This window comes from Lissotriton vulgaris, chromosome 11 (genome assembly GCF_964263255.1).
Source record: "Lissotriton vulgaris chromosome 11, aLisVul1.2, whole genome shotgun sequence".
Lineage (NCBI taxonomy): Eukaryota > Metazoa > Chordata > Amphibia > Caudata > Salamandridae > Lissotriton > Lissotriton vulgaris.
The window spans coordinates 562,696,469-562,768,557 of NC_141699.1; positions in this window are offsets into that span (position 1 = coordinate 562,696,469).

The following is a 72,089-nucleotide window of genomic DNA, read 5'->3' on the forward strand; positions in this document are numbered from 1 at the left end:
TTCCCTCTGAGGGACTGGCTAAGGAAGATATGATCCAAGCGAGAGTAGGAGTGATGCACGTGTGAGAAGAATGTGTAGTCTTTCGTGGTAGGGTGAAAAAATCGCCAGCCATCTACTAGACCCAACTCCCCCACCCCTTGCTGTGTGGAATCAGAAAAGACCCCTGTATCCGCCCTGCGTCCCCCCGAGCTGTCCAAATCCCTGTCCCACACCAAATTGAAATCCCCCATCAGGAACAAAAGCCCTTCCGCAAAGTCCCCCACCTTCACCAACAGGTCCTGCAGATACTTGTTCTGGCCCGCATTGGGCAAATACACCACTACAAACGTGCACAATCGACCCTGTATGTGCCCTTTAACCATCAGCCAACGCCCCTCCCTGTCGTGGCGAACCTCCACTGGTTGAAAGTGCAACGCAGCCCTGAAGAGGAGTGCCACCCCCCTGTGTTTTGTGACAGCTGAGGACCTGTAAATAATGGGGTACGCCTTATGGCGGAGCCTCAACTCATCCCCCCGTGCCAAGTGTGTTTCTTGCAATCCAACTACATCAAGGTGGTGATCCGTTACATACTTCAGAACCTTCTGCCGCTTCTGTGGCAAATTCATGCCCTTAACATTCCACGTTCCTATGCTAAGCGGCATAGCTAGTATAAATCCCAGAAACTGCTCTCAGCATGCCAAGCGCCCCCATCCCCGTATCCAGCCCAGCCCGCAAGCAATAGATGACCAGTAGCCTCCAGAACAGCCGCGGCATGACATCTCCAACAGTGAAGTACGCATTCAGCAGCAGACACACAACAAACATCCCCTTTGGCCCACCGTCACGGGTCCCCCCCCAACACCCCAAACACCACAACTCCCAACCCCGCCCCAAATGATATGCAATCAAAAAACGGGGCAAAAACACAAACAAAAGTGCGGAAACAATACTCATCATGTCCAGAAGGCCGAAGTCCGTAGGAAGCCTCCCGTACAAGAAGCAGGCCGGGGGGACTAACACACTATCCCCCATGGCCATAGTCGAGGGTGTCTCCTCCAAGAGTACTTCCATATCCCCCAACCAGAAGGCCCGGGCCCCTCCGGCGCCGATCCACCAATTCCTTGAGATCACACCGCTCCAGAGCTGTGCTGCGTGTCGGCCAACGTGACCGACGCCACCGATGCAACTGCTTCACCCCGTTCCTGTAGGCTGGCAGAGAGGTCCGGCCGCTGTCGGATAGGCGAATCCCCCACCCTTTGCCAGGAAGATGAACGGCGGCGCCTCCGAGACGGAGAAGCAGTCGCGGCCTGCAAAGGCGGCACATCCTCCAGGCCTAGAAGCTCTCTTGCTGCTTGAAGCATGCGGATTTGAGCAAGACGATTCTGCCACCTGAAAATGATCCTAAAAGGGTGCCCCCAAGTGTAGGCGATGCCTCTCTCCCTCAGGAATGCAGTCACCGGGCGAAACTCCCGCCTCTTTTGCAAAGTAGAGGCCGCCAAGTCCTGGTATAGCTGAGGTTGATGATCCCGGAACTGCAGCGACGTGAGAGTTCTGGCCTTGCGTAGAATCCGTTCTTTAAGCTGGAAATCATGGACGCACACTAGGATGTCGGGGGGGCCCCCCCCCGCGCCGGGGCAGTCCAACCCTGTGCACTCTGTCCATCTGGATCTCCTTCGTATCTTCTTCATCCAGTATGTGAAGGAACAGGTCTTGGACGTATCCCCGCAGGTCCCCAGCCTCTCCGTCCCATGGCACCGCCCGTATTCGGATGTTGTTTCTACGGGAGCGGTTCTCCAGATCCTCCGTGTGCAACTGCAGATCTAGGTTTTGCTCAGTGAGGCGAATGATGTCCTGCTGTAGTAGGTGGACGTCGGTGGCCACACTCAGATCTCGATCTTCCAAGGTTGCCACCCTCTCGCCTAGGCCATCCACGTCCCTCCGCACCTCCCGCAAGTCGGAAGCCAGCTGAGCTCTGAGTTCGGAGATGTCCTCCTTAATGGAGGCAAAGAGTTCGGACATGAAGGCTTTTGTCGCCGGAGCCTCATCATCCGACTGCTTCGCCGATCCACTGGCTCCAGGGGAAGCCGGTTGCTGGGAAGATTTCGGGGCATTATCCTTCCCCTGGCCCCGTTTGCGCTGCACAGTAGACATGGCGGCTCACAGTGTCCGGCCCAGCGCCACGTGGCCAAGTATAATGGCGGGCCGTGTCGTTCAGTTCAAACGCACTCCAGGTCACGCTCCGTAGTCTCCAGCTGCGCCCAGCCCCACGCGCACAGTAGTACGATCCGTAGATCCCTCCGGTGTTCAGGCAGGACAAAGTCCAGGTGCTGATGTCTGCCCCCAAGCACCCTCCGTGCCTCCGTGCGATACAAGCTGCGCCGGGATCCGTTGGCTAACACCGCACCCCTACGCCACAGTAGACATGGCGGCTCACAGTGCTCCGGCCCAGCGCCACGTGGCCAAGTATAATGGCGGGCCGCGTCATTCAGAGCAAACGCACACCAGTTCTCGCTCTGTAGTCTCCAGCTGCGCCCAGCCCCACGTGTACAGCAGTACGATCCGTGGTCCCCACCAGAGTTCAGGCAGGACAAAGTCCAGGTGCTGACGTCTGCCCCCAGGCACCCTCCGGGCTTCCGCGGGATACAAGCTGCGCCGGGATCCGTTAGGCCAACACCTTTCCCCTACTCCATGCCAGGGTAGGAGGGGAAAGCACCTCCGCTCAAGGCCAACACCTTCGAAGTGCAGATGTCTCGGCAACACCCCGAGGCCAGTGGAGTCGATACTATATCTGCCGCCAGGTCCACTGTTCGTCGGATCTCAGCGACCCTCCACCTTCCGCCAGCTCCGACCTCTTCAAACGAGCTTCAGGGCCCCGCCCACCACCTGTGCCGGGCTCCGATGTCAGGAGAGCCCGGGGTCTCGCAGGCCGCAGAGTGCGCTTGATCCCTGGGGCAATCTCGGGGCTACACCGCTCCAGCGACCACACCAGGGCCGACCGCTCTGTCAGACGGACCTCCCCACCGTTTTTGAGGCGGGTGCGCTCCCTCAGATACGTGCTATTAGAAGCTTTGTCGGATCAGCGCCGGAGCGGCACGAAAAGGCGTCCTACTCCGCCGCCATCTTGGCCACGCCCCCATCATTATTTTTTTTTTAAGAGCGATCACTATAGCAGAAACCCACTCAGAACTGTCCGTAGATTCTATGATACCTTGAGAACACAGGTCATCTAAATGTACTTTAAGTTTGTCTCTGACTCCCAGAGGTACCATGCGAACCTTATGTTGGACAGGCAAAGCATCTTTTTTGAGTTTAATCTTGTGAGAAAATCCTTTTACCTGTCCAACAACATCCTCAAAAACTTTTTCATGCTTGTGAAGAATGGAAGACAAAGAATCATCTTCTAAAATAATGTTACTGACAGGCATATCTCTCAACTGGATTGGGTGATCAGAACCTGGACATAAATTAATGCCAAGCTTGCCAAGATCAAACCAACCTACAATATTCTTCCCATCAATCGCCACATATATTTTAGTAAAAATTTGGCGAGTTTCACATTTTAGAAAATCTTCAAAGAAACCCAACATTTTAATTTTAAAATTACCAAACGCCTTAGGGTTTATGTCAGAAATGTTAAGCTTGACACCATTCCAATTTTCTTTGAAAAATACGTCAGACAAGATGGTTACTGGCGAACCAGAATCGGCCATGGCTTCAAACCCAACCTTTCCGACAAAAACAGTTCCTAAAGGAGCCTTAAAGAGAAGAATGACACTGCTAATGTAGCTATCAAAAGCATCATCATAAATAGTAATGACCATATTTTGCATATCATTTTCAACATTAGATACATAACTAACCGTAGAATTCACATTTCTTTTAAGAGATTTGCAGAAAGATGAAAAATGACCATTTTTACCAGACTTAGTACATTTCTTTTTGAGTGCAGAACAATCAGAAAAATTAGCTAAATGTGATTTAGAACCACACCTAAAACAACTTAAACCAGACTCCCTATTTGTCTTGAAAAAGTTCTTTCCTCGGGTTTGAATTGAAAAAATGGAAGATATTCTGGCACTTTTAACAGACTCAGCTCCGATGATTTTGGAAGATTCTATAGATCTCTCAATGCCTTTGGCTAGATCGATTACTTCCCCCAAGGTGGGATTGCGACATGCCAAGAGTCTTTCCTGAACTTTTTTAGAGAAGCAATTGAATACAAATTGATCTCTGATAGAGATGTCAACAGAGGCTCCAAAGTGACATTTAGCAGCTAATACTCTCAAAGCCGCTATGTAGTCCTCAACAGACTCATCACTCAATTGCTTCCTTTTGTGAAAAGCATGTCTCTCAATCATAACATTGGGTTCATCTTCAAACTGCTTCTCCAGTCTAGCAATAGCTTCTAAGAACACATTCCAAACATCTCCTTCACCTCCTGGCGCAGCAATAGGTTCAAGATTTTTAAAAATTTCAATTGCAGCTGTTCCTAAATAACTAAAGAGAATAGCTTTTTTCCTTTCAGCTGTAAATTTAGAACCGTCAATAGAAACGATATAATTTTCAAAAGACTCAAACCATTTCTTCCAACGCAACTTTGGTTTACCAGGAATTTCCAGAAAAGTAGAAGGTTGATTGCAAATTTGGGAAGAGGCCATGCTAAGCAATAGAAATAATTTTGAAATGTATAAAAATGATGAAAATATTTAAAGATAGTGTGCAAATCACTGAAGTAAAAGTAACTTGCTCTTGAAGTAGAAGTACGTAAAACACACAAAATAGAGAAAAGTAGTAGTATCAATACCAGTGTGCAAATCACTAAATAATATTGACTTACACTAAAAATAAGAGTGTGCAAATCACTGAAAATGGAGATAACTTGCACTTAAAATAGCAGTGTGCAAATCACTGAAAATGAAGAAACTTGCACTTAAAATAACAGTGTGCAAATCACTGAAAATGAATGTAACTTGCACTTAAAATAAGAGTGTGCAAATCACTGAAGATGAAGAGAACTTGCACTAAATTAACAGTGTGCAAATCACTGAAGAAAAACAATGAGCAAATGACTGTGCTGGTTATAGTAGAAATACGAAATCGAATATTTAATTTAAAGTGAGCGAATCACCGTGTTCGCATTAAATAAGCTCTTTGAATTAGCCATGAATAAGCGCTGCATCGATGAAGTTTTTAAAAAGTACACTCAAAATGGCCGTGACGTTGCGTGAGAATGATGCGTTCCACGGGGCTTGTGCATTTCAGGACGTGCACATGTGACTAAGCGCAGCGTCACAAAGTCCGGGACTTAGCTACACATCATGCAGCTTCGAGCGCAGAGAGCTCGGGACAGTCACGCGTAAGTCAGCTTCAAACCCATGAGCGGAGTACGAGCGAAGTCTAACGGCCAAGTAAGTAAGGCCCCAGTTTTTCAAATCCAAAAGTGAATAAAATTGGAAACAGTACCTTGAAATGTCAGAAAACTTCCAGAATTTCAGGAAAGGTGCCAAAGTGTTGAAAGAAAGGAAAGTGGTAGCCGGCACAACCCCGCAGAGGATTCGTATCAATGAATGCTTGAAAGACGAAATTTCCTTTCTTCTTTAAATGAAAATAGCTACACAGTGGGTTATTAAATAATTAAATAAACCTCGTCGCCATTGTGAAGAGCGGGAGGAGGCAGTAATTAGGTTAGAATAATTTATTCTTTTAGTAGTAATTAACCCACTGGTGCTAGAGTTCAGGCATCTCTCCAGTTCAGCTCCAACCGCTTCACTGAAGTAGAATCTAGATCTCTAGGTTACAACAAAAGGATTCTGAATTACATAGCTATGAATCTAAAGGAGATAACAGAACTACAAGACTAAATGAAAGAGAAAACTACAATAGAAATAGAAGACATATACCACAATATGCATATGTCTTCTTTGGTTTCTTTACTGGTTTTGTGCTTCAGTGCACTATTGCTGGCTCCCAAAGAGGTAATTAGTTGGCTTGTGGACATTGACTGACCTCCTGAAACTGAATGATTGAAGGTGGCTTTAATTAGAATTTTTGAAGCAGTGAAACTAACAGCTTATGGTTGGTGGAAATATGAAAAGCATGGCCAGAGAGGTAGAGATGACACCCCAGTGAAATGCAATTACTTTTCTTTTAAATTAGGAGTACCTCTTTCCAGCTTTGGAGAGGGCCTAGGCAATGGGAGTCCACTACCTGCAGACCTGATTTTGCCAGATGGATGCACTCAGGCCTGTAGGACTTTAATCAACTTTGACTTTCATCTCGCTAGATTGGTTATAGTACAAGAAGTAGGATTTGGGGGGAAGGTGCTGGACTGGTTGATATCTTATTTACACGGTCGCACCCAAAGAGTCGCCCTAAAACCTTTTGAATCAAAACCCAAACATCTTTGGTGTGGGGTCCCGCAGGGCTCAGCATTGAGCCCTCTACTTTTTAATCTCTACATAGCCCCACTCTTCTCTTTGATCGCTAACGGGGGTGTGAAAGCGATTTCCTATGCTGATGATACCCAGCTGGTCTTCCCTTTTCAGGAGCAGACGGTAGATGCTTTTAAGAATTTTAATGGGTGTCTGAGAGACATAGCTCTTTGGATTAATTCCAACAAATTAAAACTCAATGTGGGAAAGACGGAAGTACTGTTCTTCGGAAAGGGCCCAGTGACAGCTTCTGATCTTTGTGAGAGGGAGCTGGCCCCATTTCTTTGCATTGCAAGTGCAAGGCTAATCGACAACATAATTTTAAATACACATGTGCATAAGGCCACTAACATTTCAAGCCTTCCTTTACTCTTATTATGCCCACATCAAACAGGCATCTACTAACACTGAATATTTGTTTGAGACCTGTCAGTTTTCAGTATTCCTTCTGCCTCAAGACAGGATCTAAAGCCCATCTTTCGGCAAATGGGTTCGACCCATTTCTGCCTAGATGTAACATAAGCAGGGCAAAAGAATAATATGTGTTGGTCATTTTTTTGAGTGTCAGATGGCATAATACACAGCACTCAGTGTTGTTCTCCCCTTGTTGACAGACCCATGTTGATGTGTTCGAGTGTGTTTGCAGAACACCATATCGAAATTTCATGTATAGTGATTTTGCTAACTGTGGCTGCACTTTATCCAGAAATGGCTCAAACCTCGAGGTTGGTTTCATAAGAAGAAACTGAGTTGTTAGTGTACCAATAGCAGAGTTTTGGGACGCACTGTTTTGGATGTAAGCCCAAAAGGTACATTTTAATATTTTCTTAGAAGCCAATGTTAATTTAGCGGGTTCTTCCCAAAAATGCTTCAATCCTAACTAACAAAACCAACAGTAAACATGCTTAAGCCACTGGAGACTCGAGCCTTGGTCAAACCTTAGAATTTCTTGTAGGCCATCTTTATAATGAGCAAGTTCTGGTATAGACCACAGTCACATCCAAAACAATAGTGGTCTTAGTATGGCTTGATGAGCTATACGTTTAATGTTTAGGTACATAACAATAGGGATTAGAGGTGTGCACACTGGAAGGCATAATAACTTCCTGAAATCTGTATTTTCTCCTACTGCAAAGGTATTCTTACATGAGGGCACCCTTAATTCCGCTCCGTAGAGGGATGCAGATTGTGCCCTATACTTATATACCTTGAAGGCAGGGGTTACCGCCTTAGAAGTACTACTCTTGTGTTTCTTTACTATCGGTAGGGAATTTTGAAGTCAGACAGTCTTGCTTTTCCTCAATTGCGATTTCCAGGTCATTTTGGTGTCCAGGGTTATACCTAAATAATTAAAATACTGCACATATCCTAGCTTCTGATTTTTAACAGTTGCATTCTTTTTAATAGATCTATGTGGGTTAACTGCCATGTATTTTGTTTAGCTAGAATTTATTTCTTGGCCCTTAGTATCACAGTATGCGTCAAAAGAGTCTATTTAACGTTGTAGACCTTTTGGGTTTTTTGAGATATTAAAATAGTGTCATCTGCAAATAGGAGGGCTGGTACTGGTTCCCCCATAACTTGGGTGAATCATGTGCACAGCCCAGTAAATGCTCTTGGATATCGTTTACGTTCAATGAAAATAGGGTGGGACCAACACACAACCTTGCCTTGCACCCCTTTTTACTGGGATTGCCTCAGTGAGTTTGCCCCTTGGACCCCATCTAACCTTTGCATAGTTATCCTCATGCAATCTTAATATTTGCACGAGGAGTTCTCCTGGTACCCCTTGATCTGTTAGGGATTTCTAAAGTAGGTTTCTTAGGATGAGGTTGAATGCGGCCTTCAGGTCGACAAAGGCAATATACAGATTCCCTTTCTTTAAAGTTGTATATTTCCAGCTCATACAGAGAAATCTAAAGACCTGGTCTATTTTGCTGGTTCTGGCACTAAATCCAGCCTGATATTTTGAAAGAATACAATTCTCCTCAATCCAGTCATTTAGTTTTGTTAAAATGTGTCTAGCATTTTTTAAAATATCTATTAAACTATATCTATTTAACTAATAGGTCAGTAATTTGAAGGTTCTTGGTGGTTACCTTTTTATAAAATAGTAGTAATTACTGCCCCTTTCCATGATTCCGAGATTGGTGCACCCGCAGCTACTGAGTTACAAAGAAAATTAATGTAAGGGCCCCAAACAGTTTTGTCATGCCTCAGTAAATCTCCTGGTATCTTATCTGGGCCTGTTGCTTTCCCCACTTTTACTGCATCAATTGCTGCCAGAGTATCTTCCAAACTAAAGTGCAGGGGGTCTATGCTAGGAATGATTACATAATCTTGCAGATTGTGTGTTGTTTCAATTGTAGATATCAAATAAAGGCGGGAAAAATGATTGACCCAGGTGTTGGCATCTAAAAAGATATCTTTACTACATCTTCCCGCTTTGGTACCTTTAGCTATTAATTGCTAAAAAAACCGGCTTGATCTTTAATTTTTTTCCGCACTAATCAATTCTGTCCAGATGTTATCATACCAGTTTTTCTTAGTTTGTACGAGAATTCATTTATACTTAATCCTTTTCTCCCTTAGGGCCATGACATTATTGATTCTTGTTGCCAATATAAGTTCTTTGTTTGCCTTGCGGCACTCCTTGTTGTACCAGGGATTAACTAAATTACTTGTATCAGTTTTCCCCCCATGCGTTCTTAAGGGATCCTACTCAAAATAGGTTTCAATGCATCTAGCAATGCATGATGTGTAGTCAGTATGAGGAACTCTGCAGCAGGCAGATGTCATAAATCTGTGTCATAGTCTCGTTATTTATCCTATGGATGGCCATTTTAAAGCTCTATGATTATTACTTACTAAGGGTTCAATGGAGATAAGATTAGTATCTCCATTGCTACAAGAAGTCAGTTGAAAGGGGTGAGCTGCTAATGTTAAACATAGGGGGTAATGATCATTCTCAGTTCTGGCATCAGCTACCAAATCATGTATATTTGGCTAAAAGCCAATTGATGTCAATATGTAGTTAATGCTACTCTTAGAGTTGCCTCTGTTAAATGTAGCAGCATTCGGACTATTGGAAGGTAAATGACCATTGCAAGCTCTGAGTCCATGCCCTGACACCAGTCTTGTGAGTTGCACAACTGCAACTGAGCAGGGTACTGCCGGACTACTTTCCAAAGAGGGTATATTATTTGCCATATCCTCCTCTTCAAAAATGTTTTCAAGTCCCACAACTGGTTCAAATTTGCTATAAAGGTACCCCCCACAATTAACATTGCCCTTGGGTCAATTGAACCTAAAAACTGATCTAGCTGGTCTATCACCAAAGATTCCTTGCTTGATGGGCTAGGTCTACTATAGATATGTATTATGTATATTTCAGTTTTGTCCCATGTACAATTCTTCACCCCAACTATATCCTGTGATAGAAAATCCAACGGGGTATGTCAATACATAGGGTGATTTTTACCCATATAACAAGGCCACCCGATGGCCTACCTCTAACTGAGGGGGTAGCATTAACACTATGGGGGCTATTATGATGGCGGGTGGATTGCCACCGCCCGACCGGTGGTGGCAATCCGCCCGCCATAACTCCCCGCCCGCCATTTACCCCCCGCCATATTACCATGGCGGGGAGTACCGGGGCGGACTCCCCGCATGGATGCCGCATTTACGCCGTTCGGCAATCATCATGATTGCCGGCCAGGCGGAACTCTGGCCTTATATGGTAGCGGTGTCTGGAAGACACCGCCATCCATATTAGGATGCCTTGCGGTGAAGGCCTTTCGCCGCCATGGAAAGGCATGCAGGAATTTCCTTGGGGGCCCGTTACGGGCCCCTGGGTGGGGGGGCTGCACTTGGGGGTACCCCTGGTATCCCCCTACATTGCCATGCACAAGGTGGCAGGCTCCGCATGGTGGCTGTCACATTGTGCATGGCAATGCACAACTTGCCTATTTAACATTGCGGAGGGTGCTGTGCACTCGTCGCAATGTTAAAGTCCAGAATGCGCCCACCAGTTTGGCGGGCGCATCCTAACTGGCCTTGCGGGACCACCGCACCTCTGTGGGTCAGTCCCGTTTTGCATTACAGTTCCAGGCAGACTACGTTTGCCCGCCATCGTAATGGGGCCCTAAATGTTTTGTACCCAGCCTTGTGGGGAGTTTCTAAAGCCAAAGTTTTTTGTAAAAGTCATATATCGCAATGTACTCCTGCCATTCTGTATCCCTTAGATTCCTTCTCAGCCTCGCTATATTCCTTGATGTTATTCGAATATCTAATTGACGTTTTTCCCTTGTTCCCTCATTAAGTGTAATTTCCATCACAGTTTAAATCCCCTGAGATTCGTAGTGGTCATTGACAGAGTCGGAGGGACACATTACATTATTGTATAATGACGGATATAGCTCAGTTTCAACCACATGGTTGAGGGAGAAGGGCACAAGTGGTGCAGCTACGGTCTCTTTGTGCCTGGCTGTGTCCTGTTCATTTATTAAACATAGCCAGTCTGGGCCACCAATCCTTGGCTGAAGACCTGCTACATTCCAGCTCGAAATACTCAAATCTATGTCAGTCCTGGTCTTAATTATGGCTAGCTGATTGTCTAGCATATCAATAGGAGGGGGTGATACACGAGCCTGAAAACAATCAAAGTAGTATAATTCATGTTTTAATAAAGGTAGTTGTCAGTCCTGGCCGTCTAAGTCTGATATAGCCTGAAATCTATTGGATAACGGGGTGAGGGTAGGTTTTATTTACAGTAAACCTAGATGGTGGTTTATAAAAAGAGCCCAGAGGAAGATCACAGATGCTGGAGGTGTGGGTAAATGTTTGCTCACAGAATCTCAATAAATAACGAACCATCTGGGGCCTACGAAAATTGATCACTATACAGTCGCCATCAATGTTCTTAGGGGATTGACCAACCCACCAACCTCTACGGACCATAAGGATCTCTTTCATATTGGATGGGTGGAATCTTTTGTGTTTTATCAACCAATCCACAGTCTTATTATGTAGGTTAACCCAGGACTCACTCCGATCCCCTTTAAGGGTAGGGACACCAGCCAAAATTAATAACTAGGGACACGTGGCTGAAGGTAGGCTCAACACATCTTTATTGGGTTTCGGGCTGGTGTGCCTTGAGCCATCTATAGTGCACCTATTCGGGTTGCTTGATGTGGGACCCGAAAGTTGCAGTTAAGTGTACATACTTTGTAAACCCAATCGCTTTTTATTAAGATCCCTGGATGCTTCCTGTGAATTTCTTTCCCCGATACTAGGTTCAGCATTGGGTGTTATTTTGCTTAGCGGCTTGTACTACAGGGATTAGCAATTGAATTAGCATCTACTGATGTTGACGGACCCTCCCCTTCGATGACATCAAAGTTTGAAATTACATTACTGCCACTGAAATTGTCCATAACAATATCCACACGTTCTAACTTTTCCCAAAGAAGAGTAAAGTTCTTATTGATTAATTCTTTGCTGGAGTGGGAATAGTTATTGTATCCCCTCCGCTATCCAATATTTTCCCTACTATTGCTGTTAATATAGTGTAAAATGTAATTGTAAAAGAATAAAAATATTTAAATATTTTTATTTATTATATATATATTTTATTTTTATTTTATGTACTGGTGTATATATATATATATATCTATATATATATATATATATATATATATATATATATATATATATACGATAGCGGAAAGGAATAAGTTACTATTCCTACTCCAGGGTGCGCAACAGTATAGAAAGTCCCCATAGGTAGTGGTGTTTCGCTGTGGGTGACTTATCCCCACACACCATAACAGACACTATAACTCACAATCACCTTATTTTCGGCATGAAAAGGAAGACGCCGAATGAATTTCACGACTTAGGCATGAATGCACAAAAATTCTGAACATTAATGTTAATGTTAAGCTAAACTTATAACGTGCACTGACACCGTAAGTTTCCTGGCGCTAAAATGAAGATTGTAAGGTGGCGACCGAAAGACTAGTTGGACTTGGAAAAGAGCCAGGTTTTCAGACTCTTTCTGAAACTCAACAGGGTGTCAGAGGTCTTAATTGCAAGGGGGAGGGAATTCCACAATTTGGGTGCCAAGTAACTGAATCTGCAACCTCCCATCTTTTTGAGTTTAACCACGGGGGTGACCAGAAGGTGAAGATGGGCTGAGCGAAGGTTGCGGACCGGACAGTACGTGACGATGAGTGACTTCAGGAAATCTGGACACCTGCACTGAAGGGCCTTGTATATTAGGCAGCCAATCTTTAAAGCGTCCCTCTGTTCAATTGGCAGCCAGTGCAGTTTGTGCAATAAGGGTCTTGCTGATTGCCATTTAGGGGTTTTGTAAATGAGCCTTGCTGCCTGGTTTTGCACAATCTGTAGGCGATGGAGTAGGGACTTGGGAAGGCCTATGTAGAGGGAGTTAGAAAAATCAAGACGGGAGAGAACAAGGGAGATAACAACTTGCACTAGTGCATCATGCGAGAGCAGATGAGAGATTTTGCGAATTTTCCGTAGCTGAAACATACTGGCCGAAATAACAGCTCCTACATAGGATTTAAGAGAGAGGTCGGAGTCAATAGTAACACCCATGCTCTTGACTGAGCCAGAGGGTCTAGGAGATGTACCTAGCTCTATTGGCCAGAACTGTGGGCCCCAGTGAGCCGCACTGTTGCCAGGCAGGATGAGTTCCGTTTTCTCCGGATGTAATTTGAGCTGATTATGGAGCATCCATTGTTGAATGTGGAGCATCACTGCCTGTAAATCAGATGCAGCATCAGGGGAATTCAAAGGGAAGATGATATGCATATCATCGGCATAGTTGAGGACCGTGCATTTCCAATTTCTCAGTGAGTGGATCAGTGGCCGGAGGTACAAGTTAAATAATAAAGGTGAGAGGGAGGATCCCTGCGGGACTCCACATGTCGTAGACACCTGAGTTGCTGTGAAGGGGCCTAGATGGACCGTTTGCCCTCTGCTGAGAGGAAGGACTTGATCCACTCACATGCAGGACCCTGGATACCAGCCTGTCCGAAACGGTGGAGAAGAATGTTGTGATCCACTGTGTCGAACGTGGCTGACAAATCCAGGAGGACTAGTGCCTGAGGGGACCCCCTGTCTGCATTCCCCCGAAGAACATCCAAGACTTTCAGGATAACCGCTTCGGTGGAATGCGCTGGCCTAAAGCCAGCTTGAATAGGTTCCAGAAAGCCGGAGTTCTCTATGAATGTCGACAGGCATGTAGTTACATGAGCCTCCAGAAGTTTAGAGATGTAGGGCAGGAGAGAGATGGGCCGGTAATTAGCAGGGTTAACAGGGTCGGCTCACGGTTTTTTCAAAAGGAGAACTAATATAGCCTCCTTGAACGCACTGGGGACCGTACCAGTACTCAGAAAGATGTTCAGGAGGGGGAGAATGCCGTCAGGTAGGGAGGAAAAGACCGCTCTAAGAACTGAAGGAGGACAGCAATCCTTGGGAGACCCCAACTAAGGGGGTCATTACGATTGCGGTTTTTCCGCATCCTCGGGGCCGGCGGAAGCCACCGCCGGCCCCGAGGATGCGGAAAAACCGCAGTGGACTGACCAAAGACCCACCGCCACATTAGGATGGCTGGTGGGTCCTGGTTTCCGTCCGCAGCTTTTCCGCCGCGGTCGGATTACAACCGCGGCGGGAAAGCTCTAATATGGTGACGGTGTCTTCCAGACACCGTCCACCATATTAGGATGGCCAGTGAGTTATGCTTTTCCGCGGCGGGTTTTCCGCCGTGGAAAAGCATACGGAACTTCCCTGCGGGGGCCCGTTGCGGGCCCCCTAGGTGAAGGGGGGTGGGGGGTGCACATGGGGGGTACCTATGGTACCCCCCTGCATTTGCATGCAGGGGGGTACCAGACGCGCGGTGCCTGCCTCTTTCTGCATGCAAATGCAATGCGTGCATTTTTAACATTGCCGCGGGTGCAGCTTGAAGCTGCACCCGCGGCAATGTTAAAAATAGAGGATGTGACCGCCAGGGTGGCGGTCACATCCTAATTGCACAGGAGGGAACTCCGCATGCCATGCGGAGGTTCCCTCCTGCTCTGGGGTCGCGGACGGACGCAAGTCCGTCCGTGATCCTAATCGACCCCTTAATACCGGTTGTGAGCTCCGAAAGAATGCTGGGGGTTATAACTGGGAATTGGGTAAGGGAGCAGGGATTAAGAGGGAGGGAGTCTGACAGACTAACAGAGATGGGGGTAGAAATGGTGTTCTTAACCCTTTCGATGCTGATGACGAGCTCAGCTCGTCATGATGCACGGTTGAGCTGTGCTGATGACGAGCTGAGCTCGTCATGAAACCATAGTATCGAAGCAATATCAGCACAGGAGGGGAAAACACCTAGCAGCCAAGGTGTTAATATCCAAAATGTTCTGAATAAAAAAGATATTAAGCGCATTACAAGTTTCCTGGGTCGGGGCCTGGGTGGGGAGAACTCTATGGTCCGATGAGAAGTCATTCATAATTTTGAAGACTTCTTTGGATTTATTACGGGCTGAAAGGATTCTTTCAGAGACGTGTGAGGCCTTTGCTCTAACAATTGCATTTTTATATTCTTTACGGGCCGTCACGAACAACAGTCGGTCAGAATTGGAGTAACCACGCCTCCAGTTACGTTCTAATTGGCGTAACTTCAGCTTTAATGCTTTAAGGGCCATATGTAGGAGCCCTAATACCGGTCGGAAACGGCCGATTTCGGCCATTTTCGGCCGGTATTAGGGTTTTCAGATGTAGGGGGCTGGAAAATACAGAATCGGTATATTTACCGATTCGGTAAAATGACCAATTCGGTAAATTACTGAATCGGTAAATATACCGATTCTGTAATTACAAATGTAGGTGGCACAGTTTACAGTGCCACAGGTCCTAAGAGTCGGTATTTTACCACACAATCCTATTGTGTGGTAAAATACCGAATTCAGGTGTGCATGCACATCTGTGCATGCACACCTGTGTAATGTGACACACAGACATGCCCTTAGGGCATGTATGTGTGCCACATTGCACACAAGCCTGTACTTGGGATGCTAGAGGGTGTCAAAGTGACACCCCCTGCACCCTTGCAGGATTCGGTATTTACCGATTCTGTAAATACAGAATCGGTATTTCCCATTGATTCCTATGGGCTTCAAAGCCCATAGGAATCAATGGGAAATACCGATTCCGTATTTACAGAATCGGTAAATACCGAATTTTACAGATTCGGTAATTCAGATTTTAAAATTACCTACATCTGCCCCCTTCCCATTTACAGACTCTTAAATACCGAATCGGTAAAATTCGGTATTTAAGAGTCTGTAAATGGGAATTACCTACATCTAGTCCTAAGTTCCTCAGAGAACCATCGGTGGGAATTGCCGTGTCGGGTATGTGCAAATTTAGTGAGAGGGGCAAACCTGTCGCTAGCTGTTTGCAGCCAGCTAGCAATCTCACCCTCCATAGAATCAGCGCCTGATTCAGGGTCGAAAATAGGGCAGGTGTTGGTCACAAAGTCAAGGAACCCTTGGAAGTCATAGGAGTTACATTTGCGGGACAATCCACCAGCTAAAATAGGGGCCTTGGCCCTACCTTCAATTGTGATAGTGACCTCTATCAGGTGGTGGTCCGACCAGAGACAAGGAGAGATAATCGGGCAGGATGAAACTAGATTATGAGTCCAAATATGGTCAAGAATATGACCCTTAGTGTGGGTGGGTACAATGATGTGCTGTGTCAAATTAAGACTAGTCAAAATTTCGAATAATTCCATGGCATGTGGTCCGGCTTGGTCATTATCGAACCAGTAGTTGCAATCGCCAAATATAGCGATTCTAGAAATGGGGAATGAAGGCATCGACTGGGGATGGCGATAGAGCAATACAAGGGCGAGGACACCGGCATCGGTTTCCAAATTGATGACTATATGGTCTACCCCAGGCAACGTCAGCGAGGCAGTGGTGATGAATTTTAATTTTTTATGCATAATGGCCGCTACCCCCCTCCGAGGCGACTAGATGGTCGGTTCGCATTAAGGATGTAATAGTCCGGAGGGAGGGCCCCCAAGACATCCGGATGGGAGTCAGGCGTAAGCCATGTCTCAGTTAGTAGCAGGACATCTGGTTTATCCGTAGTAAGTAAGATAAATAAGTCTAGCTGGTATTTCACCATAGAACGTGTATTGAGATAGAGCACCCGAAGTGGTGTGTCATTGCTTAATGCCTGTAATAATGTTTCCGAAGAAGAACGGGTAGCTCCATAGTCGCTCCCGGCACATGGACTCTGCGCATTCCGAGAATTGGCCAGGTGTGTGATACGCTCATGTGTGGCTGGAGATAACAAGATGTCCGATGACTGTAACTCTCTGAGCGCCTTCGCTGGGTAAGTAATAAATTGGCCAGAGTTCCTGGCCCCTGAGCCCGGACTGGCGCGGACGGGCGCAGAAGGGCTCGCCTTTGGTGCGCCCGCTGCGCCCGTCCGCTGCGCTCCCGTGAGAGGTGCTGAATTTAGGCTGGAACAACCCGCCTCCAGGCTCCACCCCGTGAAGGCCGATTGGCTGTGGCCTCCGGGAAGTGAGCAGGGGGGTGTTATGAAGGGAGTCGCGATTCGGAGTGAGTAAGCACACAATTTTTAAAATACATACAAATTCTTAAATCAATTTGTCTAGTTAAAATAGTGCGTTTTCGCCAAGTTAAACAGCGCAAGTAGAACAAACAGCGCGCACCAACAATCAAAATTAACAACGTAAGAATATGTGCACACTGATTGTAGTAAAATAGTCGTCACCCACAGCGAAACACCACTACCTATGGGGATGCAAGCATATCAAATCAAGTGTAAACTGAATTAGCTCTTCATCCTATAGCAAAGTAACCAATTATTAGACAACCTAGAACATGCGATTTAGGAGAAACTCAGGAATGGTGGGAAGGGAGAACACTCTTTCGTTATGCTCTCAGGTGTAGTATCTTTGCCAACATAAGCAGACATATGATTAGAAATAATATGATCAGCACTGTTACAATTCCGTAAAATACAAAGGGAGAAATCATATTACAATGATGGTGAAAACAGGTCTTACAGTGCCAAGTTATAACACCCTCCCTATCTAGGAACTATGGTTCATAAACTAAAGAAGGTCTCTTAGGCTTGTACGGGGAACCCCATTACCTCTCAGCTCAGCAAGAGTGAATCACATCAGGATCAGCAAAAGCTCTCTGCATCCCTGGAAAAGGAAAATCTTCCAAGTGTGTGAAATCATGGCAACTGTGCAATAATAAAGGCGCCAGAATCTCAGTTGGCTCGCAGCTGTCATTTGTTGTGCCTAAAAAGCGTTAGCCGATCAGTTCGAACAACAGCTACCATGTTATGATAACCTTGACGGCTTCAGCACTCACTGTGCAGACTAGGGTCACGATGTAAGTCTAGGGATGTCGAACACAAGCCTTTCTCATGTGAAGACATTCGCGCAGCCTAGCTTAAAAAAACAGCTATATGCAGTGTTGTGTGCAAAAGCAGCAAAAGGTAAAATGTGTTTAAACTTCTAATAAGCCAAGCTAACATAACATGTGCGCAAACCAGGCCTAGGCCACACTACAACTCCACAAGAAGGCCCGCTCTTGAAGACTGCAGGATAAAGCTTCTTTATTTAAAAGGGTCCCCTCCGACCCAGCGACTAATGAGACGCGTTTCAGCTGACTCAGCAGCCATTATCAATCTAGTGGGCGCCATCTTGGTACAACTTATATAACCAGTCCACATTTTGAAGACATAGCAAAAATCCTAATCATCCAATGTGCAAATACTTAAAATGCATCTAAATACATTGAGCACAGACGTGCAACACCCATTGGACTCAAAGGGCTTCAGCCCCCCCCCCGCCCCCATCGTGTGTGGCAGCCGGGGATGAGACAGCTCCCCGGGCACACACACAGCTGCACCCGAGCACTTCACAGGTCTTTAAAAGACCATTTGCATGTGAATGAGGCCTTGCTGTTGTTTCACCCCTTCTAAGAGCCCCTGCAGCTCCTCTCTGCATATTGCTAAAAGATTCAGACCCCCCCCAATTGTTTCTTACCCCCCCCCCTGAAATTTGGCTCTAGTTGCACCTCTGATTGAGCATGTAATACAAACAGTCCAAAAGTGCTAAGTGTACATTGCAGTAAATAGAAAAAGGTCTTTTGACATGTAAATTGCAATGAGATATATTATATGTCTGCATAATGCATCAGCAATTCACCTTTGATAGTACACAGCTATATATATAATTACTAGGGGCAATTGCCATGGGAATCTCTTTAAGTCAAAAGATTTATCATGCACCTTCATTGGCACCCCACACGACTAGCGTAATGCAACAGTACATAGCATAACAAGACATGCCATTATAAAAACATATAAAAAGAACAACAGAAGAAATTCCATTTTTTGATGTGAACAAATATTTCGCAACATTTTGACCATGGAAACCGGTAATTTGCTTGACTCTGCTGAGCGTTTTTAGGAAAGAGCACAATGAACTTCCTATGTAAGGGATTTCTATACTTAGTATAATTTATTATGCAACTTTTCATGATGATTTCACATTGCAATGCCTCCAAGATGGACGCTTATTATATACAGTCACCAGGTTCGAGCTGTCTATCTTACATGAGCAGCCTATCACTTTATTGGAAAAAGAGCTGGAAAATCAATGGTTTATGACATAAAATGGGGAAGGCTGTACATCATTAGCCTCTTCCGCCAGACAGCCTAATGGTGTTTTTATTTGCTAAGTGATTGATTCTTTAATGGATAGGTCCGATAGCAATCCTTTCTCAGCAAAAGCCACAGCAGTCCTCTCCACTCTTAAGGTATGTGCCAGAATTTCTGTGTCTGCGCTTGAATGGAGGGATGAGGGAGTAAATAAATTGTGCGAGGGGGCGCTCACTTTTCTTTTTTGCACAAAATGGTGCAGCGGCGGTATGGCCTCCCGTTTGCGCTTTTGGATGTGCTGTGCATACTTTGTGTCACTTAGGAGCTTTGTACCAGGGACACTTTTTTATGCGTCTTTCGCAAACTTCGGCTCTTTAATTTTTACTTTATTAAAAAGGCCATGTTAGGGCGCACAATTCATCATTTTATTTTTATGCTAGACTCTTTCTACAAATGAAATACCTCAAAATTCACTGTATCGTTGGAAACCCAACATACTCCTTGAGTTTAAGCTGTCCATTTCCACAGGGAGAACACTTAGGGGCATATTTTTGAGATAGTGGCACCGTGCAGGTTACGTTGCTGCGCTGTCACCATAAAAGGGCAGGAATGCACTGTATTTGAGGCATACAGCGCAGTCCTGGCTTTCCCCCCTGTGCTGGCTCACAATGGGCTGGATAGAGCCATTGCAGGCACCCTTGCACCATAGTACAAGATTCTCTGCCTGGCATGCGGGATTGTTTTTGTGCACGAACAAACACATTACTGCGCAAAAACAATCCTGCAATGCATTTTCCTCTTTCTATGCATGCTGCAAAATACAGCTCACATTGAAAGAGGAAGTAATAAATATATTTCTCCTCGTTATACCTCTCCTGGGGGGGCTTATCTATTTGGCGCATTCCCAGGTGTACAAGGTCTTGTAAATCTAGGAATGCATCAAAATCCATGGGAGTTGTGTAGGAACGCCCATGCAGCGCCCATCGAACTTCTACCCAGGGCAGAGTAAAGCAACACAGTGATTGACATTGCGTTGAACTCCTGGACACCAGAAAATGTACAAAGTAGATGTCAAGATCACATCGATTCTGCTGATCTTGTCAAGTAACAGAGTGCTTTTCAGACTCGCAACCTGTTAGCACGCTCTGCTTGGGAGCACACTTTGGCTCTAAAAATAATCATGGCCATATTTAAGATGAGGGCCTCAAACGTATTGGTACAACATCCTGAAGAGAGGTCTACAAACGTCCATCTTCTTGTCTACCTCATCCTTCGGGATGCTTTCTCAGGATAATGATGCCTGGGTTGAAAGGTTTGGCAGGGTGAAGTTCTTCTGAAGAATCCTAGAGCTCTTTTTCTGCATCTTTGCTCTTGATTTTAGGTATGGACATCTTATCAAAGGTCTTTCCTTTGAGAAATATGTGCTCCTTTACCTCATGTAGTGGTCATTTGGGTGCTGGAAACCAGTATTATTGAGATAGACACTACTGGGCTTTGACAAAAGCTTTGGATCCGGAAAGCTGAGATTCTTCATTAAAACCTCCCAGAACTGCAACACACCTCCCTTGTGGTCTGCCGGGTCTGGTGGCTCAGTGGACTAATGCGTCCACTGCAGGGGCCTGTGTTCGACCTCATGGTCACAGGTTCAAATCCCGGCGGGTCCACTCAGCCTTTCATCCATCTGAGGTCGATAAAATGAGTACCATTGAGTTGGGTAACAATAAACATCTGTTATTCAGCGCCAAGAAACCGCTGGGTGAACGTGCGCTTTACAAATACACATGTTATGTTATGTTATGTGGATAAATACAGACCCTTCTCTTCTTGTGCAGAGCTCCAGACCCTTTCCTCCTCTGAAGATGTGTGTGGCCAATCAGACAAAGACTAAGCCGGGAAAGGAGGATAGCAGGCAATGTATTTGGAGGCTGATTCCTCTTGGTCCTCCTCCTTAATGCTCTTACTTTGGACAAGAACACCTCCACCACTGCCTCATCCACAAGGTCTGATCTAGTAGTGAGGTGCATGTGGATGAGAAGAATTATCATATTCCCCTCAACTGTGACTCAAGTTCATGTGCCATTATTTGTAACTGAGGATTACACTGAAGAAGTAGACATCTGAGCGTGCAACTCTAACCACAAATATCTCTATGTGATTCTTCCCAATTGTTTCCTGATCAAAAATAGTTGACCCAAGTGAATAATGACACAATTCCACCATCACAGATTGAATGCAAACCTATCAAAATCTTTCTCACTAAATATTTATTTGGCATACTAGCACTTCTCTGGTATTACATCGCCCTACAAAAATATTGCTCTACTACATCGACCTAAGAACTACATAGTAAGGAAAGTTGAGGTCGGAGAAGTTAGAGTTAAGAAGAGTACATATATACTTACCTTGACAATGTAGTGGTTGGCGATATAGTGGATGCAATATCATTGAAGATCAACATTATCGGCCTCAATACACTGTCATAAAACTATTTATTGGCTTCCATTTTTCTTTCTTCCATGTTCTTGATTGACAAGTTTCCAAAATATATTGAACTTCTTTGTATTGTTGCAGAGAGTGTCCCTTTTCCAACATTGGGCTGAACCCCTTTCCATTGTAGCACCACTTCATGTCTTTTTGTACATGCCATGTACATCTATCTTGACTAAAAATCTCAACTGTTTATTTTGCTTTGCATGGCACGGAACAGTTGTTCTTTAAAAAAAAATGGTATTCTTGATGTTAGCCACGTTTTGTTTATTGTCAGACAATTTGCCACAATTTCATTCACTTTTTATTTCCCCCCATACGCACAATTGAACTGGGGTTCTTTGGTTAATGTTATTGGCCATAGTGAATCCTTACGTTTCATAAATTTGGTTTTTCATTGGAGTCTTACTTTTGTGTGCTTTGTTTCTTTCTCCATGCTGAGCACTTTACCCTGATGTATTCCTCCATGATGTTAACTTCTTTCAATGTTGCCTTTTGGACTTATGTTTCTAGTGCACATAGGGGTCGATTAGGATGGCAGACGGACAAAGTCCGTCCGCCATCCTGTCTGGGGCTGGTACCGTCCGCCACAAGGGCGGAGGAACCGTGCCCCCAATTAGGATGCACCCGCCACAGTGGCGGGTGCATCCCGCATTTTTAACATTGCGGCAGACGGTGCTTAAAGCACCGCCCGCCGCAATGCTAAAAAGGCATGCTGTGCGTTTCAAAGCACAACATGACAGGCACCGTGCTGTGCCTGCCATGTTGTACTTGGAAACGCAGGGGGGTACCATAGGGACCCCCCATGTGCACCCACCACCCCCCTTCACCCTGGGGGCCCGCAACGGGGCCCCAAAGCAAAGACCGTATGCACGGAAAGGCATACCCCACAGCCCATCCTAATATGGCTGGCGGTGTCTGATAGACACCGCCACCATATTAGAGCTTTTCCGCCACGGTCTCAAGCCTACTGCGGCGGAAAAGCGGCGGATGGTGTTTCTGCCCGCCGCGGTCCCCCCCGCCATTGTAATATGGCAGGGGGGAAATGGAAAGCGGACGGGCACGGATAGCGGATGGATCGCCACTGCCTGCATGGCGGTGGCGATCCGTCCGCCATCCTAATCGGCCCCATAGTTCGCCTTCCCTCCAACAACTCAAGGCTGCAGCAGCACATTATGGAAGCACTAATGGACCTAAAGACCAGAATCCAACCTTACTAGAGGAGACCTCAGGTACTCTGGTAACAGACCCTGTGAATGGGCCCCCTTCTTGGTGGTGTCTCTCGATGGTGCCTGGAATATATCATAACAAAACACAGATGGTGCCGGTAAGATTTTTCTATGGTTCCTTTGGCAACCAGAGGTGGCTAAGCAGTACTGTTGTGGGATTTGTTGATTACCACTGGCGTCTGATGGTTTTGGAAGGGAAAAACGTGTTAATTGTATAACAACATTATCCCACTGTATACTTTGCTTTCCACGTGAAACAACTATAGGCAGTCAAGGTTTGCACTAGAATGTGGTGGAATGTGTTTAAGTCATATAACAGGGTTCTAATAAATGCACTTAATAAACCAAGGGCCAGATTTATCATTCTTTCACACAACGCAGGGAAGCAAGAGAACATGCTGTGCTTTATGAAAGGGCGACAGAAGTAATGAACCATATTTACTAGCATATGGTGCATTTCTGCTCTTGGCCTGCGCTGACGTACAATCTGCTCAATTGAACAAAGGTGCCTGCATTGCAGGTGGGAGTGTTTTTGTGCAGTAAGGGACATCTTCCTGCCCAAAAACAATTCACTGATGCCTGTCTCTCTTTCTAATGGTGCTGAAGAAACAACCAGGAGATATTAAGATAGTCCTCCTCCTTGGGACTCCCTCAGAAGGAAGAGTAATTTGGCACGTTCCCAGGTTTACCAGTGCTGGTAAATCTGTGAATGTGCCAAAATCCATGGTTGGATGCGTGGGAACACTGATGCCCTACCCATGGAACACCGTCTTCCCAGGGCAGAGTAACGTAAGGCAGTGACATGCGTTACTCCAGTTATAGCTAGCACCGCAGGGCCACTCAATGTGGCCTTGCATTGCTTGGTAAATCTGACGTAGGGATTGTGTTGCCCTTGCGGCACCTTGCATGGTGCAAGGACAAAGCAATCCCTTGACAAATCTGGCGCCCAATGTTCTGTCAGAGATATACCTTTAAGAAAACTGCATGACTCATATTAGCAAAGAGGCTGACAACAGCATGAGACACTTGCACCTCTTTTTTGCTCTGATTAATACCGTCAGTATTACTGAAGGGGACGCAGACGCATGTGCAGTATGCATTGCATGGATATTATTTTATCTTTAAAATGCTCAACCCTTTGCAAATCAGGAAATGCCATTGACCATACGCCTACACCATAATACTAATGTAGGCACATGGCTAAAAGGATTTTGTTAGTCTTGCTATGATCCACCTAGGCGTAGGGGTGGGTGATAAATTCCACTCTGCCAGCGGAGTTGGCAGACTTTTGGCCTCTCTGCATTATGTAACCCAGCGTTACGTATGTAGGGCAGAGTTCTGGCCAAATTCTGCTAATCTTCACGTGGCAGATTTTTCTGACGCTCACAGCTTGTTAACGGTAAGTTGGCGAGCACGAGTGAGATTTGGTATCCTGTAGCATGATTTTCGGTCACTAGGAGGGCACCAGGTCAGATAGCCCCAACGTGGGCCGTTGTGACCATTTGCGGTCAAAAAGCTGTCATTTGAGTAGAAAATCTACATGAGCAGCAGCAAAATCAACCTGAAAAGCAACGCCATCTGGAGCACCGTGTGGTGCCGTTTGTGCTGAATCTATAGCGTGGAACAAGTTCCAAGAGCTGAAAATCAGCACAAGCAGTGAAATGTACCAAATTCTGCCTGTTCGTGTAACTCCACTGGATCTCACAGTTTTCATGTAACACCGCAGAATTCAGTGGAGTGAAACTCTGTGAGTTCCACTCACCCCTACTAAAGGAGGTGATGATAAGGTGCCTCTGAGAGCACTGTCTGAGAGAGGGCATCAAGGGTGCCAAGCACCACACAGAAAGGTGAAGTCACACACTGCACTTCCTCTGCCATAGTCTTTTCAGACCCATCCAACTGCAAGCCACAGGTGCACCTGCAAAGACACTAACCACTAGTAGCCATTTGTCAGTGTGGCTGCAACACACCCTGCATCCAGACATCTGAGCTGGGCTTTCGAGAGACCCCAGGATGAGGTCAGTCTTTCTATAAAGCAAACAGGCAATACCCACATGGCTGACCTGACAGTTCCGTGGTGGGTCAGTTTCTTGCCTCTTTGTGGGCCTGTTTTATTGTCTAGTGGGATGTTTTTTTCGTTTGATTGACCTATATTTATCAAAAACATTGCATGCAGCAAGCTCAAATCCATGCAGTATCCCATACCTTGCAACAGACTTATACATCATGTCTTTACAAATTATAAATGGCCACAATTTAAAAGAATGTGCCACTTTTTGGGCTATCTAATTCTCTAATGATGGGGTGTGGCTTTTATTTTGGTGCCCAGCCTATTTTCTCCCAGTTTCAATCTGGCACCTGCTCCAAAGAACTAATGGGGGAATCAAAAATCAACAACAAAGCATAGGATTGAATGTTTCAATTAATCTCAGCCACTGGTTCTTGCCAGAGGCCTCATTCCAATGCATTATTTTTCATCAACCATGCCACCTAACTTTGGATCCAGCCATGTGCAATCAACCTTGACCCTGCGCCAATGGGGACAGTCTAGCTTGAGCTGCCAAGCTAAGTCCTCTCGAAACTGGAACACAAGCGACCAAGGACTGGTTTCACCCTTATTATGGCATCAGCATCCAGGGATAGCTTGTTTCCAGTGCCACAGTGAGCGTGGGACACTCGTCTTGGTATACATGTCACACTTAGGACATCAAAAAACAAAGCAATGGATAGATTGCTTCAAATAATCTCAGCCAGTGGCATTTGCTTGGGCCGCATCTCAATCCATCATTTTTTGACCACCATGCCACCTCAGTTTGGAATCAGCCATATGCAAATCCACCTTGACCCTGGTCCAGTGGTAAGAGTCCTGTCTGAACTGCCAAGCCAGGTCCTCCCTGAACTGGAAAACAAGCAACCTAGGACTGGTTTCATACTTGTTATGTACTCATTAGTGAGGTATAGCTTGATTTGAGTAGCGCAATGAGCACAGGACCCAATTTTACAATTTAAACAATTGTTAAAATGGCTGTCGAATCATGATGCTCATTCTTTGTTTATATTTCTTTGTTTGATACCACAAGCATCAAGATGTGCACTTTTTATTTTGTATAACATATTTTTCTTGAAGAACATGCCAGAAGAAGCCTTTTGCTACCTTCAAGGTTCTTCCTGCTAGCATAATATATTGAATTCACTCACAGTTGTTTCTGTTGTTTATGTTACTAGGTTGTTCTAACATCTGTGGATGACATTAGGTTAGTCGGGAGGAATAAATATTCATGTAGTGGGTTAGTGCTAATATGGTAAGCTTATGTGACATTTAAGAAATAATGAAATATAAATTATTCTAGAAATGTTCACACATGATGATTATGTAGTTTCGTATACTGCCCATGCTGAAAATTGCTATATAAATCCTTGAATTTGCAGGAAAGGCAGATCTTTTATGTCTGCACTAAGGATGCCGCCTGCTTCTCTATTGATTTGCTGCACACTGGAGACTATGGACCTAATTACGATGCCAGTCGGATGAGGGTCCGACTGGCATCGTTGCGGTAAAGGGACCGGCCGACATGTATTCGACAGTCCTGACTGCCAAATTAGGATCCGACTGCCGTGGAAGTGGTCAGAAACATGCCTCTTTGCATTGAAGCTTGAGCTGCGGCCCGGAAAAGGCCAGCAGCAGAAGACCCAATGCCAAAAGGCATGTTTTTAAACATCCCTGCAACCTGGGGCAGGCACCTCATGGTGCCTGGCATGGATGTTTGTGGGGGGCACCTGTTCTGCCCCCCTAGCCTCATAGCGGAGGCCGTGGAGGGATGGGGCCCTGCTGGGGCCACCCCAAAGGCGATTTCCGACAGCATTTCCATTTTGGTATTACATTTCGACCACTAGGCTGACGGGCTCCTTGAGGCTGTCGGAACCGCAGCGGTCAGTCCCTTACCCATGCTATCGGACCAATAGCATTGTTATGCTGCGGTCTGACCGCTGCTTCAAATGTCGGTGGGACCGACACCGACTTGCCATCTGTGTCATTCCCACCGACATCATAATAAACCCCTTAGTGTATTCCTTGGTTTTTGCTTATAATTGTATTATTCTTCATTTGACAGCCTTCATAGCAAATACTTCTAGAAATTCAGTGAAATTACTGCTGAATTTACATTTTCCAAATTTCTGTATTGCACTTTTGAATTTGAATTTTTCTATATGGCTGAATCTAAACTCCCTTTTTGAGTCAGTTTTTCTTATTGACTGGGTTTATGACATGCTGTTTGGAACTTATCTCTAGCAACACATTACTCATAGACCTTGAGGCTAACACCGTTCACGATCCCCACAAACAGGATGTGCCACTGTAATGCAGATTTTTAAAAGATAGTGCACCTTCAGGGGTGAAGTTGCCCCCTAAATTTCCCAAAGCAGCAAATGGCCATATACACCACTCCGGTATCAGAGCGGACCCCAAGCGGCCATGTTCCACTTTATTTATCCCTTCAGCCATGCCGACAGCATGGGGTGTATTTTAGTCAATGCACTTGTGTCAGTCCTGGCTGCTTCACTACAGTAGGCTCACCTCATTTCAGCCCAGGTATGACTCTTATAAATGATTTACCCTGGTCTAATGCTGATGACCTTGGGGTGATATTTGGCAAGTGGACCATAGAGTTCTTGAGTACTCCTAGTAGTTCACTTTGTGGAATCATCCACTACATCAGTGGTTCTTAACCTGTGGTCCAGGGACCCCTGGAGGTTCTGCGACTGCTTAGAAAAATAAATATTATTAACAGACTGTTAAATAGTATATGACTAAAGAAGTGAAATGTATAATTGAAAATGTTAAACACATTCTACAAATCTGAAGAAACTTGAAACTGGAGACTACCAATTCAGTTAGTATCCTCATATTGATCCATGCGAATAGTGCAATTGTATCATACGGAATATAGTGTGGGCGATGAGTGGCTTCTGTGTATTGTTCTGCGGTTCAAATAATCGAAAATGCTTAGACCGGGCTCCCTGGCTTCCAGAAATGACTCAGTGGGGGTCCCCGGATTCCAAAAATGATTCAGTGGGGGTCCCCGGGATTCAGTAGCGATTGGGGGTCCCCAGAAGTCAAAAGTTTAAGAACCACAGTGGTACATAAATGGGGCAAATTGGCTCACTCATTTAAGCCGTTAGTGATTAGCTGAAAATTATGGTTTTCTGAAAAGTAATTAAAACACCAATGGCCAGTCTGTTATGTCTCTGCGCTTAGAGGCTGAAGAAGGTGTATAAGTCACATAGGCCTCTAGTGTTAAACCGGAGACTAAGGGTCATATGTATCATACAAATTCGCATTCGCAAAGGCCGAAATTCGCAGAATTTCGGCCTTTGCGAATGCGAATTTGCTAAATGGGATGAGTGAATGAAAATCCGGTGCAAAATAAGGAATCGCAAAATTTGCGATTCCTTATTTTGCAATTGAATTTAAGGAATCGCAAATTTTGCGATTCCTTAAATGCAGTGTATGAAGCTAAAATAAATTGCTAATTGTCCCTAAGGAATCGCAAATTACCACCAACTTCAAGTTGGTGTAATTTGCGAATTTCTTGAAAAATGCCCATTTTTGCATTTTTCTAAGTGCCATGTGACGGACATACATGCCCTTAGGGCATGTATGTGCACCACATGTGCACCCATACTTATTTCAGGGGTGCAACAGGGTGTCCTTTGGACACCCCTGCACCCTTGAAATTATTCTCAATTTGCGATTAGCAAATTGCGAATCGCAAATTGATTATAAATTCCCATTCCTTCCTTCCTATGGGCCAGGAGGCCCATAGAAATGAATGGGAAAGTATTCCTTATTTGCAAATTCGCAATTTGCGAATTCGCAATTAAGGAATATCAAGAAATCACAAAAAAATAGCGATTTTCTTGATGCATACCAATTAGCGATTCTGAAATAGCGATTTCTTAAAAATCGCTATTACAGAATCGCTAATTGGTATCTTGATACCATGACCGGTTTCACAGGGTGCTTGACTAAATTACATGTATGACGACGGGCTCTCATTCAAAGCCGGGTTCTGCTGAGTGATTTGAAGCGACTGATAGGCCCCTATGGAAGTGAAGCAGCTGTGCTTGCAAAGCAGTTACCAAGAAGGTTCCCAGAATGCACCACGTCAAACTACGGTGGCGTGTTGCATCTGTAACAGCTTATTAAGACTTTCAGCTGAACGAGGAATTTGGACGTTTTTTTCAGGGACTACAAAACAGGCATAGGGAGGGGCCTTAATACAGGGTGCAAATACTTAGGCTGCAGTTTAGGACCGAAACTCAACCCCTTTCCCAGGGAAATAAATCACCTGGTAACACAGAGTAGTTGAGATGTAACTTGAGAGTGCACTTTGTATAATACTTACATGACAGCCTTTACTTTGAAAGACTATACACTATCCTGGAGGACATTAAAGTCTCCACACGTCTCGATGTTTTGGCTAGCTGACGGCTTTGCTCTTGGTGACCCGATTGCTGATGTATTTTTGAATCAATGGACGTCAGCATGAATTGGTAATGGATGCAAGAGCCTTTCAGGACACCGCTAAAGGAACTGAAAGTGGTTTGTGCTCAGCACTATCTTGAAAACATTAGTGACCCAAGAAAACCTTCATTTTTTTTTGCTTCTTCCTTCCACCCTGTACACTTCCATCTTTTTCTCACTCTTATAAGTACTTGTTTTATCCGTGCATTCTCCCATTGCGCCCTTTTCTTATCGTTCTCTTATTTGCCCTTTCTCTCTTTTCTGCCTTGCTCTCTTTTGCTCTGGGTCAATGACTGTGGATGAAAAATATGTCTCTGTCCAGAACAAGCATTGGCAAAGCCAGTGGGCCTCGCTTATATGAGAGCTATTGGCTTTGTCAATGTCTTTTAGGCATGCTGTGGAGCAAGGTGGCTGCTGCCCAGCATGGCTAAAAGTTATTTTTTTTAAAGTGCTATGATGCGGAAACGGGAAGCTGAAAAAGAAATGTGCTAAGACGTGGCCACCTCATAGCACTTTTATTTATCTTTAGGTGAGTGGAGGGCAAATCAGACAACAGGAAGGGGGGGTGTTGGGATGAGAAAAGGTATCGTGGACAATGGGGTGGAGAAGAAGCAAAACGGACAATGGGAGGGTGGGGGTTGGGTGAGAAAAGGTATCGTGGACAATGGGGTGGAGAAGAAGCAAAACGGACAATGGGAGGGTGGGGGTTGGGTGAGAAAAGGTATCGTGGACAATGGGGTGGAGAAGAAGCAAAACGGACAATGGGAGGGTGGGGGTTGGGTGAGAAAAGGTATCGTAGACAATTGGGTAGAGAAGAAGCGAAACGGACAACAGGAGGGTGTGGGGTGGAAGGGGAGAAGCACCATGGACAATGGGAGGTCTGGGGTGGGACTTAAGAAGCAACACAGTCAAGACAGGGTGGGGCATGAGAGGTAAGAAGCAACAAAGATGGCTGTGCTAGTTAAATAGAAGAATAGTACATGAATCACAGTGGCAGCCACGGAAGGAATCTAATCAAGATGAAGCAATCAGTACTAGGTTCATGGTCCAGATGAAAGAGGAAGAGGTGAAGCTGGCCCCCGTTGCCCAATTAGGAAGCAGCCAATGAGAGTGAAAATGAAGCCCACAAATGGTAAGCAATGGACAGGTTTCAAGGCCCTTGTTTAAAACAATTTCCTTTGCAAGAGTGCATGATCTAGCGCACTAGAGTACAAAACACTCCCTGCTGTAGTGGGTCCATTGATTCGCCACTTGTGCTTGTTGACGAGGACCTGACTTATGATTGCAGATTCACAATAATAGGCAATGTCACAGCTCCCTCCTTGCCCACATGCATGAATGCCACATGCACCATACAGGGGCATAACAAAGGATCCCGCAGCCCCCGCGGAGTGGGGGGACCCCTAAGTGCACTGTCACTTTCCCGAGCACCTCGCCACAAATGTCACGGGGGCACCAGTCTCTGCACGCCACAGCTGTGCCCTCCAGCGTAAATCAAAGCCAGCTGGCCCTTGTGAATAGGCCTCCCCCTCTGCGGTGCTTTCACTGTGGTAGTTTTAGTCTTGCAGCATGTTTGACTCCATATATGTTTACAAGGTGGTACCAGTTTATTTAGGTGATGGTGTTTCGCAAATTAGTTACTTCTTGTGACATAAAAGCAGAACCGTCAAGTACATCACTTGCTGTCCCTTCTCATATGTAAATTAAATCATGGTGACAGTTTAACAAGGGAGCAATGAGGCTGAAAATGCCTTACTCCCACCGAGGGGCTTGTTTACAAGTCTCTTTTATTAACCCCTTCGCTGCGGCGGCTATTCCGCCGCAGCGCTAAGGGGGCGGGGAGGCCGCGAGGCGCACCCATGCTGGTGACGGAACCGCTCTGTCACCAGCCGCGGTCCCGCTGTGCTCATGACGGAGCGGTTCCGTCACGGCCCCGCCCGCTCAATGGAACGCTCAGCGCAGGCGCGGAATCTGCGCCACGCAGGCGTGCCGAGCGGGCCATGACGGAACCGCTCGGTCATCAGCACAGCGCGACCGCGGCTGATGACGGAGTGGTTCCGTCACCAGAAGGGGAAGGGTTAAGCATGTGCTTTCCGAACAAGCAAGTAAACAAAAAAAAAGATTGCTCAATGTAGCAGCCCATTCCGTTAAATTAATAGCAGTGTCTTGCTACGCATATGTGATGCACTATAACACATCATAACATGTATATTTATAATGCAAATGTTCACCCCATGGCCTTTAAGGATAGATGTTTATTGATACTCATCTCAAGGGTATGTATTCCACCCAACCCAGATCAAAGAAATACTGAGCGGACCTGCCAATATTTAAACTTTTGACCATGAGATGAATCACAGAATAGTGGATGCATTAGTGCACTGAGCCACCAGCCGCAGCTAGGAGTAGGGATTGCACTTTGCTTGGACCTGGCATTAGGGCTAGCTGGTTGTTGTGGTGCACACATTTACAAGCTTTTCTCTGTTCAGTGTCAGACAGTGAGCCTCTGGAGACTGTTAATTTAAGTGAAAAATAAAATGTGCTTTAAGCCTGTCTAGCTGTGACCTAAATGAGTTCCAATGCTACAGTGCTTAGTGCTCATGTCGTCAGCAGCAGTCGAGTGAGTCTGAGAGTCACTCAGCTGATTATAAATAAATTATGAATATCTTCCATACCACTTTTTTTATTTTCTGCAAGTTTCACTAGAGTCTGATTTATGAAAGCTGTTAAACAATTATTTATTATGCTTTGCAGCAGTTAACTTAGTTTCTCGTAACTCAATCTGGTGTCATTTCTGATATTTATGTGTTTTCCTCGTCTTCATTGCTTGATTTTGCCTGCGAGAAAGTGTCACTCATTGTCGTTGAAATGTCACTCATATTTACATTGAAATTAGGAAACTGTCACACATAGCAATCTAAAACCTTGGCACCTATGGATGGTGCCACGCCTGTAACCGCCGGTACAAATTAAGGACCGGTTATCAGGAAATGCACAATCTCTTTCCGATAAATCACTGGTGTGACTGGCCGCCATTGTTTTTTATTCTCTTGACGTCACACTGGTAGACGCCAACATAATGACCTCCTCCTGTTTCTTTGCTGGCTTTTCTTGGGTCTGGCCTGGTCAAGGAAAAGGAGGCATAGTGAATTAAGGTATTTTCAAGAAAATGGTAACTAAGGCAAGTAGTGCAGGAACAGAAACCACATAAAAAGTTTGGATTGAGATTCAGAGGCCCTCGGGGGCGTGGCTTGGATGGCAAGGAGGGAGCACTCGTAGGTCTCGAGCTCCCGACCCCCAAGTTGAACAAACGGCGATAGCAACGGTGGAGGAGCTGGGTGTAAGGCACTGGGCACATCAAAAGACGCATGAAGGCAGGCTGCCCGCACACACAGCACCGGCAGTACAAAAAGAGCAACGGAAAGACAAGTAACGGGGACAAAACAACAGGCTCGGTACGAGAGTGAAGGAGGTGCAAGATGGCGGCGGAGAACCGCGAGCGGGCTAGCAGACAATAGCAGCTACAGCGCACGCCGGACAAAGAGGGAAGCACCAAGGCAGCAGAAGCACATCCCTGGGGGTGAGGCAGGCAGCCAAGAGCGAGGACAAAAACAACTCGGGGGCAGCGATAGGGGGTGAAAACAGACCCTACCGCTCCCCCCTCCTTAGGAACGAAACCAAAACTAATAAGGAGACGCCATCTTGAAGAGCGGGGACAAGCGACACACCGGCACCCCAGCGAGCGTGTGAAACAACGCAGCAGCCCGCAAGGCAGGTGAGCCGGGGGCAAGCGCGACTGCGGGTCGAGGGGCACAGACCACAGCAAGCACAGAGAGAACAGAGAGAGGAATAGCGCAGTGTGCATCAGCGGTGGGGAGACTCATAAGCACATTTTAAAGGGGCAGAGAGTAACATCAAGGTAGCGGCCATGCTAAGCCGGGAGTGACAAACAGAAAACGATAAACGAAAACAAGCGGCGGCCATCTTGAGGGAGGCACAACAGCACCAGGGGCGGCCATCTTAGGAGGGGGAAAAGGTCGGAAGACGAAACGGCTAAGGCGAAATAACACAAAAGCCCCAGACAAAAGCACGGGTGGCAAGCAAACACCAGCAACACTCCCCAGAGTGCGCTGCAACGACCAACCCCACGCTAAGGCATTCCTTCAACAAGGGAGCCACAAACGAGCAGCAGCCATCTTGAGAAGGGCACCAACCAACAGAACAAGGCGGCCAGTTTGAAGCGGAGCGAAAGCAAAAGCAAAACAAGCAAACGAAAAGGAACCATAAAACTCCACATCCCAGACAACAAAGCAAACGAAGGCAAAGGCCCAGCAGACGCGGGGAGTCACCGAGAAGATCGCCAGTGCGGGACGCCTGTGCACAGGTGCAGAAGGCAAACAACACCATAACAAGCACATCAGCGCGGTACATAGCAGGCAACCAATACCTCCGGTGGCGCATAGCTCAGTAAGGGGCTGGCTCACACCAACAACCTAGGTGTTAAGCACCCCAAACAGCAGGTCGAGGCAAAGCCAGGAAGGCAAAGCAAAGACATATATATCAGGCCAAGGCAAGGAAGCACCCACAGACCAGCAACTGTAAGGGAACTGGCGGAGACTAAGACAAAGACTAGAACGAGAACAGTAACAGAGCCAAGTCGCTTTCGAGACACATCCCTACTATCATCGAGTGCCAACCCAAGCAGAACCGGAAGCCCCGTCAAGCAACAAAGAACAGGAAGGCCCATATCGCACCAAATTAGGAGAGGGTTCGAAACAATGGCCGGCAAGGACGATGAAAAGATCGCCAATGACCCCAAAAAGAGCAGGAACGAATACCCGGAGTCCCCGGACAAGCTCAAGTACGGCCAAAACAGCGAAACAATCACAATGGAGACACTCCTGAAGAAAATAACAGAGGGCAACGACTTGGCAAAAGCTACACAAAAAATAGTAGACAACATCCAGATGGAGCTAATAGCCATAAGGGCAGCACAAAGCAAAGCTGAGGGCAGAATAGACGAGGCGGAGAAAAGAGTCAGTAACCAGGAAGACCTCACAAGAGTAACCCACAAAGACCTGGGCATCGTCATCAGGAAACCGAACACCCTGGAAAGGATCCAGGCAGAATATGACGACAAGAGCAGGAAGGGGATCATAAGGCTATTAGGAGTCCCTGAAGGAGAAGAGGACACCCCAGGATCTTGTGCGGCAATGCTGGAGAACCTCCTACCCAAAATCACGGGACTAAGCTTCGAGAGACCCTTTGAAATCGAAAAGGCATACAGAATCCCGGTGAGGAGGACCCAAAACAGCAACAGCCCGAGACCCATCATATACAAGCCACTGAGAGGCAACCAGACAGACGCTATCTTTGCCATAGCCAGGAAGGGCCAACCGATAATTAAGAACGGCCACAAAATAACGATAACGCAAGACTACTCCAAGCTGACAGTAGAAACTAGGAAAGGCTTCCTGGCCCTACGGGACAAAATGCGAAGAGACAACATCACCTTTGGCTTCGTCGGACCAGTCAGAATGAAAATAACAGACAGGAACAACACACTCATCTTCCACAACCCCAACGACCTAAAAAGATACCTAAGAGGTCCGGAGCCAGAGAGCATGGAGTCACAAAGCCCGGGAGCAAAAAGAAGGGCCTCATCGGACGCGGCGGAAGGCGGAGATGAATAAAGCCTAAAATAGATGAGAAAACAACGGGACACTTGCACAAGCCCAGAAATGTTATACCTGCGCAGCCTTTTGAACTCAATCAACATATATACCTCAAGTGAGAAAGAAGACGCCGCAATACCTTGAGCTGGGTCGCAGCTAGCACAAGGAGGAATCGCAACTGTATCTACCTCAGTCTCCTCAGGGAAACACAAGCGAAACAGACAATGCCAAACAGTACTTAAAGCCACAAGCAACGACGGAATAGAAGGAAGCGCAAAGACCAACTACCTCAGAACAATGCAGCAAGCACATATCCTTTATTGCAGTGGCTTTTTCGTTTCCTTTTGAAGGGGGAATACTAAATAACACTATGCAAGGACAAGTGTGACAGGGGCCTCTACCGCCTCCTCAGTAAATATACAGACTTGGGGGGGGGAGAAAAGAGACTCTTGCTGTCACACGCTCACATTTCTAAATGCGGGGGGAGGGGGGTGGGACGGGAGGGGGGAGGAGGGGGGTGCGAAGGGGAGAATGGGAGAGCACGAACGATCACTACAGTACAGAAGCATGTTTTACTTTCTATATATGTCTTTACTATCTCTATTTTCCAACCTCTACCCACCTCATCTACCCATAGCACAAGGGAGGGTCTGCCCAACGAACGAAGCAGCTCGACGAGACCCACAGTAGGCTTAAGCATGCCACCTGACGAACCATGCACGAGAAGCGACACAAAGGAACCACCATGACAGCGCCGACACAACCCCAACCATCACAAACCAAGCAAACACCAAATCTGAAGGTGGTGTCTTTAAACGTTAAAGTCCTTAATCACCCAGTAAAACGCAGGAAAACCCTTGAATACCTGGCAAAACTGAAAGGAGACATCTACGTACTACAAGAAACTAGACTTTCACAGGAAGAGGCTTCACATCTGAAAGCGAGGTGGATAGGGGAAGTCTACTGCTCTCCCGCCAAACTCAAGAAACGGGGAGTAGTAACAATAATAAGCAAGAAAACCAACATGACTGCGAAGGCCACGTACGCAGACGATGAAGGCAGACTACTAGTGACAAGTCTGGAAAGAGGAGAGGAGACATTACATGTAGCTAACATATACGGGCCAAACTCAGACGACAGAGAATTCTGGGAGAAGACCACCACTAGACTATCGGAAATCCCACAAGACGACCTTCTCCTCGTGACGGGAGACATGAACCAGGTCATGGACCAAGCAACGGACAAACACCCACACAGGATAAGCCACGACACCCACAATCCAAACATTCTGAAGAACTTATGCACCAAGCTCCACCTCACAGACCCGTGGAGACTGCAGCATCCTGACGCACGTGAATACAGGTTCTACTCCCACCCACACAACTCCTACAGCAGAATTGACTACATCCTAATGTCCAAAATATACTCCCACCTGATCGATCACACCGAAATAGCACCCATAACCATCTCAGACCATGCACACATCACACTCTCAATGAGCGGAAGACACAATGAACATGCAGCCAGCAGATGGAGACTAAAGGACGACATCCTGCAAAACCCGAGCAACATTAAAGAAATTGAGGAGGCCATAAAGGAATACCTAGACATCAACGACAACGGCGAGGTGGAAAAGGACACCATCTGGGACGCACTAAAGGCAACCATCAGGGGGAAGCTCATCAACATCAAGTCCAGAATGAACAGGAGTAGGAACAAGAAAATAAAAGAACTGGAAGGTCAGATAGGAAGCCTAGAGAAAGGTCACTGCGCGAACTTATCAGACAAAAACACCTTAACAGACCTAACAAAGAAAAAATACGAGCTGAACAAAATACTGAGCGAAAGAGCAGGCACCTGGATAAACAAATTCAAGGCCATAAACCTATGCTCAGCCAACCAAGCGGGGAAACAACTGGCCTCGTACCTGAAAGCAAAGCAGAGACAACACGCAATCGCAGCCATAACGGACAAAAACAACAACTCACAAACAACGAACAAAGGTATCCTAGAGGTCTTCAGACAGTTCTACCAAGAACTATACAGTGCGGATAAGAGCCTAGAAGACGATGGGGGGGAAAGCCTGCTCCGCAGAATCAACCTGCCCACACTCTCAGATGAGCAAAGAGAGACACTCGAAGAGACCATTACAGACGGTGAGATCGATGCAGCAGTCAACCAGCTGAAGCCAAAACAAAGCCCCAGGCCCAGATGGATACACCGCAGCCTTCTACAAGAGATTCCTCTGCCAACTGAGACCGACCATGGCAGGAACGTACACACACTGCATCCAGGAAGGCATAATGACGGAATCTATGGCAGAAGCCAATATCATTGTAATCCCCAAGGAAGGCAAAGACCCACAATTTCCACAAAGCTAAAGACCTATATCACTCATCAACGTAGACTGCAAAATATACGCAAAAATACTGGCAAATAGACTAAACAGGGTGTTACCAACACTCATCCACAACGCACAGGTGGGCTACATCAAACACAGACTTTCACAGGACAACACATGACTGCTCAGCCACCTCATCAACCAAACAACACACAGTACAGAACAGGCGGTCATGATAGCACTGAACGTGGAGAAGGCCTTCGACAGAGTATCCTGGCCCTTCCTAGATGCATGCATGCAGAAATTTGGCCTGGGTACTAAGTACAGGACAATGGTCATGGCCCTGTATAACAAACCGAGAGCTAGAGTCGTGGTGAATGGGGGCACATCAGAAGCTTTGACACTAGAAAGAGGCACGAGGCAAGGCTGCCCCCTATCACCCGGACTTTTCCTGCTAGCACTCGAACCACTGTTAGCCATGATTAGGCGTCACAATCAAAGACAAGTCGGTGAAACTGGCTGCATATGCAGACGACATCCTCATCACCACCACAAAACCCAAGACATCAATCGCAGCCCTAATGGACACCATAGGAGAATATGCAGCCGCCTCAGGATACAAGCTCAACAAGGACAAATCTGAGTGCAAGCCAATGAACGTACACACCACAAGAACTGTACTGGGGTAATCAGGCCTAGCATGGCAAACAAAACCACTCAAATACCTAGGGCTACTGTTTGGGAGGGGCCTAAAAGACACCATAGAGCACAACGAGGAGGCAACCTTGAAAAAAATAAAAGAGAGACTAGACCTCTGGTCGCCCAAATACATCAGCTGGTGTGGCAGGGTGGAAACAATTAAGATGATGGTAACGCCGGTGGTAAACTATACACTCAGCATGCTCCCCCTAGCCATGACGGAAACCTTCCACAAGAAGCTCGCCAAATTATTGAACAAATTCCTATGGAGAGACAATAATAAATAATAAAATAATAAAAAAGGGGTCTTATCGTGCGCAAACTTAGCCCAATGGGCATCAAGGCGCCTAATTCCAAATCCAGCTCATAACAAAAACCCTGCAGCTCAACCTGTGTAGGCTATAGAAAAGCACCACATTTTTAAGGCCTTTTTAAACAGCGCTAGAGAGGGTAGAGTCTTGATCTCCATCGGCAAGATGTTCCAGAGCTGGGGGGCAGCGACGGAGAAGGCCCTAGCTCCCCACCTGGTGAGCTTAAAACGAGGGACAACGAGTTGGAATAGTCCCGAAGAGCGAAGACACCTTGTAGGATGGTAGCGGGTAAGCAGGGAGCTGATAGCGCCTTTAGGTCCGTCCTCGAGAGCTCTATAGGTCAGACACAGAATTTTAAAATAAATTCTGTGCTGGATAGGCAGCCAATGAAGGTCTCACTCTCTCCTCGCAGCAGTAGCAGAGGAAGCCCTAGGGAGATCTAGGACAAAACGTGCAGCAGCATTCTGCACGATTTGCAGCCGGTGTATGAGGCCCTTGTTGGATTCCATGTACAAAACAAAAGACCAAGAATAAGCCTACAGAAACTGAGACTGACAAAAAACCTGGGTGGACTGAACTTAATGAACTTCAAACACTTCCAAACAGCCTGCCTGGCCAAACAAGGTCTGTTCTGGATCACAAACACCCAAGACTACGAACCAGAGTGGCTGAAGGTAGAGAGGAAAATCTTGGGAGGACTAAACCCGGTAGCACTACTCACTGCAAACAAACACCCCCTCAGACTAAACCCTATCATCAGACACACCAAAGAGGCCCTCGTGAAGGTAGACAAACGTATGGGTCAACGCATCAGAGGAACAAACTGGGAGTCAATCTGGCACAACTTGAAGATACTCTACCAGACCAAAGTCCTCGACAACGAACTATGGATAAAGAGTGGAATCACAACCCCAAACCAGCTAGAAACGAAGAACGCCCCACTCACCCTTCAGAACCTCCAACAGCTCCACAGCCTCCCAGATATAGAGCTGTACACATTCCTAAAAATAAAGACGGCCATAACAAGGACGAACCTAAGCAAAACACCACCAACGATAATCAAATACATGGACAACCTCAATGCCACAGGCCACCACACAGCAAAAATATACAAACTACTAAGCCCCCAAAAATCCACACTGAATAAAAAAGTGATGAACACCTCGGAGGATCTAGCGAAAAGACACCTGAATGACGAAGAAAAAAGCATACTATGGAAATCAGCCACCACCAACAAAGTCACACCACAACTGGTGCAAACAAAATTTTGGCTCCTCCACAGAGCCTACTGGACCCCCACGAGGCTTCACAAAACAGGCATAAGAGACACAGGAACATGCTGGAACTGCGAAATGGAGAACGGTAGCCTGGAGCACCTCATCTTCGAATGCCAAAAAGTCAGGAATTTCTGGAAGAAGGTAAAGAACTTCACCAACGACGTGTTAGGCAAAGACATACCAATCACCCTCGCTGATCTGGCCACAGGGTTCATGACACACAGCCTGGAAAACAAAGAGGAAAGAGACCTACTTGACATCCTACTAAACAGCGGCAGTTAAAATCATATTAACAAACTGGAAAAACATGGCCAAAGCCACCTTCAAAAACTGGATTAACTGGGCCACCTTCCTCAGAGACGCGGACAACATCACAGGCAAATATGCGAAAGAACACAACGCCAAAAACGGCATGTGGGAAGCCCTCGATGCATATCTCGAACAAGCCTGACCCCCCCCCCCCCTCCCTCCCCCCCTCTCCTTTCTTCTTTCGGTCGGGGGGACAACGCGCACATAGGAATGTTAAACCAGGGAATATATGATACATAACCTGGTGGCAAGTCTGCCCATCCCGTACATACCCCCCCCCCCCCTCTTTGTCTTCTTTTTTCTTTGCATACTCGGTACAGTCTGTATCTGCTGGTATGCATACCTATATTTTAATAAAAAATATTGGAAATAAAAAAGAAGAGATTCAGAGGCCCTCCAGCTGACTCAAAGCCAGATCTCTGTTTCGAGGCTTGAGAGGCCTCTTTCCTATCACAGTTGTATTTAAAGTGCACTGCACATTGCTGCTACTTCTGAGTGCTTCATACAAGGTGGTGCAGAAGACGGGACCCAGGGGAGGAGGGAGTGTAATAGAGTTTGGATTGGAAGGGAGCGACCCAAAGATCAAGGCAAATATGAAACACTAACAATGGAGAGGCTGGTACCATGGCAAGTAACATAGTAAACATATTGGAAAAGCAGATGACATAGATATATTTGTAACAAACTGCTGTGATGCTTTGCCTACACCACGTTCGCAATGGCACTTACTGCAGTAGGCACTTTGTTGAAACACAGTGTGGGCAATTATGGTGTCTGGGAGCTGGTGGAGAGGGTAAAGTAGTAGCCTTCGCAGGGTACAGATGCAACAATTTAGGCAAACAACACTGCAAGGACCAGAGGGGCTTACAGTTCCACAATTTAGCACAAAGGCAACCTACATTATCGGCGATTTTGCAGCAAGTCTCTTGCCTCAGTCACTTTCAGCAGCTGCACTTCCTCTATGTCTTGCACAGTGAGGGCTGTGGCCCTAAAAGCACGAAGGAGCGCCCCCAAAACCCCAGAGAATGCCTCCCTCCAGCACTCACAGCAACCTCCCCTATTTCGTTAAGCGTCAGGGTTCTTGCAGGAGGAGCGCTCACACCTTCTTGCAGCATGAGTACTTGACTGTGCTTGCAAGAGTGGGCACAAGGGCGCTGCTCCCGGCACTTACACAACTTGTAGCACAAGATTTCCTACCAGTCAGTACTTCACAGCACACTTCATCGGGAAGCTTAGGGCAACCTGTACTTGCAGCGGTGGCACTTAAAACAGTTTTCACCCCTGCATTTACAGTACTTGTGTCAGCCAAGCAGCTGTTGCATCAGGCGCCTCCTATGGCGCATGGGCAGCTGCAGCTGCCCTCTCACATCGTGTAGAGCCCCCGCACCCCACCCAACACAACTCTTCAGGGGTCCTACATATGCACCATGGGAGCATGCAAGCTGGATAACCTTGTAAAACAACACGTGTGGTGCGCACTGAGTGAAACAATCCCAAGATAACGCGGTTAGTCTGTACCGTTCGCACTGGGATTAAGAGTGCCGACAGAGTGGTTTAAACATGAGAAGCGATGATTGGAATCCGAATTAGCTGATGAGGATCCTGTATGTTCTTCATATAACCTGCATGGCCAGACACAGGTAATCACTCATTATGATCATGTCTGCCGTGGATCGTGTAAACAAACCTCTGTGTACTTATTTTGATGTGCACTCACACACAAGACACTCTTTGTGTTTAAGGAGCGAGATTTATTTGTATTTTTTTAACATCTCTGTTTGTAAGAGGGTGACATTTCACATGCCATGCACATTCTGTTGGGTGGGGGGCACAGCTCATTTGTACGGCCATAAAGACCCCGTAAAAATTCCCAGCGCACCCTTCTCATGGCCCGCGTGACTCCCATGTGAGATGCATATTGGTGATAACTAATTGGTGGACGGTGGTAGGTGGTGGGCCGGGCACTGTGGGGGCCCTTCATTGTGCTTTGCAGGGGGGCCCCCTCAAGTTTTGTTAGCCACTGGTACCATATGCTCACAGATGATTAGAGGGGGGCAATGACATAGTACGGCCAGGTTTGCAGCCTAGAGGTATGAAGTGTAGTTATGTTAGTAAAGCACCTATAACCACCATACAATGAGTTTCTAAAGTGACTTGTGTATATTCCACTCTCTATCAGGAAAACTGGTTGAATTTGAATTTTGAATTTGAATTTGAATTTTTGAATTTGAATTTACAGGAATTTATATAGCGCGCGTATACCGGGCGGTTCGGTGCTAGGAACAGTCCAGCAACTAATGTCATCAACCAGATCAGCACCTATCTTGATGATTGGCAGAGGACCTCATGTATACTGTGTTGTCATAAGCAACCATATTGACCTAACAACTGGGCCCATTGTTCTCACAAACACCAGGATACTCACCCACGAATCTCTGACAATAGGGTCAGCTTGTCATGGCACTTTGTGCAGGTATAAACCTAACACCAATTGCCAAAACACTCAGTCCAGGGGACATACTGCCAGTGGTGGCTGACATCTACAGGGAAGGGGGCAGGCCCATGCGCAAAAATAATATATATATTTTTTTAACTTACATGGAGGCGAACACAACGTCCTCTAGTGCAGATGTCTTCTTCCTTCCCCAGCAGCCCGGCCACCAGGAAACTCCCTTGTCCAGTCCTGGCACTGCTCACATGCAGCATGTGAGCAGCGCCCTGATTGGAGGGAGCTGCCTCACTCAGCACTCTGGAGGCCTGCACTTACTCTCAACCCAGCTTTCTTAAGACAGCTAGGTTGAGAGGTTTAAAGTGCGCATGTGTGGCTGGCCATCGCAAGGCAGCTGGCCAAAAAGGAATGCACACTTTAAACAAGTACAAAACGCAGCCCACCCATCTCCCTGCTGCCGTCACTCAGCAGCTGCCCTACCACCATCCTGACGCTCTGTTCGGGATGGGGATAAAAAATAAAATGGGAATGAATTACCATTTTATTTTTCATTTCTGGGGCTTGGGGTAATGTAAGAGGTGAGACACTCCTCTTCTCCAATGGAGGAGCCGCCCCTGCAGATTGGTTAGAACCCTAAAGGATGAATAAATCTGGATGCTGGAAGGTTTTTATGGCTAGGAAGACCTCAACTGACACAAACATTATCGCAGAGAACGTGGTCGTCAAGGTGCAACATAGCCACCAAAAGCAAGACATATTTTTTAGATACAATTGTGGCTTCTTTTATATTTTTGGAAATGTCATGATAATCTTGTTTTCATTTGACCCAGTTGGAATAACAATCCTCTTAAATTTACTACATGAGCAAATTTTGACACAAGCATAACAAGTATCCCGTTCTATTGTTTTTCCCTTTTTTTGATAGACGTTAATTCGACTCCTGGGCTTTGAATGCAGTTGGAACACATACATTTGTTCTTCCTGACAAGGACTGTTTCTTGTGTTATTTTTAATGTCGTGCACACATTCCTTTGAATTAAGACCCTTCTCTATTCATTTGCCCACCCTCTCCTCCTTCCTTGCTCACCAATCCCACACAGTTCCCCCATGGGGTTTTATGTTAGCCTGGTTCTAACTTTTTCTGTTTTCTTTGCTCCTTTTCCCTTTACCACTTCTATGGGTGTGAGGTGTGACATAAAAGCTGTAACTTGAAATGTTGTTCTTTTTGAAGATCAAAGGTTGTCTCTCACAGATTTGGGATATTTAATAACTCCAATCTAGAAAAGATGAGGATAACTGATACTTGTTTTTTATATACTAACTGCTGGCATGTCCACTCTGTCCACTTACTTCCCACGTACATGATCCTGTGTGTTTACAGCAGATATCTGTGTACGCCTCATTACGTCTGGTGTTTGTCATGACCTATTGTGTTTACTAAAATTATATATAAATTAATCATGAGGTATAGTATCTATATTCTACCCTGTCCCCGTATATGTTTTCTTCAGATCTTTTCTTTAGATCTGTTGAGACTGCATCACCTCATCATCTCTATCAACCTTACTTTATCAAAAAACTAATGAACAGATTTACACCAAATCACAAAAAGCATGCTTTCAGGACTAGCTTTCTGATAAATTTGGTCTATCTCTGTTCAGTCACTTTTGCGTTATCGTTGTTCAATTTTCCTATAAAGAACTGCAAGAACAGCCACTATTTCTCATCCCCCACTTGATGGATCACCCCAAAACTTTCCATGAAGAAATTGAGGTGGGTGAACTTGTTTTTTGATATTTTTGTGAGGATTCGTCAAAAACGGCAAAGTTATTAGCAAACCTCAACATATTTTTGCTTCATTGAGGTAAGGGTTTTTCTGAAGAAAACCAGGACAATCCTTATTCAATGAGAACAGGGCAAAATATGTTTTCAAAGAACAGAAGTTCTCATTAGTGATACAGTTACTAAAGTAATATAAATGGCTGTATACAAGTATTAGGTTCTCTATTCCTTTTAAGAGAGAAACAGAGCCAATTATAAGAAAGAGCCATTACCCAACACAATAATGATTACTTTTTTTCTCGTAGGTATCCCTAAAATTGTTGGCCCTGATGAGACCTTATATCAAATACAGGGTCGAAACATCGTTGACATTTAAACACTCAAACAAACCAATTTTCCTAGCCTCATTCAAGAAAAGGTGTGGATTTGTTAGGATCCTTAAATTGAACTTAAGTACATAGTTGTTTATTGTCTATGGAACATAATTGCATGTTTTTATTTGTTGTATTTGTATGTATCTACTGTGTCATATATAAATATATTGGTTCCTTTTTCACATAGGACACAGTGCACTTGCTTAAGATACATTATAAAAGTAATAATGATTATGTTGGATGATAGCTTTAATTTTTACTCAGATTCTGTTTAATACATTTTTGCACAGCACAAAACAAAACAATAGCCTGGAAAGGCATAAATTGAATCAGCATCTGGGACTTGTGACCCAAGCCTGGAAGCTACAACGGCAATGATACAAAAGGTATATCAGGTTAAACAATAGCAGTGTAAAATAGGCATAACCCACTGAACAATCCTAATAAACTTTGCTTGCTAATAGCGTAGCATTGGAAATCAGGGTAGAGGGCGGCCCGTTGGTGCAGTTCCAATCTCAAATAAAGGAAGGGGAGTATCAGTGGTGAAGCCTAAAGCCTAAATGAGGTGTGAATAATAACAGAGGGGTATGCCAGCTCTCTATTATAATGGCCTCTGTTTCGCCCTTGAAATTTATTGTGAACATATACATGTACATAGCTATTATTGCAATTGGAATAATTTATATTTCTTCTGCAACTGCATCACTAATGAGAACCTCTGTTCTTTGTAATTGATAGGAGGGGACATGCAGCACTTCTCCTGAGGTTGCCAGAGGCCCTGTGGTCCCAATCCCTCCGGGGAGGTTGATTCCCTAATCACATGCGCTGGGGACCCCCAGGGCCAATTTAGGGATTAAGGGGTGGATAGCCGGCATGGCTCCCCTCCCTGATCTGACACCATCTCCCCGGGACAGTAGGTATGGCTCACACCACAGACAGGAGCACTAAGCAATAATGCTCCTGCCAGGTGGGAGCAAACTTTTGCTTTGTGTGTTCCCGCTGCAGGAGCAGATCTAATTTCTGCTCCTGTAGGCCAGGAGCATACTGTTTGCTGGCTACCACGATGTATGCTGGGTGGGGAGCTCCACCCACAGCCCCCAACATACTTCCACATGTGGATGTCCCTTGTGTGCAGGGGACACCCGATAAAACCAAAGCGGCTGACTCCCATCAGGTGAGTCAGAAGGTGCCACATGGGCACTGGGGCTCCCTATGACCCCCTAACATACTTTTAGATGTTGGTGCTCCGGGTGGGCACCGGGGCACCCACCAAAAGAATAGTGGCTGCATCAGCAAAGGAAGCTTGCAGGGGCGTATGGGACCTTGGGGTTCCCCCTTAGCCCTTAACAAAAAAACAGCTTTGGTTGTCCCAGGTGAGACCATGACATCCACAAAAAGAATAAACTAAATCTGAGCAAGAATAATAAATAAGCGGCAAGAGCATTCATTTATCATTCAATTGCGCTGCAAAGGAGCACTTCATAAAGACATAAACCTTTTTTTAATTATGTTTCTTAATCGTGGTGGTGCCCCTAGAAGAGACAGGGACACCACCAACCATTTTGTTAATGTTATGGGGCTACAGGGAGCACAGAAGCCCCCAAGCAACATTTTTTTTTAAAACACAGTAAGTCTCCTGAGTCATTAAAATTTCATTAAAGCTGTCTGCTCTTCAGCTGGACTGTAGGGTCATCTTGTAAATGATTCTATAGTTGCACTTTGTGGCTTGAAAAATGTTGTAAAAGACTCAGACGTATTTACTTTTTTTTATCCTTTATTGAAATTAATGTGAGACAATCACTATAGTTAAATATTGCAATGTGTGAATTGATTATAATAATTTTTGACTTTTTGACAAATACAATAGTTCTGCTCTATATATATATATATATATATTACCTACTGGCGGTCGCCAGTAGGTATATATAGTTAGGATTTTTTCTCTATGGGACTTTTGAAAATTCTATGTCTAATAACTTTGGCGTTTGTGGACGGAATCGGCTGAAATTTTCAGGAAATGGCACATTTTATTTCTGAGCAGCCCCTGAAAATTTGGGGGGGTTTCGTCAAGGGGGGGCCGATAAAAAAGGGGATCCCAAAACGCGTTTTTAACATTGAGTTTTCCATAGGGCGTTTGGCCTCACTTTTAGCTCGAACGGCTGAATGGATTTGCACGAAACTTGGCAAAATTGTAGGGACTGTTAGACCGATGTGCCTTTGCTGGGTCTCAATATATGTGCTCCAGTGGATTTTGAGAAATTAATGTTTTAAAAAACAGATATATCTGTGACAGCGTCCCGGATAGCGCTCCGGTTCGCGAACTTTTCGGGGAACGGAACTTTGCGTAGCGAAGCTGATTGGCTCTCCGGTGTCTGTCAACATTCTAAACAGTCCGGAGCGGCCGCCATCTTGTCTCTCGGTAGGAACGAGAGACAAGAGGAGGAGAAAAACGAAGGGGCAATTTAATGAAAGGGGGCAAGGTAGACCCTTCTTGACCCCCTAGGAATGATGTTGGGGTTATTAAAGGGTCCCGTGGGGCAAATAAAAAAATATTGATTTTTGCGGTAGAAGCGCTTTCCGGTTCGCGAACCGGGTAGTGAACCGGGACGCGAAACGGGAATTCGCCATTTTGTGTTTCGATTTAATTAAATTGCAAGATGGAGGAAAAACAATGTGAGAAATGGGTATAAGGGGGTACGGGAGACGTATCCTGACCCCCTATGTTTTCTGAGGCTGGCTGAGGATGCTCATATATGTTAATACTTGTTTTCCAGCAGCTGCACGTGAGCGTTTTTTTTTTATTTGCTGCGTGACGTCTGTTAACGTTCGATTCGAAGGAAATCAGGAAGTGTTGACCGCCATTTTGACACTGCGAGTAAATATATTGTTAAAAATAATTGTTATAAATTAATCCGTATTGATAAACATTGTCTGCGCCATCTTGCTTTTTTTCCAATGGCACACTTTTGTCGTGCACGGCAGCCATTTTAGATGCCTTGACCAGACCCACTCTCTGCACGCCGCCGATCGTGACATCTGTTAACGTTCGATTCGAAGGAAATCAGGAAGTGTTGACCGCCATTTTGACACTGCGAGTAAATATATTGTTAAAAATAATTGTTATAAATTAATTCGTATTGATAAACAATGTCTGCGCCATCTTGCTTTTTTTCCAATGCCACACTTTTGTCGTGCACGGCAGCCATTTTAGATGCCTTCACCAGACCCACTCTCTGCACGCCGCCGATCCTCAGCATGGCTCCCCACCCTCGCAAGCATCTCCCCCACGCACTGGTCACCCCCGCTCTCTGTCTTATGCATGGGCCATAAACCTCCCCCCATCTGCGCTGCTCTTCCCTGAGAATCACACCCTGTGCCCGCCCGACACCACCCTTTCACCCTATTCACTACCGCACCCTCTGACATTCCTCTTCCTTTGTGTCTGATTGTCCAGGCCGGTCCCAGGCTATCACCTAGCCCTGCGGATGTAGTTTATGGCCTCAACTGTAAAGAATCACCCCTCTTCAAAGGAGTTACAGTAGATCAAGGCCCCCACACGATGAGATCCGTCACACCACACGCGTTCCTACTATCTGATAACGATCCTGTATTGTGATTGGGGAGGGGATTCTCACTGTGAGGGTGTGTGGGACCGAGCCTGAAGCGGAAGATTCCAGGAATGCCTTTTTGTACATCAAAGTCTTCACAATTATGTGTCACATTAAAAATATATAGCACTCCAACAAAGTAGTAGGATTATAACACTTTAATAACTTATAAATATATACAACGCAACAAAAACAGTAAACACGTTAAAAAAATTTTTTTAAACAGAAGCAACAATGGTCAGTAGCTGTCTGTTGTGCGAATAGTCCGAAGGCAGCACAACGTGCTGAGTTCTGGACGGCACCCAGGTGATGTCACCTGGGTGCCGCACTGGTTTTGGTATCCTACAATGCTGCTCCGAAAAACGGCGTGGGGCGCCCCGGGGGGGGGGGGGAGGGGGGGGGAAAGGCGGCGTGAACGGGCCTCCCCAGGTGGAGGCTCGTCTGCTGTAGTGGGGCGCCCATTTAGCGTTTCACTTGCCATTCAGTGGTTTTCCGCCCGCTTTTGCTGCACTGTGCCTCGTCAGTAGCGGTCTGTTGTGCGAATAGTCCCAAGGCAGCAGAACGCGCTGAGATCTGGACGGCACCCAGGTGATGACCAGTAAGTTGGCGCACTGGTTTTGGCATCCTACAATGCTGCTCCGAAAAACGGCGTGGGGCGCCCCGGGGGGGGGGGGGGGGGGGGGCGGCATGAATGGGCCTCCCCAGGTGGAGGCTCGTCTGCTGTAGTGGGGCGCCCCTTTACCGTTTCAGTTGCCATTCCGCCCGCTTTTGCTCCACTGTGCCTCATCCACCATTCAGCTGTTTACCGCCCGCTCTTGCGGCTACAGCGTCTCGCTCACCATGTAGTTGAGTTGCGCCCACTCTTGCGGTGCAGCGATAGGCGGCTGCCACAGGACTCTTAAAATGGCAGCCGGCTCTTCGGATTTGGGCCTGGTCCACTAAAATGGCCCTGGGACACCTTGGAACTCGGACGCTTGTCTGCTAGGGCTTGGGCCCCATTCTCGAAAGCATCCCCTCAGCCTTGAAGATTCTACAAAAGTCTTGGGAGCCCCCGACTCCCGCAGGCTTCCGGTGGGGAGCGGCTGCCATGATTGCTTGCGGAATGGCCACGACGGAGCTTCGAGATGGTGGTGCTCTCATGCTGACGCCAGCTTCAGTCTGAAACATCCAGAAACACTGTAGACTATCAATTCGATGAGTTCCGGTGGAGCCCCAACGTGACCCGGTAGGGAAGAACTTGCCCTCCCCTTTTTTGAGTGATGGTTCTTGTTGCCTGTCCCCTCTGTTGTCATCTAACGGAACCTTTTTGGACTGCCGAGTGAGAAAAAAAAAGGTGGGGCTTTCATCGTTTGGGAAAAAAAATGTTTTAATCCAATGAAAAGTGTTATTTTTAGGTCATATGATCAAGCATTTCATCATTAGGAAACCAAAAGTAAAATGAAACAATGAAAAGTTTTATAACCAAGTCACATGACCTGTTATGCGGCTTTGGGCTATAAAAAGCCTACAAAATCCGTTGGCCTGTGAGGCGGCATCAGTAGCGGACCGATGTGCGAATAGGCCGAAGGCAGCACAACGTGCCGAGATCCGGATGACACCGAGGTGGTGTCCAGCAAGTTGCCGCTCTGGTGTGGCCATCCTACAGTGCTGCGCCGAAAGACGGCGTGTCCAGCTGAGTTGCGGTTAGTCTTGCTGCTACAGTACGCCGAAGGCAGCACAACGCGCCGAGATCCGGATGGCACCGAGGTGGTGTCCAGCAAGTTGCCGCACTGGTGTGGCCATCCTACAATGCTGCGCCGAAAGACGGCGTGTCCAGCTGAGTTGCGGTCACTCTTGCTGCTACAGTACGCCGAAGGCAGCACAACGCGCCGAGATCCGGATGGCACCGAGGTGGTGTCCAGCAAGTTTCACTGGTGTGGCCATCCTACAATGCTGTGCTGAAAGACGGCGTGGGGTGCCTGGGGGGGGGGGGGAGGCAGCGCAAACGGGCCTCTCCCTCCTCCCCAGGTGGAGGCACCTCATCTGCAGTGGGGTGCCTCTTAGCGTTTCACTCGCCTTTCAGCTGAGTTCCGCCCGCTTTTGCGGTACAGTGACTCACCCGCCATCTAGCTGAATTGCGGCTATTCTTGTGGTGCAGCGATAGCCGGCTGCAACAAGACTCTCAAAATGGCGGCCAGCTCTTTGGATTTGGGCCTGGCCCACTAAAATGGCTCTGGGACACCTTGGAACTCGGACGCTTGCCTGCTAGGGCATGGGCCCCATTCACGAAAGCGTCCCCTCTTTTGACTGATTGTTCTTGTTGCCTATTTTTTTCTGTTGTCATTTAACGGAACATTTTTGGACTGCCGAAAATAGTTCTTGTCCGACCGCTGGTTGGTGGAGACATTTTGACTATATCCTGGACCTGCCCGGCCTCGCCCAAAATGGCGCCGGTATAAATGGGACTCGTAACTCCTTGTTGTGTACTGGTTGCCCAACCTTGATATCACGAGATACGTATGCAGTTTTGAAGCACATGGCGGGCGGGGACGAGAATTGATTGAACATTTTGACATCCCTATTGATATTAAGTTCTGATGTGTTATTGATTACTGTACTATTGAAAGTTCGAATTAACGTCACCCATGGTACTTGCCCGCAAATGTATATCTAGATAATTTTATTGTAACTGGCCCTGTCGTACTTTAATTATAAAATGTACGTCCACCGATTCCGCAAATGTTAGACACCTTAGTTCTTGCAATCTAATGGGTCGCCCGTTACGTTCTTCTACAGTGTAAATGTGCCCTCATCATATACGATTCCAGTTTGCTCCGTGGCCGGCCCACGTGGTTATAGGCCCGTATTTGTATACTGACATTTTCACAATAAAGGTTTTTTTTAAAAAACATGGTAGTAGTACCTACATTGGTAAAGTTTTGAATAATAGCCACTGTTTTCGAATCAGTAAAAGGCAAGTGAAATAAAGCAGTCCAATTACATGACTGTTAAAAGGTATAATACGCAGGAACGCAGTAAAGATAAATGGTCAAGGGCTGTTGTGTTTTCTACTCCTGCAACATAAAGTGATCGATAAGAATCTGATATTCATGCCTATCAGCGACTAAGACAGCAGGCCGAGCCTCTTTTGCTCAACGGCTCCCTCATGGGACGAAGAAACGCCCTTTATCTCGAAAAAGGAATATTTTACTTGCAGGACAGTTGTAAATTTCCCGGGAAAATACATTAGCCTGGAACATTGTTAGTGATAAACTGTAAATGCATCTGGGTCCTTTGCTTTACAAGTCAGAGTGAGAAAAAAAAAGGTGGGGCTTTCATCATTTGGGAAAAAAAAAATGTTCGAAAGCAATGAAAAGCGTTATTTTTAGGTCATATGACCAAGCCTTTCATCATTAGAATAACAAAAGTAAAATGAACCAATGAAAAGTTTTATTAACAAGTCACATGACCTGTTATGCTTACGTTACGCGCTGCGCGCCGCGCGCCGCGCTCTGGATCGTTTCCGGGAAGCCGCGCCTTGCGCACCGGAGCACTTCCGGGTGCGCTAACGCGGCGCGTCATATGACGCATTACGCGACAACGCAGGTCCAGAATATAGTCAAAATGTCTCCACCAACCAGCGGTCGGAATACAACCCCTTTCAGCAGTCCAAAAAGTTCTGTTAAATGACAAGAGAAGGGACAGGCAACAAGAACAATCAGTCAAAGAGGGGAGGGCAAGTTCTTCTCTACCGGGTCACGTTGGGGCTCCACTGGAACTGATCGAATTGGTAGTCTACAGTGTTTCTGGATGTTTCAGATTGAAGCTGGCGTCAGCATGAGAGCACCCCGTGGCTACGTCGTGGCCATTCCGTGAGCAATCATGGCAGTCGCTCGCCACCGGAAGTCTGCGGGAGTCGGGGGCCCGGTGACTTTTGTAAAATCTTCAAGGCTGAGGGGACGCTTTTGGGAATGGGGTCCATGCCCTAGCAGTCAAGCGTCCGAGTTCCAAGGTGTCCCAGGGCCATTTTAGTGGACCAGGCCTAAATCCGAAGAGCCGGCCGCCATTTTGAGAGTCCTGTTGCAGCCGCCTATCGCTGCACCGCAAGAGTGGGCGCAATTCAAGTGGATGGTGGGCGAGACGCTGTAGCCGCAAGAGCGGGCGCAACTCAGCTGGTTGCGTGAAGCGCTGGGTGTACCTGAGAAACCTCCACCTGGGGAGGTGGGGGAGGCTCGTTTGCGCCGCCTCTCCCTTCTAGTGCATCCCACGCCGTCTCCTGGCGCAGGAATATGTGATTGTCGGACTAGGGCACCGCAGGACGTGTCTTCAGGTCAAACGGATTGTGGGACAATGTTCAGAATGGAAGAGTCACCAAAAGGCAAAAAGTTCCGCTTGACCCCGGGAGCCGGCCGCCTATGTCGGGGGCGATCTCAGGCCACACCAGGGCAACAAGACTTGGGGAGGGGGTCGGCGCCATCACACCGCCCCTCGGGGGCCTCCTCAAGCGGTTCAGGGAGGCACCGCATCACATTGATTTCCAATGCAGTCAGGTCCACAAACAGCCCCCACTTACTTTGAGAATAGTGAAGCTGCAGCAGGTGCAAATAAACTTCAGACAGTGTTACAAGCGCTGCTCAGAACCCTCAACTATGGCACCCAACATCCAGGACTTATGCCATTTGTGCAAGGCAGTGACATCGAAGCAACTCAGGGACCAAGGAACATACCATATCCAGAGTCCTTCCCACAGTGTCTGCCTTCCTTCTTACCTAGTTATGGTTCTTTCACTCCCACTCCAGGCTTTAAGTCTGTGGATGGAAAACCATAAACCTACACTCACGTATGAAAATCTTACTATTGATGCTTGACTGAGGCCAAGGAGATCAGAGTGCATCAGTCTCATGCTCGATCGATTGAGCTAGCCGGATCAGGCAACAAAAAGGTGGTGGTGGGGGTGGCGGCATCAGCAAGGCATCCTCACACACAACTTGTCGGACATCAGCTCTGCATGTACTGGGGACGAGTCTTGGCGCATGGTGTCGTCCCCGGGCAATTTGCACAACGGTCCTCCACTCCTAAGCCGCCAGCTATGCTACCTCGACAGGAACAGTGATGGATGTTGCAGCAGGCTGCCATGTAAATAGTTATTTAATAAAACGTTTTACCCTGTTACTTTGCTGGTGTGTTGTATATATTTATAATATTTGCATAGGGTTTGTCGTTATTTTGGGCGGGGTGGGCGGCGGAGCCGAGCTGTCTTGCAGCCATCATGGTGTCGAGCTCAGTTCATCTCACTAGTTTCGTATTTCTCATGAGGGGTTGTTCCTAATGTTTCTATTTTAGCGAGGTCAAAAAGAGATCCCATTAGTGGCCTACTGATTTTGCTCGATTCCTTTTGTTTTTTTAAACGATTTTTCACTATCTGCAAAGACTAAACAGAGTATTGCGACTCTGTGCTTGTTTGTAAATAGAGAATGAACCAAAGAGAACCAATTCTAAAACAGTAAATGCTTGGATAACAATCAATCAAATGGAGAGGGAAGCAGGCACGACGGGTTACAACGGGGGCAAAGGCTTACGTTACCTACCCTTCACTATCTGCAAAGAGAGAATACTCCTAAAAGAAAAGAGGAGGGGGGGCAGCGTTCAAAGCACATCAGCGTGCATAAATACGAAAATGTTTTTACCTACCACGTACTTGACATTTTACAGCTTTTGATATTTGCTATTAAAAAAACATTGAAATTCACTGAAAAAACCATAGGTTATAGACCATATATAGTTAGGGATTAGCATTTACAAAACCTTAATTTACTCGCACAAAACCATTGAAATTTGCATATATAGTTAGTTGCAATAACTATATATCGCGCACCCGCAATCCACTGCTGATCATGTCACATATTACATCATTCATGACATGGTCAGTGACATCACTGATGACATCACTGATGACATCTCAAATGACATCACTGATGACATCTCAAATGACATCACTGATGACATCACTGATGACATCTCAAATGACATCACTGATGACATCACTGATGACATCTCATTTGACATTACTGATCACATCACTGATAATATCATTCATGTGATAATACGATGAACCTCTTCAGACTCTAATAAAACCTTAGATACAATCAGTGTAAACAGACACTCACAGATTGTCACTCATCCATGGAGTTACTCATACATCTAGTCAGTCATGAAAAGAATCAATCACTCCTCCATTTCCTCAACTATACAGTTATACACACCTTACTAATTCAAACATATTCTAACACATATTTACTCTCTTATACAATCCCTGATACAAGTCCACAATGATCCATACAGCCACTCACACATTCACTGGCTCTTATGCACAGTTATTTATATATTCAACTCTCACATGTACTGTATTTTACATATGTACTTACTTTGACATGTAGCACTGAGATATCCATTCACTCACCAATACACTCATGCACACAGTCAACTGCCCATGCAGCTGTTTCCACATGCACTTTTGAACCCATACATCTAGTGAATCAACTGCTCACACATCTATGCACAGAGTCATACACCTCCCAGCCACCCACACACATACTCAGTCTCCCATACAAATACTTGGGCAACCAATCAATAACCCATATAGTTACTCATTTGGCTACTGATTAACACATGCAGCAGTTTACAGAACAACAGACATAATAATGCACAAATTAAGACAGTTTAGTCACTAACCCATGCACTCAGTGAGACACATTTAATCACTCACTCATACAGTCAGTCATGCACCCACTAAATCCTTCATCCAGACACTTATACATCCACTCATTCTTCAATATGTAAGACATATTTTAACTTTACAGAAACATACAGTCACTGGGTGTTGTTATCAGTGATGTCATCAGTGATGTCACTGACCATGTCATGAATGATGTAATATGTGACATCATCAGCAGTGGATTGCGGGTGCGCGATATATAGTTATTGCAACTAACGATATATGCAAATTTCAATGGTTTTGTGCGAGTAAATTAAGGTTTTGTAAATGCTAATCCCTAACTATATATGGTCTATTACCTATGGTTTTTTCAGTGAATTTTCAAGGTTTTGTAAATGCTAATTCCTAAGTATATATGGTCTATAACCTATGGTTTTTTCAGTGAATATATATATATATATATATATATATATATATATATACATATATATATATATATTTATGTGCTGACTCCTTGATAAAGTCGATAGGCCTTCTTTTTATATGTTGGTGTTCTGACCCTTTGACAAGGACAGTAGGTCTGCCTTAATTAAAATTACACCTTTATATTGTTATTTCACACATAGTCAGCCATGCACGCCTGCAGGGGTTGGGCGCAGGCCGTGGCAGCAGGCCAGGCCCTACACACAATCCCAGGCTGTACACAGATGAAGCAGGGTGTTGGGCACCAGGCCCTGCACCCAACCTCTTGCTGCACACAGCCAAAGACCATGTGCTGTGGGGGTAGGGCACCTGTGAGGGGTGATGGAGCAAGGTTTTGCACATAGAGCGACTTGCTTGGAGTCAGCCCTCTCGAAATAACCTTTAATGTATTAATAAACATGTTTTGTGTACTAATAATTGCACCACAAAACGTTATTAGCATCTAGGGGAAGCTTGTTTATGTGCTTTTACTAAAAATAATCCCCTTGCATTAAAATGGCTGCTGCTACGCTGGATTTCCTACTGCACATGCGTCTGCCATACTCACGTGACATGACGTACTATCTTGCTTGGAGGGAAACTTTTGCTTCTGCGCACCAGAACTAAGATGGCTGCTTTGTGTTACAGCATGCATGAAGCTTGCACCTCTGCTTTTGCTAAGCTGTTAGTTTTGCCTAAACACTAAACGCAATAGATAAAATAAAATAATGGGAATAGAGTAGAGATAAGTGGTATACAGAACATTCATTTATTCTTTGTTCTAAAACTGTTTCTTTTCTACTTTGCTACTAGCTCGTGTTTGGGCCTGAGATGTATCTGTAACTCCATTTTGAAACCCACATCCGCACATGCGCACCCGAAACCAGAAACACTCAAGTCATGGCATTGAATGAATGCCACGGACAGTCTTGACTGAGATGCGCCTGGGAATCTCACCTTCTGACTTCTCAGAGACGAAGCCAAAATTGTTAACATTGTATTTTGTTAATGGAAAATTCATTGTTGGGTGGAATAAACGTGCATGGGAAAATAAATTGATGGGCGGGAACGTAACATTTTATATTCAAAAGAAAAGTTTAAATTTGGAATGGTGTGATGACCTCTCCTCGTCTTTTTGTCCAATCAAAATTGGGGATCCTTACATTTGCAACATTGGGGGGTGGTACATTGCCTGAGAAAATAGTATAATTAGAGTAGACTTAGCTAGTTAATTTGTCCGACTTGTCCGAATAGCTGACCTGTCACTGACCCAACGCACTCAATAGGTGATTGAGAGCAGAGTTGCTGGCGGAGCACTCTGTCAGAAGATTCGATAACCCAATCGGGGTTCAGGAATTGGGGTGCTGGCGAAGTACTCTGTCCGAGGTTTTGCTGATCTAATCAGGGTTCAACGGTTAGCTGTAGAGAGGGTCCAACACAGGCGTTTACCCTACAGCTACGAGTGCTGGTTCTAGCCCGAAGTGGTCCTGTCCTGATCCAATTTGGTCCGTACCTGTCCTGATTCTGGTCTGCACCTGTTCTATCCTTGCTGACACCTGCATTTCTGGGGTTTCTGTCCTTTATCCCAGCCCGTGGCCAGGGTTGGTCCTCACTCCATTCTAGGTAAATATTAAATGTGGGTATGTTATTGTACGTTTCGCTTTTTCTCTCTACTTCCTTTGTTTAAATGCTAAAGTCAAATTCTATATCTGCTTTGCATATTATTGTTCTCATTATCATTATCATAAATAATTGAAATAATCTGGGTTCATTCTATATGGACTGTAACAATTGAGAATTTGCATAGATAAAAAGGTTAAACTTTTCCAGAGTCTTTGGTTATTGAAAGTAAAGAATAAATAAAATATTATTATTATACCTATTATTCTAACATCCCTTGATCCAATAGGTGTCTAGATACTGGTGATGAGGATTGGTAAGTCAATGGTATAGGACCTGATAAGTAAAATTTATAATCTTGGTAGAGTGTAGAGGTAACCTGCTCAAGAGTAAATGATTAATGTGTTTATGGGCCCAGGTGAGTACACAGTAAAAGTAGTGGGTTCACCCCTTCTCACTTTCAGTTTCTTTTGGTAGCAGAGGTAAGGTTACGGTTTAGTTAAGATAGGTAGTTAGTTATGTATTGATTATTGATTATATTGATTTTATGTATTAACCAAAACTGTTCGTACCTGTTTTATGTTTTGTCTGGAATCCCCGGGGGCAGAATAACAGGTGGTAAATGGAAGCCACTCTGTAGTTGAGGTCACTTGTCTAAGGAAGTAAGTGCATGGCTAGGTACAACCGGAAGCACTGTTTATGGACTTTCTGAATAAATTAGTGAATAATTGATAGCAAAGAGTCCGCTGGCAAAACTTTGGCGCGATATCACCTAGAAAGGGTCACAATGAAAGAGTAACAGGTTCTTCTGAGCTTGATTGACAGCAAAGGGGTTCGCTAGTAAAACCTTGGCCTTATATCACCTAGAAAGGGTAAGCCCGAGGAAGTAACAGGTTCTCCGATGTTTGCATGAAAGGTAGACGGAAGGGATCTACTTGTAGTGTGTGAAGAGTAAGCGGAAGGGATTTACTCGTAGTGAGTGCAAATCATCTTTTCTTTGAATTTAGTCACTTAGGCACAGTGGCGAATGTTTCTATGTTGTTAATTAATGAAATAAGCACTTTAAAGGGTGAAAAGAAATACGTTTCGTATTACTTCGCAAAAGAGGGAGTCAGTTGCGGAGCTGCGCTGACGTCACTTAGAGCTGCGCTGGTATTGGTTGAGACAGCGAGTGTGTAGCTGAGGTAATACTGTAAAGGAGGAGTGACTGTAGGAGCGTGGGAACTTGTCTCACAGGAAAGGCTGCGCAACTATTGGTTGAAAATTAAGAAATGCGTTGATATTGGAAAAAATGTTGTAAACAAGTAAGTGTCACTGAAAAGGTTTAAAATTTCAAGTTATATGTGGCATTTAGACCCAGCAATAATAGGAAATAGACCCGATAGAAAGTATTTAGGTTTTGCACAAGAACAACGCATAAGAGGAAAACCTCATATCATGTACGGAGGTGAAAGAAAAATGTTGTTTTTCAAGAAAGTTAAGAATTAAACTGATTAAAACTAGAGAAGGAATTATTATCCCACCATCAAATACGCCCGCATCATACATGATGGTTGAAAGGGGTTATCACACCTGTGTATGGTTAGAAAATTGGACAGGTTACACAAAAGATGATGGGGTTTTGGCATTTCCAGAACATGGTACCTTTAATGGTAGAATTTTGTACAACTTGAGAACATGCATGAATGATTTAGATCCTAGACCTAGATTAACTCAGTATGAAGCATTAGAGGAATGGGAGACTGAGGCTTTCGAACGAGATAGATCAAGAAGTGACAGAAATTTGAGTACATTTTATCCCAGATTTCCAAAAGAGACAAGAGATAAACAAATGAAGAAATGGAGACAATCTATGTTAGTAGAAGGATTATATCCTGTAAGGACTTTAGAGGAAATATCAGGAGGCAAATGTAGAGAGAAAACGAAAAATTTAATGATTAGTGGTAAATCAGATGATGACTATTTGGAGGATTTGTTATTGAAAAATCCGCCACCATATAATGAGGAACCAAGCACAATAAATCCTAGTGCTCCATTATTGAAACCACCTTTGATACCACAAGTACTACATGATACCTCATTAGAAAAGGTACTTCAGGACAGAGAGAGAGAAGCATTAAATAGACAAAGAAGTGAGTTAATTCAGAAAATTTCACAATTAAATACAAGTCCCGAAGCCCTAACAATTCCGGTAACCATTGGTCCAGTTGTTCCTTTGTAGGGAGATAAGCAGTCTAGTTCTAAAACTCCTGTTCTAACTACACCTGTAGTACAGCCAAGAAAAGAAACGGTAATAGTGGATGATCAAGCAAGTGAATGTGAGTCGGTAATTTCCATTATGGATTTTCCTATAAGAGAACCTGAAAGGAGCACAGTTAGGAAAAGTACTCCCGGAAGCTCTAGAGAAGTGCGAATGGAAACACCAACAGGTACAGTAAATGCAACAGTAGTTACCCCAGAAGAAATAGAGAGATGGACCTGAGAAATAGATAAGCCAAAATCGCAACCAAAAGCATTGGATATATTCAAATTAAGGGTTGAATTAGAAGAAATGATGGCAGGAAATGTAGGTTTAGAAAGATTGAACACATTTAGTGAAGATGAATTGTTGTTTATATGTCGAAGTATTACACGGAACACAAGAGTATTTCATGAGAAACTAATGAATATGGCACTTGAAATGGGAATTGATATTGATAAATCAAAAGTACTACAGAAACCTTACCGAGCTGAATTCACTGATAAAGATTTGGAAAATATGAATGTGTCAGGAAGGAAAGTACAGATTAAAGAGTTGTTATCAATATTGCAAAAATGGGGTGATTTAGAAAGATGGATAGCCAGGTGGGCAAAGAAAAGGGAGGAGGCACAAGCGAAAAATACTGCATCAGAGTACATGTTGAAAGAAACAGAAAAAGTGGAAAGGTTGTGTCCAATGAGAGAAGTACCAGGTGGAGGTTATGTACATGTCCCATGGCCCCAACAGGATATTTTGTCATTTACAAATGATTTTCCTAAATTACGAGAAAAACCTGTAGAATGTACAGACAAGTTGAAAGGTTTGTAAAAGTTTCAAACGTACTGTTAAAAGATCTAGATGGGTTGTTTGATATTGTTGAACCTGTCGATTTATGGACAGAATGTAAAATATCAGTAGACTGGCCAAGTGATGAATATCCTAGAGACCCGAAGACAGGAGCTCCCTCAGATGAGGTTATGGAGAAATATAACCAAGTAATACTGTACTTAAAAGGAAAGGTACCCCCAAAAGAAACAGACTGGACAAGAATAGACAGAACCACACAGAATAAAGCTGAATCTGTGCATGCATATTTTGAACGCCTCTTACAAGTTTTTAAACAATATAGTGGTTTGGAGAACATTGATACTAAAGATATGACGTATTTCTTTTATCTGTTTGTGTCTGGGCTAAAACCAGAAATTTCGCTATGGATAAAAGATCATAAGATTTGTTGGCAGGCCAACCTTATTGATGAAATACTAAAATATGCAAAATATTGTGAAGATGATTTGGACAATAAGCGTAAAAATGTAGAAGAAAAGGTCATGTGGGCACAAGTGAAATTGGCAGAGCAACAAGAACTTCAATTGATTCAATTGAAGAATAACCAAGCCCAAGGAGATGGAAATAGAGGAAAACCAAAGGGAAATTATAACAGAGATGAGGCTAAAAAGAAATTCCCATGTCACTGGTGCGGAATGTTGGGGCATTGGAAAAATGAGTGTAAAGCCATATTGAATAATAACAATATGCAAACCAACCCTTTGAACCCACAGATGCAGAATGAAATGCCAAAGAAACAGCCGCCGCAGGTAATACAGACCCAATTACCCCTTGCACCTATGCCAGATCCTGGGAGCAAAGTAAACTATGGTGTGGATATCACAAATTGGGTGGGAAGTGGTAGGAGAGATTCAGTGGCTCCACAAATTCTTTTGAGTGACGCATTTTTTGAAGAGGACACCTACTGACGGTGCCTGAGAGGGGAGGACGAGGAGTGCGTACTGGGGTGCTGCCTTGCCGGTAGATCAGTCAGGTCCATCTATTGAGGGAAAAATTGAGGGAAATGATGTTACATTTTTGTTGGACACTGGTGCTACCCATTCTACTGTGAGAACAGCAGACATTCCAAACCTACACCTCTCGGGAGAAGCGATCCAAGTAGTTTCTAATAAACAAATTAGTACCCCAGTTACAGAACCAATGGAAGTCAGAATAGGCAATTTTAAGGAAATGCACAAGTTCGTTGTGTGCAATTCCAGTCCAGTAAACCTATTAGGTAGGGATTTGCTGTGCAAAATGAATTGTACTGTCTTTTGCACTCCAAGTGGTGCTGAAATTCAGACCCCTGATGAAGATGGAATTTATAAATTAATGTTGACAAAACAGGAAACTGAAAATAAAACATTGACCATAGAAGATTTACCAAAAGAACTACAATATACTGTGAAACCTGATGTGTGGGATTTTAGAGGAAAAGATGTAGGATTAATGGCAAATGTCGATCCAATAAAAGTGACAGTAAAAGAAGGTGCAGTTTACCCAAATACTCGACAGTATAAAATGAGCCCAGAAATAAAAGCAGGTGTTACAGCAGAAATAAAACGTTTGATTGAAACAGGCATTTTGCAAGAAATAATGAGCAGTCCATGCAATTTGCCCATAATTGGCTTAAAAAAAACCAAGTGGGAAATATAGGGTTGTACAGGACCTTCAAAAAATTAATAAAATTGTTGTCCCATACTGTCCTGTTCTGCCAAATCCAGCTGTAATTCTCTATCAGATACCGTGGGCAGCAGGTTGGTTCACTGTAATCGATTTGTGCCACGCATTTGTTTCCATACCCTTACATCCAGATAGCAGGTATCTTTTCTCCTTTGAATTCGACAGCCATGTCTATGTCTGGAACCGTGTTCCTCAGGGGTACACAGAAAGACCATCAATTTTTAACCAGATTTTGAAAAAGTGCCTTGAATCTTTGGTGTTGCCTGGAAAATCTGTCCTAGTGCAGTAAATAGATGACCTATTGGTGGTGTCTAAAACCCAAAATGACTGTGTAGTTGATACCATAGCTTTGTTGAGTCATTTGGGTGAAGGATACTTGTTTCCGGTCCAGGGAAGACATGGCTTGGCAGTTCCGGCTGGACTGTTCCCATGAGGCACAGGGTCAGACTGATTTGCATATGGCATGTCTGAACTGGGGTGGCTGAGTGAGCTAAAGAATGGTGATGGATTAAACCCAGATCAGGTGACTGGGGGTGAGTGTTTGATTTGCTCAAACGCTCCGTCCATCATCCCCTTTTGTTTCGCTTTGTTCGCCCTAAGTTGGCAGGGTATGCTCAGACGTGAGTCCCTTGCTCACTTGGCCACTGGATTCAAGATAGCCTGGCTGATGAGGATTATGAATCCCAAACTGGTCCCAGGATACTTGTTTCCGGTCCAGGGAAGACATGGCTTGGCAGTTCGGGCTGGACTGTTCCCATGAGGCACAGGGTCGGACTGATTTGCATATGGCATGTCTGAACTGGGGTGGCTGAGCGAGCTAAAGAATGGTGATGGATTAAACCCAGATCAGTTGACTGGGGGTGAGTGTTTGATTTGCTCAAACGCTACGTCCATCATCCCCTTTTGTTTCGCTTTGTTCGCCCTAAGTTGGCAGGGTATGCTCAGACGTGAGTCCCTTGCTCACTTGGCCACTGAATTCAAGATAGCCTGGCTGATGAGGATTATGAATCCGAAACCGGTCCCAGGATACTTGTTTCCGGTCCAGGGAAGACATGGCTTGGCAGTTCGGGCTGGACTGTTCCCATGAGGCACAGGGTCAGACTGATTTGCATATGGCATGTCTGAACTGGGGTGGCTGAGTGAGCTAAAGAATGGTGATGGATTAAACCCAGATCAGTTGACTCGGTGAGTGTTTGATTTGCTCAAACGCTCCGTCCATTATCCCCATTTGTTTCGCTTTGTTCGCCCTAAGTTGGCAGGGTATGCTCAGGTGTGAGTCCCTTGCTCACTTGGCCACTGGATTCAAGATAGCCTGGCTGATGAGGATCATGAATCCGAAACCGGTCCCAGGATACTTGTTTCCGGTCCAGGGAAGACATGGCTTGGCAGTTCGGGCTGGACTGTTCCCATGAGGCACAGGGTCAGACTGATTTGCATATGGCATGTCTGACCTGGGGTGGCTGAGTGAGCTAAAGAATGGTGATGGATTAAACCCAGATCAGGTGACTGGGGGTGAGTGTTTGATTTGCTCAAACGCTCCGTCCATCATCCCCTTTTGTTTCGCTTTGTTCGCCCTAAGTTGGCAGGGTATGCTCAGACGTGAGTCCCTTGCTCACTTGGCCACTGGATTCAAGATAGCCTGGCTGATGAGGATTATGAATCCCAAACCGGTCCCAGGATACTTGTTTCCGGTCCAGGGAAGACATGGCTTGGCAGTTCGGGCTGGACTGTTCCCATGAGGCACAGGGTCGGACTGATTTGCATATGGCATGTCTGAACTGGGGTGGCTGAGCGAGCTAAAGAATGGTGATGGATTAAACCCAGATCAGTTGACTGGGGGTGAGTGTTTGATTTGCTCAAACGCTACGTCCATCATCCCCTTTTGTTTCACTTTGTTCGCCCTAAGTTGGCAGGGTATGCTCAGACGTGAGTCCCTTGCTCACTTGGCCACTGAATTCAAGATAGCCTGGCTGATGAGGATTATGAATCCGAAACCGGTCCCAGGATACTTGTTTCCGGTCCAGGGAAGACATGGCTTGGCAGTTCGGGCTGGACTGTTCCCATGAGGCACAGGGTCAGACTGATTTGCATATGGCATGTCTGAACTGGGGTGGCTGAGTGAGCTAAAGAATGGTGATGGATTAAACCCAGCTCAGTTGACTGGGGGTGAGTGTTTGATTTGCTCAAACGCTCCGTCCATCATCCCCTTTTGTTTCGATTTGGGTGAAGGAGGACATAAAGTGTCACCTGAAAAGTTACAGTTTTGCACCACATCAGTGAAATATCTAGGGCACCAGTTAGAAAGAGGTGTCAGAAGGGTCACCACAGAAAGAATCAGAATAATTCAAAACATGGATCTACCTTGAACACAGAAAGAAATCAGAATGTTTCTTGGAGTTGTAGGATACAGAAGGCAGTGGATTGTGGGATTTGCAGTCCTAGCAAAACCATTGATACAAATGACAAAGAAAAGAGCAAAGGACCCAATAGAATGGGATGATGAAAGCATGTCATCTTTCTTAAAATTACGTGATTGTCTGTGTACGGCTCCAGCACTGGGGATGCCTGACTACTCAAGAGATTTTGCATTGCTTTGTGATACACAAGACAATTTTGCACTTTCAGTTCTAAACCAGACCCATGGTGTAATCAAACGCCCTGTGGCATACTTTTCTTCCACACTGGATCCAGTAGCATCCGCATTGCCAGGATGTCTGAAAGCAGAAGCTGCAACTTGCATGAGTCTCGAACAAAGTGAGTCCATTATTATGGGACATGCAGTGACTGTATACGTCCCACATGCAGTTGTGATTTTGCTAACAAGAACAAAAACCCAATATTTGACTCCTAGTCGGCTGACTAAATATGAACTAATTCTTTTAGGTGCAGCAAATGTGACCATTTCTAGGTGTAACATTTTGAACCCAGCAACGCTGTTGCCTGAATCACATTTTGCACAACTCAAAAATGAAGTCGAACATAATTGTATCGACCTGACAGAATACTGTACCAAACCCCGTCCAGACATAAGAGAAGAACCATTAATAGATTCAGAACATGAGTTATTCGTAGATGGCTCATGTATGCAGCATGAGAAAGGAGGTTTGAGTGCTGCATATGCTGTATGTACTTTATGGGGTCCAGTTGAAGCATCTTATTTACCTGGAGGTAAATCTGCACAAGTAGCTGAATTAATTGCATAAGGCGAAGTGTGTCGCAGAATATACGTAGGCTATTTCATATACAGGATGCCGCACGGGAACACTTCCCTCGAGCTGCATGCCTCATCCTGGACCTCGAAAAGGCCTTTGATACACTGCTATGGCCGTATCTCTTCGCAGTGCTCCGTAAAGTGTGCGTTGGCCCGACAATACTGGCATACACGCAACTTCTCTACAGGGGCCTTACGACCAGGGTGAGAGTAGGGAAATACTTCTCAAATCCGATTCCAGTGGAGCGTGGGACGAGACAGGGTTGCCCCCTGTCCTGCCTCCTCTTTGCCTTGGCGTTGGAACCATTGGCCATTAAGTTGAGGCGGGGGGGAGACATGGGGAATTCCAATTGCAGACACGGTACACAGCGTGTCATTATATGCTGATGACCTCCTGATATATGTGAAGGACGTTACAAGTAATTTAACGCCGATCTGGGAAATATTGCAGAACTTTGCGGAATTCTCAGGACTTAAAGTCAACTGGACAAAGTCGACTGTATTTCCCCTGGGCCCCCACGTGGCCTTGTTGGAAATACGAATAGGACCCCAAATCATTGGATGGAGCGCAGAGGCGCCTCGATATCTAGGGGTAAGATTATACCATTCACCTGAGAACCTGTACGATGGAAACCACTGCAAAACGTTGGCGGGGTTGAGAGCGGCAGTTTCCTTCTGGAAGACCTTACCCTTGGCCCCCATAGGAAGAGTGGCCCTAGCGAAGATGATAATGGTTCCCCGACTGTTGTACTCCTTCGCTAATCTTCCAGTGATACCACCCCGTTCCTATTTTCGCGAGTTGGAAACACTACTTACCACCTTGATATGGGTTGGCGGCAGACACAGAGTAGCCCTTCATACTCTCTACTTACCCACCACGCAAGGGGTTTGGGGGCCCCTTCCTTTGAAGCCTATTTCCTGGCAGCGCAGCTGCAATGGTTGTCCCATTGGACAGCAGGCAGGCATACAGAGGCAACATACACTCATGAAGGTAGGGTACCGCTCCCGGCTATCCGGAGGCTGTAGATGCCGGGCACTAAGCCATTGCGTACACACCCCCTACAGGCTTCCATCGCCCGCAAATGCATGATGCGCATACACCGCATGTCTAAGGGTCAACCTCTTTATTCCCCGCTGCTCCCGTTAGTCGGTTTCCCGCTCCGGGAGCACTATTATACCACAGGAGCCCTCCGGGTGTGGACGGACTGCGAGATGACGGAAATCGAATCTTTGTTTGAGAAGGGGCAACTGAAAACATATGCTCAAATGATGGACAATTATGATCTCCCTCCGGGCCAATTCCTGGTGCATAGGCGTTTAGTAGACAGTGCCCGTCAATGTTGGGACCTCACAGAGGGTGAACCGCCGACACATCCGGTTCTACATACAATCCTGCGCATGGGGGTGGGCAGACACTGAGTGACATGGCACTACAAGGCGATAAAGGAACTGATCATATCCCCACTACACACACTACATCAGAAATGGGAGGGTGAGATAGGAAGAGTACTCAATGACAAGGAGTGGGAAAAGGCTTTAGAATACCCCAAAAAGGTTTCCAGAAATGTGTGATTCAAAAACATACAATTCAATATCCTTCATCGTGCATATTTAACGCCGCATCGGCTTCACCGATTATTCCTGGATACACATTTTGTCTGTCCACGATGTTCTACCCCTGAGGCGAACTTTAAACACATGTTCTGGGATTGTTCCATAATCGAATCATTTTGGGGGAGGGTCCATCAGGTGCTGGAGGCGACGGTACACCTCACGAATATCGACACATGGGAGGCATGTGCACTGAGGGTCTTCCGCAGGCGGAAGATCGAAAATGTTCAGTGTAGATTTGCATCCCTGGCATTACTACTGGCAAAGCGGGGAATAGACATGCATTGGAGGGCTCCGACAGGGCCCCCGGAAGCAGCCTGGACTGGTGCCGTTAAAAAATGGGGGACGGGGAAGAGGAGGCAATACGGGATGAGGAGGTGAAGGGGATCCGTAAACATCCCATCTCCATTGAATGGGCACAACTCATGTTCCAATTCACACAGAAAATAACGCAAGCTGACTCCCCTGAAGCAACTCAATCTCAGTCCCTAACCCCACCCCTGCCTTCATGCACACAAGATCATATAGGCGCGGTATAGCTGGAAGGGGAAGCTAGCCGACTTTCCAATATGATCTCCCCAGGTAGGGACTCGGACACACCGTGTAGAAGATAGTGCCCATAGGATGTCACACGCCCTGATCTGCCGATGTCACAGATACCTCACATAAGACATGAAAACAACCCACATGATAGACGATTGCCACACCATAGAGCGCGACCCCACTGACTTCCCCTCCATCCCCTACCCTTACCCCAGTTAATGGTTATGTTTACTCCTCTGCCACGTCAGGCAGAGGCTCTTAAGTATTGAGAATAAGCATGGGCGAATTTTGCGAATCTCGCGTTCGCGAATTTTGCGGATTTGCGAACTCGCAATCCGCAAAATCCGCGAACTCTCGCGAATTTGCGGATTTTTTTTTGTGTTTGCGCGGGTTTCTGCCAGTTCGCGAGGGTTTTGTACAATGTCGCAAATTGCGAACTTACCTGTCGGGTCGCAAGTTTCGCGAACTTGTTGTTTCTACGTGTCCAGCCTGTTTGGGACACTCTTCTTCATCACTGCCACTCTCTGTCACCACTGCCACTCTCTGACTACTCATGCCACCCTCTGGCCCACCCATGCCACCCTCTGTTTCATCACAGCACCCTCTGGTTGTCCAGTCAGTGTACATTATTGTGGCAACGCAAGCACACCTTCCCTGCCTCAAGTGACCTGAATTAATTTGGGGCTGATTAATGTGTCACAGAATATTTTTTTAGCTGGCACCTGCTTCCTTAGTGCTTCCTGATTAGTGATCTTTTGCACTTGCTAAGTGCTTTCATTGTTGCAAAATTAGTTACAACACCTGCCCTGCCCCAACTGACAATAATGAATTAGGGGCTGATTAATGGATTTGAACCTCCAGCCTGGCTCCTGCTTGTCTCCCTTAGCTGTAATTCAGGACCTTTGTGGCATATGTGTAACTATTCTGAGGTTCAGAGCAGGGTCACATAATAGTTGCAACTGGCAACTGAACTCTGGAGGGGCCCCTCAGGAAGCACTACAGGAAATGGCTACTAATGATGAGCCTGAACTTTTGAACCTGGTAAGTAGTTTCAGTTTTGCTAAGATCGTATTTCTGCAATTTTGCACTTATTCGCGGGGCGCGAAGTTGGACTGGGAAGCCGCGAACTCACGCGAACAGTGCGAGCAGTGCGAGCAAAATCCGCTGCTCGCGGATTTGCGGATTTTGCGGGAGATTCGCGAATCTCGCGGATTGCGAATTTACCGAAAATCCGCAAAATCCGCGAGCGAAACGGATTTTCCGCCCATGCTTAATTGAGAACTCAGACAAGAGTATGCAATGCAGAGGTGCGAAGTGATAGAGTGGGGCACTTCTGCCTCATTTGCTCCCAAGTCAAAACCAACTCCGGTAGTCACCAGACACAGATCAGTCCATCCTCCTACACGCTAGAATATTGGAGACGCAGTATCCATGGCATTATGCTCTTATGAGTTGGAACTCTATGTTATATGGTAGAATGGAGATGTTACACAATGTTGATATGGACTCCAAGAAGTGTTCTTGTTTGTTTTTTCTCATATATGCATTACCACGAAATGTATGCCAAAGTAACATGAAATTCAAAAATCCCAATAAAAGAAATAAAAAAAAAAAGTAGCTGAATTAATTGCATTGCCAAGGGCTTGAAAAATTGGGAAACATTTTAAAGTAACAATTTATACTGACAGCCAATACGGCTACGGGGTTGTGCATGACTTTGGTCAACTCTGGATGCAAAGGGAGTTTCTGACTTCATCAGGTACTCCTATTAAAAATGGAATCTATGTGAAAGATTTGCTAAAAGCAATCCAATTTCCAGAAACAGTGGCTTCGGTCAAGTGTGCTGCTCACCAATCTGGAAAGGACAAAGTGACAGCAGGTAACCGATATGCTGACCAATTCGCCCAACATTGTGCCAAACATAAGATGGCAATAAATAAGAAAATTGATGCATGTGGAAACAGCTGCCAACTTATGTTGCTTCAAGGTGTGAAAACCTGGGAAGAAGTGAGAGAATTGCAGAATGAGGCAGAAACTGAGGAAAAGGAAGAATGGAGAAAGATAGGTTGTCAGAGAAGGGCTGAAGATGGTGTTATTGTTTACCTTGATGGCAGACCTGTGTTACCAGACTGTATGCTTGCTCCTACGGCTAGGATGTTCCATGGAGATTCCCACCTAAGGCGGGATGCTATGCTACGATTATTCAGACAATCATGGTTTAATGCAAAATTCAGGAACATAGCAGAGGGTCTTTGCCAGAGATGTTTGATTTGTCAGCAAATTAATCCTGGAAAGAGAACTGTAGTTTATCCTGGAAAGATTGGGAAAGCAGAAGGCCCATTCATAAGACGACAAATTGATTTTATCCAGTTGCCACCCTGTGGAGGAATGAAATATGTTCTTGTCATTGTTTGCCTATTTTCAAAATAGGTAGAAGCATACCCTACAAAACGAAATGATAGCATTACTGTAGCTCGACTCCTACTCAGAGAATTGATACCACGTTTCGGTTTTCCAGTAACAATTGAATCGGACAGAGGTACTCATTTTAATAATGAAATAATTGGTCTAATCTGTGAAGCATTCAAAATTGAGTAAAAGCTGCACTGTGCATACTGTCCAGAGGCTTCTGGAGTGGTTGAAAAATTGAATGGCATAATAAAATCAAGATTAGGAAAGATATATGCATCTATAAAATTAGAGTGGCCTGATGCTTTACCCCTTGTTCTGATGGGACTCAGAAGTATTCCAGACAGGAAAACAGGCTTGAGTCCTTATGAAATCCTCATGGGAAGAGCAATGAGGCAGGCATGGATTCCAGGACATAAGTTGATAAATATATCTCATGACTTAGTGCTAGAGTACTGCAAAGTACTGGCTGACCAAGTGCGTTCTATCTCTCACCAGGTTGGGGAAGACGCTGTCGCCAGACAATCAGCTCCAGCACACGATCTGATACCAGGTGACTGGGTAGTGATAAAAGAACATACTCGGGAATCTTGCCTAGCACCAAGGTGGGGAAGGCCACGTCAAGTGATATTGGTCACCACCACAGCTTTAAAATGTGAGGGAATTCCGAATTGGATCCATGTCAGTCACACAAAAAGAGTGACTGAACCTGATGAAACTGAAGCAGAAGGTTGCACAGATGAAGGGTCTCAAGAAGTCGATCCTGAAATAGCTGATGAATGACCAAGCACCAGTCAGGATGATTGGATTCCAGTAGTCGACATACCTGCAAAGATCATAAGAACCAGAAGCCCAACCTATTTAGATAGACAGAGTGATAGTGAGGATGAGTCAGGAATAGATGAACAAACTCAGATTACAGAAATCAAAGTCAATAGTAATTCTGAGGAAGATCAGATAAGGAGAGATTGATATACTCAGACATTCAACTCAGTTGACAAAGCTCCTGAGTCTGAGGAGGTAAAGATAGGTATCAGGGCAAAAACTCAGGCAGAAGAAAAGCAAGATAACGAAGAGCCTGAGCAGGACCAGTTAGGTATAGAAAAACATGTTCAGGAAGAAGAAGGCGAACAAAGTCAAAGTCAAATTCAGTACACTCCTGAACAAGGCCGGATTAGTATCCAGGCAGAAGAAATAGAAGAAAGACTTGGACCTAGTCAGATAGAGAGGGATATAGAGGGTAGTATTGAAATAGATGTGCCACAATTGAATGAAAATAAGAGGACACTCAAAGAAGGTCAGAGCACAGTGCCAGCTAAAAGACTCAGAAAGGGAGATAAGTGGCCTGGTTTTGTCAAAAGATTGAAATTTCGCCTTAAAACAATAAATGAAGAACCAGAGCAAGTAAACGAAATATCAAGTCAAGCTGGGTCTTCCACAAAGCAACCGAGAAGAAGGAGTCCATGACTGAAAAGACTGAATAACAAGTTCAGAGGCCCTGAATGGACCTACATCATCCTTGAAGATTTCGAACACTTAGAAATAAGTGACGAAAGTGGTGACAAATTAATTGCTGATCAGATTGATGAAGAAGTGAGACCAACTTAAGAAAAATGTACAAAGGTTAAAAGATTGTATAAAAGTTACAAAGAGGGGTTAAGTCTCCTAGTCAGCCATGGCTGATCATACTGTTAATGGAAGACCGAAAAGAAACAGTTTAAAAACATGCTGTAGAATATGCACATGTAGTATGGTGATAGTGCTCATAGTATGGTTAGGACTAACAGTAGCTATTCCTTATCTAATGAAAAGAAACATACAGAATAACACTAGTGTAACTGAAACAATGGATGCACCTAGGAAAATAGACACACACGAAAGGGCACTTAGCATTAAACACCAGAAAGTAGATTTAGAAGCATCAGAGGAGGAAGGATTACATTATAATAGAATTAAGAATAAACCTCACTTAAATGTGTTTGCTAATCTATTAGTACATTATGTAGAAGCTATGGAAAAAAGTGATTGCTATGTTTGTATGAAATTACCCACATCTGTTGCAGAAGGTGTAACGTACCACCATTTGCTCCTGATCTTTGGCATTTCATGTAGTATTTTAAATAGTTTATTTTATAAGAAAGGACCCTTACAGTATTATTATTCTAACTCAGACGTGATATTTTCTGAACTTCCTATACGTAGTAACCTGAATCCTGTACATACTAAGAGGGATGTAACATGTTATATGGGTGAATATTTTCTAACTATAGGTACAATAGATATAACTGAAGCACACAAGAATAATCTAGCATGCTTATTGCATGAAAAAGAGAAAGTAATTTTAAACATGGTTGAAAAAAGGAGAGAGAATTTCCAAAGAAAAGCAAAAGATAAAAATCATAAAATCCCTAAATGGGCTGAAAATATAGTGGTCACCTCAAATGGCAAGACTCACGCTGCTATGTTGCTGGATTTTGAAAAGAAAGGGAAACTTGTCCCCATAGAAAAAGAACAAGTTATTATAACAATGTATTCATTGGTTCCAGTGAGTGTGAACACAATTATAAGGTAATTGGGGGTTGG